General features: G+C 36.9%; 4 protein-coding genes and 1 long non-coding RNA gene across 7 annotated transcripts; 3 read left to right on the forward strand and 2 right to left on the reverse strand.

The window, feature by feature from the left end:
• Positions 1-10,073: 10,073 nt before the first annotated feature.
• LOC109095668 (integral membrane protein GPR155-like) lies at positions 10,074-29,701 on the forward strand. 3 transcript variants are annotated; one of them, XM_042730748.1, is made up of 16 exons: positions 10,074-10,309; positions 12,285-12,779; positions 15,062-15,461; positions 17,195-17,393; positions 18,423-18,578; positions 20,271-20,354; positions 22,969-23,089; positions 23,747-23,831; positions 24,348-24,438; positions 24,963-25,134; positions 25,646-25,732; positions 26,248-26,387; positions 26,743-26,838; positions 26,929-26,993; positions 29,048-29,182; positions 29,434-29,569. In XM_042730748.1, exons 2-16 carry the CDS (start codon positions 12,353-12,355, stop codon positions 29,438-29,440), a joined length of 2,265 nt encoding a protein of 754 aa, XP_042586682.1. In that variant the 5' UTR covers positions 10,074-10,309; positions 12,285-12,352; the 3' UTR covers positions 29,441-29,569. The 3 variants fall into 3 exon arrangements, with proteins under 3 accessions (XP_042586682.1, XP_042586680.1, XP_042586681.1); XM_042730746.1 differs by having other exon boundaries at positions 10,075-10,309; positions 29,460-29,701; XM_042730747.1 differs by having other exon boundaries at positions 10,077-10,309; positions 17,225-17,393; positions 29,460-29,701.
• Positions 29,702-30,755: 1,054 nt separating this feature from the next.
• Positions 30,756-36,868, reverse strand: LOC109095669 (secernin-3-like). Its single transcript, XM_042730750.1, has 8 exons — positions 36,691-36,868; positions 36,158-36,314; positions 35,880-36,061; positions 33,616-33,815; positions 33,313-33,525; positions 32,694-32,856; positions 32,425-32,605; positions 30,756-32,139 (listed from the first exon to the last, which is right to left on the reverse strand). The coding sequence occupies exons 2-8, from the start codon at positions 36,311-36,313 to the stop codon at positions 31,978-31,980; spliced, it is 1,257 nt and encodes a 418-aa protein (XP_042586684.1). The 5' UTR covers position 36,314; positions 36,691-36,868; the 3' UTR covers positions 30,756-31,977.
• Positions 36,869-41,139: 4,271 nt separating this feature from the next.
• On the forward strand, positions 41,140-47,782 carry LOC109095862 (corepressor interacting with RBPJ 1-like). Its single transcript, XM_042730751.1, has 10 exons — positions 41,140-41,323; positions 41,574-41,668; positions 41,784-41,857; positions 42,110-42,123; positions 43,357-43,409; positions 43,483-43,531; positions 43,647-43,764; positions 45,352-45,458; positions 45,732-45,817; positions 46,188-47,782. Exons 1-10 carry the CDS (start codon positions 41,252-41,254, stop codon positions 46,801-46,803), a joined length of 1,284 nt encoding a protein of 427 aa, XP_042586685.1. The 5' UTR covers positions 41,140-41,251; the 3' UTR covers positions 46,804-47,782.
• A 2,417-nt stretch (positions 47,783-50,199) lies between these two features.
• Positions 50,200-52,693, reverse strand: LOC109097058 (transcription factor Sp9). The gene is made up of 2 exons (XM_042730752.1): positions 52,589-52,693; positions 50,200-52,001 (listed from the first exon to the last, which is right to left on the reverse strand). Exons 1-2 carry the CDS (start codon positions 52,607-52,609, stop codon positions 50,703-50,705), a joined length of 1,320 nt encoding a protein of 439 aa, XP_042586686.1. The 5' UTR covers positions 52,610-52,693; the 3' UTR covers positions 50,200-50,702.
• On the forward strand, positions 52,572-58,805 carry LOC122134480. The gene is made up of 3 exons (XR_006155556.1): positions 52,572-52,993; positions 53,391-53,461; positions 58,205-58,805. It is a non-coding gene; the product is annotated as an uncharacterized LOC122134480 (long non-coding RNA).
• Positions 58,806-72,089: the final 13,284 nt, after the last annotated feature.

A 72,089-nucleotide genomic window follows, 5' to 3' on the forward strand; every position in this document is an offset into this window, starting at 1 on the left:
CGTACATACATATACGTACATATATAGATGGTAGACAACCAAAATGAGTAATGCCGCCGCGGAGTTAGCTGCAAATCAGTCGCGTGTTAAAATCGTTCGCGAAACTACCGCCAGGTGGCGCAAAGGGACGGATTGCGAACTGAATGTAATTGTATAATGAAAGGAAGACGTAAAACAACAATAACATTATAATATACATTATAACATCCTTAAAAGCCATTAAAAATAGGATAGTCTTAGGCTACAGTCTACTCATCAAAAAAAACAAAAAAAAAACCTTTACACAAAGGCTCTTATGCATGCTATTGTTTTTAAAAACAGTCATTATATATATATATATATATATATATATATATATATATATATATATATATACACAGATTAAAATGTTTTCATTTCGGTTCATTCTTCATTTAAAAATAATAATAATAATAATAATAATAATAATAATAATAATAATCTTCAGGTTCCATTTGCACAGCGAAATGAGAACAGTCCAGCATTTACAAATAATTCTTTGTTACGCCCTCTCATCAAAATATCAGCTCAGAGGGAAGAGAGCTACGTAGCATAAACAAGAACGAATAAATAGCGAAGTCGCTCAAATCTGTTTATTCACTCACTCCCAACAGACGTCACAATACTAACGAACATGATTCATTGAATTTATTAAATTTTTTTATGGTAAGTGGTTGCAATCAATTTATTTTAGCTACATTTAAATAAACAAATTTTGCTGAAAGTTAATCAACTAAATTAGTTTTTTTAAATATAGCTAAAATAAATTGATTGCAACCACTTACCATAAAAAAATTTAGTAAATTCAATGAATCATTTTTTTTTCAGTGTACCAACCCAGGAACGTAATTATATAGAACAGACAACAATGAAGAAAACTAAATATAAATAAAGAAACGCTTGTTTGCTGGCTGGCCCACAAGATCTGTCCATCTCCTTTCTCCTCCTCGTTGACGTTGTTTATACCGTATCAATCAGCCACTCAAATCACGAACAGGTGCGTCCACCTAAGAGAGAGATAGAGCATGTACACGCTCCAAAAGGATAGCGCAACGCCAAGAAAAACAAGGGAGGGACAAAACAAAGAAAACAGACGGACCAAGCCACCGACCGTAACATTCTTATTAACTCTGTTATTATTCTTGATTTTTCAGACTGCTAACACGTTGCATTTTTGAATTATGCCTTTACTGTGTGACCAATAATTGTGAATTGTGACTTTGATCGCGCTGGTACCTCACGCGCACATATTCATTGGAAACAGCAGTCATTCACCAAGCCATGCGGCGCGAGCAGCGGGCCACTTTGGCATAATTTTGCTAATTATGATTTTTTTTTTTTTTTTTCGTCGATACTACTGAAACACGTGTGAAATCCAAAGCCTATTTTACCTAATGAATAAGAGTTTAGCTTCAAATGGGCAACATGTTTGGATTTGTCCCGAATGAGAGAGATAAGCCCAACCTTATGTATATCGCTTTAAATTATTTTTAATTATTATTATTTTTGTTGTTGTTTATAAGCCTATATTATTATATAGCCTGCTGCAATTATATTTATCCATTAGAATTATATATTTGTAATTCTTGTTCTGTTCTGATCATTTTTTTAAATTTAAAGGATTTGTTGTAAAGTGAAGGGAACTAAAAATGTCCTGTTGGTACATAAGCCTATAGCATTATTAGGCCTGCCGTTATTATTTCTGAATATAATAAAATGCAACTCTCACAAATGTAATTTATTTTTTAGCGGGTTTTCGTGTATGTTTTTATCCAGCTTTATTTTTCCATTGCATCTTAAAATTACTTTGTGCATCACATTCACTTCGTGAACAAACAAATATAACTTCAGATCTCCCTCCTGCGATGCTCAGCTGTGGACGATTTCAAAATGTTTGATATAAAGGTTGCTGTCACATTTTATATAGGAATTGTTCATTTAAAAAAAAAAAATCAAATTATATTGTTAGTTTTATGCTAACATGCACTCAAGTCTTCGGATACTATACAAGATTCAAGTTCATTTAGGCTAGCATGCACTGTGACATTTTACCGTTTCAACTTATAAACTCCTTGAGATTTTAAAGTCAGTTTAATAGTATTGAAATTCAAGTTGAATCTCGGAAAAAAAAATGTAATTAAATTATTTCTATGAATTAATAAGTTAGCATGACTTTTTCATCATAGCATTTTTAACGAGCTGTGTTCATTTTCTGAAACCAAGCACCCACTTTTTTCTTTTTTAAATCTATGAATCGCTCGCATATCTCCTACAGCCTACAAATAAGGGCTAATAGAGGGTCTTTCTTTAATTATTTATTTATAATGTTTATTCTTGAAGAAAATAAGCCTTTATTCTTTAATAAAATAAGGGATCCAAATATTTGTAATGTAAAATACTATAGGCCTATATCTGCCTGCAGTTAAAAAAGTTATATTTGTTTTTATTCATCCATTTATGCTACAATTAGCCTATTCTAAAAATAAAAATAAATAATGTCATAATGCCATCGGTCTGAATAAATTTTACCATTATAGAATTGGGGTAGTAATTTAGGAGGTGAAAATACAGTGAAATTACAAACGGCATGGGATTTTAAAGCATGACAACTGAAGGTCTATGAAACATTTGATGCATTTTTTTAAACAATGGCACTTAAAGTTTTCAACTAAAATATTACTATTTCAACCATATAGCCTGTGAATAAATAAATAAAATGCATACTTTTCAGTGAAAGAACACTGAGAGTGTAGGTTGCTTCTGGTGTTTGGATTTGTTTTTTGTTTTTTTACTCTCTATTTAACAGCATTAACTTACAATGATATACGTCTTCCTTCAGGCAGACTGAATGTTTTCCTGTCTTGCTAAATGTTGGGTCAGTTTGCGCGAGTCCCGCTGGCTGTGAAGCGGGAGCAGCTTACGGAGGATTCCGCTTGGTCTTAAAGCCTTCCGCAAACGCCTACTTTCACAAATAACAATGATTTTGGCAAAAATAATGATTAATTATCAATTGATAATTTGTTATTATTTTGGTCTAGTGAAAATAATAATATGGGCTGCGGGAAAATAATGAATAAAGAGAGTAAGGCTGCTGTGAGTACAGGCATGTTTCAACCCAGTAACATGACAACACACCGTTCCTCACAGCTAAAAAAACAGACCGAGTTCAGTTCAGCTGGAGGGGTTTGGGGGGTAGTTCTGTATAGCTTGTGGGGGTCGAGATAAAGGTGTGAATTTCTTGCTCTTTCATATGGACAGTCTTATGAGGGTTTCAGACTTGCAGAACAGGTTTTAGGACAACTTTTAAAGAAAGGTTTGATCACTTCAAATGTTGACTACTGTATAGCGCAATAAAGTTTATTAGTTATTATAACTTAATTTCAGAGGAAGTTGCCTTAAAAAAAAAAAAAAACTATTGCATTAGGGCTGGGCGATAGGCCTATGGCCTAAAAAAATCCCCGATTTTTTTCACAAAAAAAATCCGATTTACAATTTAAATCGATTTTTTTTTTGCCCCCCTACTTAAAATCAATATTCAAATGACAAAGAAATTGCTCAAAACAAGTTTTAATATAAAAATATATATTTTTTTAATACTAGCCCATCATGCCATCCACTCGGCGTTAAGAGCTGTTCAGATTAAAACTGGCAGCTCCGCAGTGAGTCAGTGTCATGGACGGAGGACAGACCAAGTGTAGGCCTAAATCAGTTTTCTAGTCTATATTTTCATCTCGTTATGCCGCTGGTTTAGGTTATGTATTTATTTTTATTTCTTATATCAATTATTTGTAAATATAGCAGACACTGTCTAACCGTGTCTACACCGGACGGCTTGTTCATATTGGGCGAAACATCTCTCTCACTCGGCAGTACAGTAGGCCTATGTGAGCGGAGTGGAGCAGCAACAATTTCCCTCCGCGCTCCTAGCATTTAATAATCACTAAGCTCCGCGGTTCATTGATACCAGAAACACTGCTCCGCCTTCACTCCGTGGCTAAAGTTGAAATGTTATGTTCATAATAATAAAATAAAAAAAAAAATAAAATATAAATAAATAAATAAAATTACAGGAGAGTTTCAAAGGGGATTAGGCTATTGTGTGCAAACCTTTTGTCCTACCAAACGCCAAACTAATAAAATTGTCAGCATTAAAAGGTATAATTGCTGCTTTCTGCTGTGCAAATTTTGTTTGTGATGAAAATAACAGTTTACATTTTCGTTAGTTATTTTATCTACAGATCGATGCATTTGTTACAGATTTCTGCTCATTCAAAATCAGATACAGATGAAGTAGCCTACTGTAAGATGACATTTGTTTGAATGCATTATTGCGACAGCGATTACGTGTGAATGTGCTGTATCTGTTTAAATCATGCTTTAACCCGAAAATAATCAGTAAAAGGAAGACAAATTCCTTGAGAACTAGCCTGTAACATCCCGCTCGACTATTGCCGTCATTATAGTCTTCTGATCGGAGAGATTATGTGTATCAAGCTATAGCTAAATATGTTTATCATGTGAATTCTTGCTAAATATGCAGTTATATTACGGGCTGTTGGCATGAATTGTATTCGTGATGGAGCGGTGCTGGAGCGAGTGAAAACCACGACGCTCCGACCTTTAAAAAATCCGCTCCTCTTCAGTCAGAATTACTCCGCTCCGCTCATACTCTGCTCGGCAGCGTGTCTCAGACGCGCGGGGAGGGTTGAGCCCAATCATTCTCAAAACATAAAATATTTATTTTATTTAAATTTTCGTTTTTGTGTTTCAGAGGAAAAATCAGTGTTAAGGCATCTCTCCATTACAGACCGTTCTGAAAGAAGAATTTATGCAAACGTCTTCTGCTTCCCACGTAAGATTTTTCTAGTTACTAGTCGTTCATTTGTCATTATTCAACTAATCGCAAGTTTATATTAAATTTACAACTATAATCCAGCCTTAATATATTCCACGCTCAAGAACATGCATTAAGTTCGTCACAAAGCACAGGCAGAAGTAGCCTAATAATTATGAAAAAGGAGACATTTTAATTATTTATTAATAAACAAATGTTTTCTTGTCGGCTGCAAGATGAAATTCACAGTGCTGACTCTCTCCACATGGACGCGCCTTTAAACAGAAATACAACCTTCACAGATTACATGATGCTTTCGTTTTGAATTGATTCGTTTAAAAGACATTTCAAGCTTTCTGTAGATATATTTCTCATGTATGTAAGACGCCACAATTTTCAGTTATTTCATTATTAGGAAAAAAATTACGTGATCTAGAGGGCGCCTCCCTGTCATGCATGCGCATTAATAATTTTTGCACAAAACACTTGAATATAAATAATAATTCACATTTTGCATATGCATTACAAAGTAAATATTTTTTTACATGCAATTATCCAAAATAAAACCAAACAAGATTTGTAATGAAGATAAAATATGTAGACAAATAAGAATAAATGCTGCGTGCACTCAGCATCATGCAGAGCAAAGCTTGCACTGATATTTTAAGGAATATTATACAAACCTGCATTTAAATGCGGCTGCAATTTATTTATTTATTTTATTTATTTATTTTTACTTAAATTATATGAAAGCAAGCAAAGAAGACTCCATTTAAAATCACTGAAGTTGTCAATTAATGAAGCTCTTTGTTTTTTTTTTTTTTTTTACATCGTGTGCACTTTGTTGATAAGTGAGGACGTTTTATTAATCCATCCATTCTTTAGAGTTGCAATGATTTAGTTAAATCGTGCAGGTTTAATTTATTCGTTTCTTGTTTTTAATTAGGCCTAAATAATGGGAGCGAAATTATACAGTGCCTTACGTTTTACTAAAATAAAGAAAATAATTTATAAAACACGCAAGCCTAGCTCACAATAGGCTATCACTTTTATCACTTTTAATTTTCTTTTTAATAATATAACACATAATTCATATTATATAAATAATACTGCACACTATTTAAATGTGTCTAATCTAAAATATGGTGTAGAGAAAATATAAGCACAGGCTCATAGGCTTGACATTTATCCTGCTTGAATTCGTTCTAAGAAAGGCACATATCTTCATAAGGACTAAACTTTCATCTGTGAATATTAAATATTTTTTCTTTCATTTTCCCCGACTGCAATCAAATATAACACTTCGGTGAGGCAAAGCTGACGTCTATTTTGCGAAAATGTGCTTTGATGCGCTTGTTTGTAAAACCTGTGATTAAAGCGCCACTCAGCGGTCAAAAGCTGCTAATGCATTTTGCAGACGCCGCGGCGGCGGTACGAGCGGCGGTAGAAGTAACGCTTTGGATGTCCACCTACTGTATACATACACATGTATATGTGTGTGTGTATGTGTGTGTACTGTGTATATCATGTATATATAAATGCACATGCATGTATATATTTAAGAAAAATATGTTATGTTTATATATATATATATATATATATATATATATATATATATATATATATATATACATATATATATACATATTTTGTAAACAAGACTTTTATTTTGGATGCGATTAATCGTGATTAATCGTTTTACAGCACTATAATAAATTGAAATAATAAACATTTTGAGATAGAGCAGAACTAAGAGTTTCAGAATTTCTATTTAGTTTTTTAAAGTACTTGAAGCTCTACATTTTCACAAAGAAATACAGGCTGTTAAAGTAAATTTTTTCCATTCGCATGTGTGAATATGATATTTACCCAGCAAGGAAACAAAGCTGACAACATCTGAAAAATGAGAATTGAAATCACACATTAAAAATAGGATATCGTGCAAAACAAATGGGGGCATTGTCTCCATTTTTACTGATAACTAGGCTATTAACCTTTGGAGCAACGGGATATGTGAGATGAAGGAGAAAAGCTTTATGCCTTACTGAGGCTTCAACCTCTCTCAGAGAATAGTGCTGGTTATCCAACGTGATAACACATTTAAACTCTTTATAAAAAAGTTTGTTATTACACTATCGAACAGATCTATTTCACATATTTTTGGATTATTCTTAACAAACCAGTGGGTATTGCATTGCATACTTTATCAAAGCCTTTAACAGTAATTCTAACTCTGTATTTATTACTTAAATTATTATGAGAGAAGAAATACACATCTTCACCTAATAAATCATGTATAAAAGTAAAGACTTCCTGTTACAGTTTTGCTCAATTGCTTTGGCTCAATTCTTGAATTTTTTTTTTTTTTTCCTAAACAGTAAGTTCAGATCTCTGAACAATTCGCTTCTTGCTCAAATCAGATTGGAATTTCTTATTGATTTGAGCAAATTGCAAATGCTTTGGCACATGTGTGCAAACAGTTAGTACAAGTGTCTGCAGTTTGCACAACAACTGATTGCATATGGCTTGTTGATCAAAACTGATGAGTCGATTCTCACTTAAACTGTCAAACTCTTCACATCTTCTCAATCATTTTTCATTGTGTAAGCCATCACACTCAAAACGATCCATTCAATTATGAAAAACTGGTATACACGCATGTATATCGCATAAATATCTGACATTGACATTGTTTGTAATGTCTGCTAAATTGGCAAATGACCAAATAATCAACCATTCAACCATTTAACCAATCAAGTTTGGGAGAATATATATGTAGATTGTGTAAGAATACGTGGTGGTGTGAGAGGAAGACATAATAGAGCAAGAGATGGAAAGAGAAGAATCAGATGAAACCTCTCTGATGAAACCAAAGCCACACTTGTGGATCATGTCATAAATCATAGTTTTACAATGGAAGAGGCTGGTCGAAGAGTACAGCCTAATGAAAACGTAGGGAAAACAGGTATGTATTTATTTTTTTGTTTTACAGTATGTAAAGCATTTTATAAACAACAGTATTGTAAAGGTAAATGCAAGTCTATTTGTACAGTCTGTAGAACCGCACGATAACCTTGCGCTGGTGGCAGAGCAGCAGTATTTAACCATCAGCAAGAACAAGAAATCTGCAACAGTTCCATCAGGCTAAGAGACATCCAAAGTGCAATCACAAATGACAATAATGTCTTTGCGAATATAAATTCTGTCAGCATTTCCAGCATAGACAGAGTTTTGAAAAGACATCAAATGACTATGATGCAACTCTACAAGGTGCCATTTGAGAGTGAAGGAACTGCGGTGCCAGTATGTGCAGGTAAACTACTGGTGTGCGCTTAGTGAGTTTTACTGTACTTCTAAGAAAACATTTACTGAACTTTAGAATAAAAATTAACTTTATTTTGTTTCTGTGTTTCTTCGTAGAGAATCATGGAGTTGGAAGGACATGAAACAACCCACATTGTTGTTTTTGTGGACGAGGCTGGGTTCAATCTGTCCAAAGGCCGGAGACGTGGACGCAATCTCATTTGACACCAAGCCACAACCGACACACCAGACCAGCGTGGGGCCAATGTTACAATGTGTGCTGCCATTTCAGAGAATGGTGTGAGCACACATATTCCACACACTGGCTATAATACCCAACTTCTCCTGGCCTTCCTAAACACACTTTACAGAGACCTGCTTCTAGAAGAAGAAAGAGGTTTAGTTAGACCACATTTGCCCAATTATGTTATTGTCTGGGATCATGTCAGCTTTCACCGAACCAGCGTTGTTAGGGACTGGTTTGCTGCACATGAAAGGATAACAGTGGAGTTCCTTCCACCATACTCTCCATTCCTAAATCCAGTAGAAGAGTTTTTTTCAGCATGGAGGTGGAAAGTATATGATCATAGACCACAAGATCAGATGTCTCTGTTGGACGCCATGAATGCTGCATGTGAGGACATCACAGCTGATCAGCATTGCAGGGGATGGGTGCCGCATTCAAGGAGATTCTTCCCCCGGTGCAAGGCAATGGAAAACATCAGATGTGATGTTGATGAAAATCTTTGGCCTGACCAACAAGAGTGACAGGATGTCCACCAAGAATAATTTTTTCTCATGGATGTTATTTTGTAGTTATTTGGTATTTTTGTGTATTTGTGGTAACATAAGAAAGATGAAATGTACAGTAATTGGACAAGCAAGATTTCACTTTGCATGTAATACATTCGTACAAAAATAAATGTTCTGTATAAATACAAATGTTCATGTACTTTTTTTTCCTATGTACTATTGACTCTTCTCAACAAATATCAGATTTTTGTTTTATAAAACCTTAATTTCCATGGTTGACCGTCATGGTAAAAAAACAACTAAACATTTTGACCAGTGTGGCTCACATGATGACAAAAACACTTTATATTTTGGTGGCCTTGGCCAAATTATTGACATGATAAGTACGTTTTGAAGCATGAATGAAATGTTTTGGGTGAGTGACTACATTTTGCAGACATGCAAATAAAGTTCTGAAGTTCCAGCAAACAGCTGTGACATTTGCACTCAGTTTAGAGGATAAGACTGTTTCGAAAAATGTGCCAAAGCAGCTGAGAAAAACTGTAATAACTACAGCCCTATTGTTCAAAAGAATGGAGATGTGAGGGGAAAAGTTATGGGTAAATATCATTTCCCAAGAAAGCAGTACTTGTTTATGAAAATTAAAAACCTTCAAATAATTTTAAAATAGACCAAGATGACATCTTAACACAAATTTAAGGCTACCAATGTTTTTGAAAATATGATTAGGAATATGGTACCATATCGAATAAGGCTTTGCTAAGCCTTTTTATTCTGAATGTACCAAGAAGAGAGTCAAAGTCAATGGCTTTCAAACAGTTCGACCAAAAATGAGCAGTGAATCCTTCACTTAGAGAAGTGCTGCCCTCTGTCGGTCATTGTGAGAACTTGGTCGTATTTCAGAATCAGAATCAGAATAAATTTTGTCAAATGAATTAATACGATGAATGGTTCAGTTTTAAAGAATGATGTTATAATGTTAATATTATTCCCCATATAATCGAGAGATTCCATAACTGTCTTTAATAAAAGAGTTGGAGCAGCCAAGTCTGTTTTGGGCTTATGCAAAGAACCAAGTGAAAGGTCCCTGCGCATGCGCAGAGTCTTGGCTGGTCTGCGATCTGCAGCGGCGATCTGCAGCGGCGTGTGTGTGTGTGTGTGTGCGTGCGTGTGTGTGTGTGTGCGTGCGTGCGTGCGTGCGTGCGTGTGTGTGTGTTATACTGCGATAACAGAGCAGACACATGCTTTCAGCACAGAGCAGAGGCGAGCAGACCCGAGGCGGAAGAGCTGTCATGGAGCTGAGTTCATTGCTCAAAGTCATCTGAATGAGACAGCATGAGTAAAAGTGTGTTTGTGTGTTTCTCACACACTAGATCGGATTTACAGGAATCAGCTGATCCGGTGAGTCTGTCAACAACTCACTATTGTACATCTAAAGTAGACTAGTGCTGATCAGATCACTTGACCATGCGGGATTATAGCTGACTAGACTACAAGAAAGTGCCACAACTGGGTATTTAGTACGATGACAGGACCATGATATTATTATGACATCTTAGAGAACTGTATGCAATAGTCAGAATGCAATATATATATATTTTTATATATATATATATATATATATATATATATATATATATATATATATATAGTGCTGTCAAATGATTAATCGCGATTAATCACATCCGAAATAAGTTTTTATATATATTTATTAATTTTATATTATATATCATATATTTATATAAATAATATATCATATTTTTCTTAAATATATACATGCATGTGTGTATTTATATATACATAATAAATATACACAGTACACAATATATTATGCAAACAAAAACGTTTATTTTGGATGTGATTAATCGCGATTAATCATTTGACAGCATATATATATATATATATATATATATATATATATATATATATATATATATATATTACACAGTCAAACCAAAATGTATTCAGACATTCACATTATCACAGTTTATTTGCTATAGTTTAGAAAATGGTAATAAAATATGACAAGAACTCAGAGTTAAACTCTCAGAACAAATTCATCTTGATAATGTCAGATAACTTTGATAGAAAGGTATGTAAAGGATTACAATAAAACAAAAATTATTCAGCTTTTAAATTGAAATACACAATTAGATATCAATTTCGGTCAACCAGTTATCAAGCAATGCTTAATTTAGTTCAGTCTGTGGTGTAAAAAGGTCGCATTAGCAATTAAAGAAATACACTTAAACAAAACACGATCAGGTCAAAGTGTCTGAATAATTTTGGTCCCAAATTTTTATGAATTTTACTGGTAATCCACTGGATGAAGAATTTTTGGGTGTAATATGTCCCAGTTCACTTTATTTTGCTATCCTCACTTACATAAATTGACTATAGTGTCATGCACTCACTAGTAAAAAAATATAGTATCTGGTGTCTGTCTATAATTTTTGGTTTGACTATATATTTAAATGGAACAGGTAATTGAACCTTTATACAAAATAAAATATAAAACTATAAAACATGTAAAACTATAAACTAAAAAGAAAATCTAAAAGAGTTTGCATATGTGTTATGTTTTGTATTATTTTTTTTTTAAACACCAGGCTTTTATGACTCATATAGTATGATGCAGTGACAATACGCAGCTCATCTTCACAGAGAAAAAACACCTCAGTTTGATTCAGAGGTGTCATGTGCAGTAGCTGATATTCATATAGCCCAAAAGATGAAATTCTGATAGTTCATAATTGAGATTTTTATAATAATATAGCAGACTACTTGTCACTCTATATCTCCTAATAATATATCTTAATAAGATGATATTTAAATGCTTAGTTTTATGATAAAAGCTCTGTAGTTTTTATCTTGGGGAGCAAAACATTAAAATGCAATGATGATTAAGAGATGAAAAAATAAATGTTTCTCAAAAGCATGTTGCTTCAGTTTCAATGTATTTAAAAAATGATATATGGATATGCAAGTAAACTTAAATTGCTTCAGTCCAGTAAATATTTATCTTGAAATAATAATAATATAAAAGTTATTATTAAGTTTGCTTTATAAAAGTCATTCAGCACATCAACCTGAAGGGAGACGTTTTGATAATTATACTAAAAAGCCTTTGGAGCTTAGAAATTCAGAGGCCTTAGAAATTCATATCAGATATGATATAATAGGCTTCATAAGGTTAAAGGTTCACTAGACAGTGCCATATATATTCATATAGTAACTTTGCTACAAAATGTTTGGTTAGAAGCACATTTACATATTCACTAGATATGTATGACTTTTATATTTTGTATTCTAACAATAAAAAGCAACACAGAACTGTGATTTGAATAAACTACTGAGGATTTTTCTTTGCTTTCAGAGTGTTGTGGTACTTTACAGTTGTTTACCCTTCTGCCTGGTTATGAGCGGCCTGCGGTCAGCCTGAAGATGGGTGATCTCTCAGTGAATAGCTCCATCTTCAGCAGCAGGGATGGATCTGACCCCCCCTCCGTCCCTCCCTGCATGTCAGTCGACAAGCTCCTTCCAGCCCTGCTCGAGTGCTTTGGGATCATTCTCTGCGGATACGTCGCGGGCCGCACAAACATCATCCCAGCCACGCAAGCTAAAGGACTGGGCAGCTTTGTGTCCAAGTTTGCGCTTCCAGCTCTGCTTTTCAAAAACATGGTGCTGCTGGACTTTGGCGACGTAATCTGGCCTTTTTTCTTTAGTATTTTGGTGGCTAAAGTGACTGTGTTCTTCTTTGTGTGTGTCCTCACACTTTTGGTGGCAGACAGAGAGAGCCGTTTCTCCAAAGCTGGCCTCTTCTCCATATTTGCCACACAGAGTAATGACTTTGCTCTGGGGTTCCCTATAGGTAAGTAAAAATAAGTAAAAAAAAAAATACTACAGCATGTGTAATAGACCTGTTACCATGAGAAAACTCCATATTATGGGTAACAGAACAAATCCAAAAAAAGAACTAAATCCACAAATCATGAAAAACTTGAATCTGTGATATTTCTGACTGTTCTTTCGCTCTCATTTTCAAGTTATCTTCAAGCATTATGAGTTTGTAGGTTGCTGTACAGCCTGTTAGTTTAGTTTGAGGTTATTTTTCACAGTCTTGAATGCATTTCCAGGGCTTGGCACATAGTACTAGTATGATTCACACAATACCTCACCTCAGTCAGCACGTGCCCAAAATTCAACATTAAGAAGTGGTTAAATAACGTCAGCTGTTGTTTCAATATTGAAAAAAAATCATTGAAACAACATTAAGTGGTAAATGATTGTAAAAAGGTTAAAGGGATATTCTACCCCAAAATGAAAATTTTGTCATTAATCTCTTACCCCCATGTCGTTCCAAACCCGTAAAAGCTTTGTTCGTCTTCATAAAACAATTTAAGATATTTTGGATGAAAACCGGGAGGCCTGTGACTGTCCCATAGACTGCCAAATAAATAACAGTGTCAAGGTCCAGGAAAGTATGAAAACATTGTCAGAATAGTCCATCTGCCATCAGTGATTCAACCATAACTTTATGAAGCGACGAGAATACTTTTTGTACACGAAGAAAACAAAAATAATGACTTTATTCAACAATTCGTCTCTCTGCATCAGCGTAGTGCCATTTTGGAGAATATGAGCTCAACACGGGCAGCGTACGCTCTCTTTCAGCGTACGTTTTCTTTCAAATAAAAGCGTAAATACACGTAGAAAATGTATCCTTGTGTCACGGCTAACACAGAAGAGCATAAGCTTCTAAATCAGTGTTGAAAATGTAAATGTTGAAAAGATGTTGAAATAACATTGCTATATCAACATCGATTTGCAAAACTGAAACAAAATCATAAGCGATTCAACTAGTGCTGGGCAATGTTTAATCATGATTAATCACATCCAAAATAAAAGTTTTTGTTTATTAAATATAAATATAAATGATTGGTAAATATTGATAGCCTGAATGCACTGCAAGTCACTTTGGATAAAAGTGTCTGCTAAATGCATAAATTAAATTTAATTTAATTTAGATATATGTATGTGTACTGTGTATATTTATTATTTTCTGTATATATAAACACACACACATACAGTATATATTTTGAAAATATTTACATGTATTTACTTGTATATATTTATATTAAGATAATTTATATTATAAATAAAAACAGTATATTTAATATATAAACAATATATTTTTTCTTAAAAATATGCATGTGTGTGTATTTATATATACATGATAAATATTCACAGTACACACATATATATTATGTGTACAAAAACTTATATTTTGCATGCGATTAATTGATTAATTGATGCTCCATGATATTGATGCCCCTGTGAATGAATGTAAAAATGTTGATATGTGGATATACTGTATTTATTTATTTTTTCAAGCTATAAATACAGAGAATAAGCCTTAAGGCTGCTTCAGACCAATAATGATGTCTTTAACAATAATGGCATATATATATAATTAAACATTACAATTGTGTGGCTGTCAATGTTTTTATCGTTTATTCACAGAAAAAATATAATTCTGATAGTGATTCCAATTATATTGTTCCTCTGTGTCATTATCATCATATCAGTGGTGTCAACTTCACTGTTATCATAGAATTAGAATGATTTATACAATTTTAAAGATATAGTTATCGTACTTGTTGTGCATGGGCCTTTAAACTGTAAAAGTATATAGTACTGGATGATAGTGTAAGCTAAATGGTGTTCCATTAACCTTTAACCTAGAAATTGTGCAAACAAAAAGCCAAATGGAACTGAAACATGAATTTACGTGTACTTTGCTTCTTGTTTCCACCACATGCTGCTGTAACAAACCCATATTATCTTCTGTCTTCCACAGGAGAGTCCAAGCTGCTCTTTTTGGTATAATAAAAGTGGAGCATTTGCTCGTATTCAGCCATGGCTCTTAAAACCAGTGCTGTTTGGTGCCTTCATAAATTTATGGTTTATAAAAAAGAACACCTTGGACATTGTGATAAACATCTCCTTTTGTGAAGGAAGAAAGAAAGAAAGAAAGAAAGAAAGAAAGAAAGAAAGAAAGAAAGTGTTTGGAACCAAATTAGTGTTAGCAAATAATGGCAAAATGTTGAGTCTTGTTTTGTCTGATCCTAATTGTCTCTCTCTGCTCCACAGTTGAAGCTCTGTACCGAAACACTCATCCCGAGTATCTGCAGTACATCTACCTGGTTGCTCCCGTCTCCCTCATGGTCCTGAACCCGCTGGGCTTTGCTCTCTGTGAGGTGCAGAAGCGGAGGACAGGTGAACCTCAGCAGCAGAGGAAGCTGCGAGTGCTGGGTTCGGTGCTCCTTCAGGTGCTCAAGAACCCTATTGTCTTTATGGTGGTGATCGGGGTCATTTCTCACTTCCTGCTGGCCCAGAAGATCCCGCCCTTCATGGAGGAGTTTGTAGATGGCCTGGCGAACTCATTTGGAGGAGCAGCGCTGTTTTATCTGGGTCTGACCATGGTGGGTCAGCTGAAGAAGCTTACCCGCTCCACTGTGGTGGCGCTTATTCTCCTCATCACGGCAAAACTGTAAGTCTACCATGCAAATGAGCAGTAAAAGTTGAAATATTCTGTCGAACACAGAATTAGAAGTTTAGCAGAATGTCCATGCTGCTCTTTACCATTCAAACTGTTAAAGGGACAGTTCACCCAAAAATGAAAATCACTTACTTGCCCTCATATGTTCCAGAGCCTTATGAATTTCTTTCTTCTGTTAAACACAAAAGAAGATATTTTGAAGAATGCTGGTAAACGAACAGTTGCTGGTATTTTTTATAAGAAGAAAATTCATACAAGTTTTAAATTACTTGAGGGTGAGTAAATGATGACAAAGTATTACATTTTTTTCTGTGAACTATCCCTTTAAGATTCTAAATGGACCAAAAGAGCACCATAAAAATAGTCCATTTGGCTTGTGTACGACTTGGGGCTGGTCAATTATGGCGGAAATTATAATCACGATTATTTTGGGCAATATTGTAATCACAATTATTTAACACAGTTATGAGTGGACCGCGTGACCAAAACTTTATACGAGTGATTTATTTAAAGATAGCAATATATATCAGATATATATTTTCTGTAAATAAGGTTACTGTGACATCTACATTTTATATACCAGTGAAATTTCAATTCTCAACACCACAGCAGAATAACTCATCTAAGTAAAAAAAGAAAATCCTCAAAAAAGTATTACAAATAATAACACAGTCAGTTATACAATAAAAACAAAACGCGAAACGACAAATACAACAGAAAAAAAAGATTAAAATGAAACAAACAGTAATTTAAGTTTTTTTTTCTAAAGTTTTCAGCTAACAGCCTGCTACAGAAATAGAATAACTGAACATAAAATAAAACAGCATAGTCTTCTTTTTATGAATTAAACTTGCTTTGTTTCTTATTAAAGCTACAAAAGTCCTTCAGTCAGGAGCAGTGAGGGGTTACGTCTTTGTATTTTGTTGTTTGATTAATATTAAGCACACAGTCGGCAGCAGGAATATTAGGCTGCTGTCACTTTAAGAGCTGCATGGATCCAATTTACATGTTTGTTCACAGTACAAATTCTATTTTTAAAAACATGAATAAATCTAATAAACGTTAATAAAAACCAAGCACGTCTTATTTTGCGAGTCACGTGATTTTACTGATTTGCACGTGAAATTGGGCTTTTATGGAGGAGCAAATGCGCACTGTTTGAAAGGGGTGGAAAGGGGCACAATAATGTTTTATCTTGATTATTGTATTTTCAAAATCGTTGAAGGCCGAAATCAAAATCAAAACTGTATTTCGATTTAATTATCTTCTGAAACCATATGATAGCTTTGCCTTGAACTGTACATCAGTAGCATATCAGAATTACATTTATCTTCCACCACATTATTAGGAGTAATCTTTGCATGTTTTACTAAGTCGAGAAAACTAATTTAATGTTCTTGCCCTCGGGTCGTTAGAGTCTGTAAATATGCAGGTAGCAGCTTCCAGTGTGACTTGGCAACAGCACAGTGTTTGTCCAATGGGAATGTTTCTCAGAGCGTCAACAGAGTTAATCTATGTACTTTTAAGCTTAGTTAGAGGACATTGTCCGTGACAACTGATCTGTTTGACCTGCTCATGTTTGTCCTGTATCCTCCCAAACTCTTTTTCTGTTCTTCTTACTTGTATTGATGAGTAAGATTAAACATAATGTTGTTGACAGTGCTAAAAGTGGGTCCTGTAATCTGAAGTCCTTGGTTTCCTTATGGTTTGATTGCATAATGCAGAACTCATCTGTTCATCCGTGGCCTCTTTAGGCTGGTGATGCCTCTGATCTGTAGAGGGATGGTTGAGGTTTTGGACCGTGGAAGCAGGAGCTCGATGAACCACACCAGTCTGTCAAACTACGCTTTCCTGTATGGAGTCTTTCCCACTGCCCCGAGTGTGGCCATTTATGCATCACATTACAACATGGAGCTGGAAGTGGTATGTGCATTGTGTAGATGTGTCTAGCACCTTTATTTATTTGTGACCCTGCAGCACAAAACCAGTCTTAAGTCGCTGGGGTATATTTGTAGCAATAGCCAACAATACACTGTATGGGTCAAAATTATAGATTTTTCTTTTATGCCAAAAATCATGAGTATATTAAGTAAAGATCCTGTTCTTTGAAGATATTTTGTACATTTCCTACCGTAAATATATCAAAACTTAATTTTTGATTAGTAATATGCATTGCATTTGGGCAACTTGATTTGGGCAACTTTAAAGGTGATTTTCTCAATATTTTGATTTTTTTGCACCCTCAGATTCCAGATTTTCAAGTAGTTGTATCTCGATAGGTAAAAATGTATAGCCTGAATGCACTGTAAGTCGCTTTGGATAAAAGCATCTGCTAAATGCATAAATTTAATTTAATTTAATTTAATCTCGACCACATATTGTCATATCCTAACAAAACATACATCAATGGAAAGATTATTCATTCATCTTTCAGATGATGTATAAATCTCAATTTCAAAAAATTGACCCTTATGACTTGGTTTTGTGGTCCAGAGTCATATTTAAGAAAACAAATCAATAAATTGATCAAAAGTGACCGTTAAGTCTTTAAAAACGAAATCAGCGTATTATTATGATTTCTGAAGGATCATGTGACACTAAAGACTTGAAAATTCAGCTTTGCATAACAGGAATAAATTACATCTACAGTTTTTTCAAAAATATTACTGTATTCTTGGTAAACGTTTCTAAAACATTAAAAAAGTTTATAGACTTCATACTTTTGATGTCATTCAATCCACATCCAGCTGAATTTGGATCTTCCCTGTTCGGTTGTATGTGTCTCCATATTAGAAATTATATTCTACATTTGCATAATTATTTTTTACTTGACACCACTCCCATGCCACACTTAATTAAATTGTAATGTTATTTAATTAGTTACATTTCGATTGACTCGTGTAGATTATCAAAGTATTTTTGTGATGATCAGCTCTTATTTGTCGCGTTCAGGTGACCTCAGGGATGGTGATGGGCACGTTTCTGTCTGCTCCCATCATGTATGTGTCTGCCTGGCTGTTGACCATCCCGTGGATGGACTCGGATCCACTAGCGTCAGCGCTGCAGCACGTCAGCTTCAACATCAGCATTATCAGCCTCCTTGCATTGGTGAGTATTGAGGGTTTTCATTTCTCTTCCCTTCACTCTTCATGTTTTATCTGGTTTTGCTTCCTCTTAAAGACATGAATAGTTACAATGTGTTGATTTTGCTGTCGTCCCTCGTGCTGGTGGTGAGAGAGCACACGTTTGTGCTACTTCTGCTCTCATGCAGGTGATTGACGGAGATGCCGTGGAAACCAGGAATTAAATGGATTTTAATGGACACGCTGTTTGAAATCTGAAATGATGTAAAATAATGTTTTTTGTTTTGTTTTTTAGGTAATTGAGAAAAGATTTAATGATTCTGTGTCTGGATTTTTGTCTGGGTCTATAAATGTATTCAAAATACATTATTAATTTATTAAAAAGTTAAATGGATTAAAACACTAGTAATATGTTATTAAAAAAATAATATTTTTGTCATAATCTTTTTTCCATTTTAAGTTAGTTCAAGCTGTAAAATGTCATGTGACAATAATTTTAATTAATAATTTAAATAATAATTCACGATATTTGTAAACATATTGGAAAAATGTATACTTTTATACAGTTGTTTAAAAGCTTTTGTAAAATAGGTAATAAATAACAATAATAAATAAGGTGTGTGCACTCATGTATTGAAGGTAAAAAAGAAAAAAAATATATAAAATAATAAAAAACAAAACAACAACATTTTATTACGTGGTTATACCACATGACAAACATAGTCAAAATAAAATAATTTTATTATAATCTTTTTACCATTTTAAGTTATTTCAAGCTGTAAAATATCATGTGACACAATTATTTAAATTGATCATTTAAATAATAATTCACGATTTTTTTAAACATATTGGGAAAATGTATTCTTTTACCACGTGACAAACATAGTCGTTAAATTTGAACTTTTGTTGAAAAAGGCATAAATGTTTTTCAAAACCATATGACACTAAAATGAATATGAAGAGTAAATTTTTTTGGTATTTTTTTAAGTTTTTCGTTTGTTTTAAATGCCCTTATTTGTCATTTCACATAAGATAAAGCCATATCAAGATTATTTAGGGAAAAATCTGATGAGTAGAGTTCATTCAGCTACACAACAAAACGCTGATAAAATCAGCTCGTTATAAAAATGGACAATGGATTTTTCTTTGGTTTTGACATCAAACATGCACACGTTGAGGCCAGTAAAGGTGTTTACGTGCAAAGTGAAACTGGGTTAAGGGCAACAATTAATGTGCACAGATCAGAAAAGAACTGCTGGTGTTTGCACAATCCCACATGTTATCAGTGTATCAAGCATAATCATTGTGAGATGCATGTAAACACTCTTTTTTACTTTAAGTTGTTATGATCATTGAAATTCAAACACTTCACAGAATGTCTAGTGTAGATGTTGGTTGCAGTGTTTCCAATCTCAGATTGTATCATGCTGTTGTCAGATGCATCTGTTGACACTTCCTTCCTCTTTGTGTTCAGCTTGAGAAAAAAACAAGAAACTGAAATTTGGTTTAAGCTTATACAGTATATAACAATATTCAAGCATATGCATCCACACACACACACACACTGAATCAGTTAAACTGGTTTTGAGAGGTTACTGTAGGTAAATGTTCACACTGTGCAAGAGGGGATGGAAACATGTTGTGCTAAAAGTATTCAAACTCTGGCCTGCACTTCTCTGAAATGCTCTGTTCATGTTTGTTCTTCCTGTCCCTGCAGGTGTGGAGTGTTGCAGTCATGCTACTGAGCAGAAAGTTTCACAGAATTCCTCACATCTTCACCATTAATCTTTTTGTGGCGCAGGTGAGCTTGAAATTAGTAGTTGCTTGGTTTTAGAGACACTGTTATATGAGCTAAAGGGATGCTCAAGGGTTCGATTAGGCACTAGTAGAAATGGTGGTGGGAGAAACTGGAGCAAGAGAGCGGGTCCCAGTTAGAGGATTTATTTGGATTATTTCTGCATGTATGAAGTAGTACAGGCACTGTGTGTGCACGTGTGTGTGGTCTTCAATGAACAGAGGAAGCAAAATACAATGTAAAAGTTGTAAATGTATACAATATTAAGACTAAAATAAAGTGTATGACCATTATACATAGCAGTAGCAATAATAATTCAAGTAATCTAAACAGCTGCATTCAAGTGTATCATTTATAAATTATAGACAAGGGTACAATCTAAATAATACTGTGGAATATATGCAACTAGGTGTTATCAAAGGACCTTCAACTAGGTCTGCATGCAGTTTACCTGAACGTATACATATTATTAAAAGGGGTTATATGATGCGATTGAAATTTTTTCTTTCTCTTTGGAGTGTTACAAGCTCTTGGTTCATAAAGAAGATCTGTAAAGTTGCAAAGACTAAAGTCTCAAATCCAAATAGATATTCTTTATCAAAGTTAAGACTCTGCCACCCTCCTTAAACGGCTCATTCAAACACGCCCCCACATCTCTACGTCACTATGTGGAAATATTTGCATAATGCTGCCCAAATGTTCAAGCAAAGAAGAAACCGTGGTTTCAGTAACCGGAGTTAGTGTTGAGGCAGTCATGTCAGGGAGATGCTGTGTGTATCTAGGAGAAAGCAAAAACACTTTATTTGGTCCTCCGAAAGTAGATGCTGTTAGGAATCTTTAAGATTACTTACAACAGAACAGCAACGCATTTTATGGACGACCGTTTCATGAACCTAAGAGAGGAGGTAATTCTGACTTTGCTAAAACAATCTGGCACTTCGGAATCTGCTACTGTAAGTATGTTTTGTTATTAGTTTAAGTATTTGCTATTGACTGTTCAATAGTATCTGTGTGTGTGTGTGTGTGTGTGTGAGAGAGAGAGAGAGAGAGAGGGAGAGAGAGACGGTCACAAAGTGGAGTCAGCTGTCTTATCCGTCTGTGGCTTGTGTACTGCAAACACACATGAGCTTCATCACTGTGTCTGTCACGCGACTCTGTTCCCCTTTCGGGCTTGAATTGATGGTAAAACTAAGGACATTATTAACTCTCTTTACATTTATTTTGAAAAATTAAGCTCGTGATTATGGAAAGGGGTGTTACATTTCCGACGAGTGCTTGCAGATCCGGCCAATCACAATGCACTGGGTCAGCTGGCCAATCAGAGCAGGCTGTTCTTGTCAGAAGGAGGGACTTTGTAGAGGCGGGGCATAGAGGACCTACAATAATGTACAGTATTTGAAAAATAGTGTGGTTTTTGAACATTAAAGCATGTCCACATATTCTGTTACACCAAATACACAAAATAATGATCTTTAAAAAAGTAAATTAATTATTAAATTATTATTTGAACTAGTAACAGTTCTCATATGACATGTGAAATATTTAAGTTTGAACAGCTTGGAAGGTAAACAGATAATACAGAGTTCTGGCATGAATCTCTCGATGGCGCCGTCCGATAGGTCTAACTCAATCTGACCTAATGACATCATCACATGGCACAGCTGACTGGTTCTCTCCTGTATCCATAGCCAATGAGCACTCTGCTTAACATTCAGATATATGACTAGTGCTTGCAGTAGCAGTTGCAGCTTGCTTCAGAAACCCTCCACCTTCCCCAGCTCCACCTGTATAGATCTGCTATGTGGTGATTCATGTATGCTATATGGGGGTTATTTCATGCATGTTATATTTGCAACAGCAATATTTTTTACATGCTTACAGCAGCATATTGTGGATGTATTGGCAGTAGCAAGTCTCTGTACTTGCTCTGCCGCAGAAGCAGCGTAGCAGATCTATTCTGCCAAGACCAAATATATTAACATCAGGTACATTTACATGGACACTTTTTGCTTCCATCGGAATGAATTCTGATTGACGAATCCGAATGTAGTGTTTACATGAACGCTAAATAAAGTGATCGGGTTGATATGCGCTTTATATGTCACAAGCTTCTGATCGGATTTACTCTTTTGACATGCGCACACTGCATGAATATACAGAGTTTCCCGCTGTTGTCGCATACTGTTTTAAAAAGCACACATGATATTTATCTACTTTGGGTCCTAATTAGGTGACGACCAGCATATGAACTGTTGTGCAGTGCTGATTACTTAAAAAAATAAAAATAAAAATTAGTAAAAGCATGTCATGTACATTACCATGCCAATCCCTCTGAGAGTCATGATAGAACTTACTTCTTAATCATTCACTCACAGGAACAACAAACATGCAGTCCGTACTCTTGCACAAAAGAAAGAGAAGTCAGTCTTTCTGCTATAGACTGCCCCTGAGACTTGTTCAGGCATGTCTTGACTTGTCTCTTCCTACAACTTTACTCTTCCATTAATATCACAAATATGTTTCTGAACATTTCAATTAATATGAAAGTGAAGTCAAAATGCAACCTGATGATTTGTTCACTGCACATTCTGCACAAACTAATACTGCCGTGTGTTTGTAGTTATTAGCCTGTGTTGGGATGATAGCGTGGATCTTCATGGCAGAGCAGGACAACTTCCTGGGTCAGGTGTTGACCTTTACTCTACTGTATGGCTCTCTCTACAGCACCTTTATTTGGCCTGGTGAGTCATTCGAGTTTGTCTGTTCCATAACATCTGATTCAACACCATTAAACACTACCTGGTCCACACAACAGCATTAAAAAAAAAAAAAAAAAAAAATATATATATATATATATATATATATATATATATATATATATATATATATATATATATATATATATAAATATAAATATTTTATAAATGATCTATCAAAAAAAAAAATAACTGTGGACATAAAAAATAGAAAGTGGGCTTGTTTAGTTTAATCAGCTGTGGTTTTTGCGATGCAACTAGGGTAGATCTGCTGACAAGAAATAAACTGTAATGTTAGTAACTAAACATTTCTTATGTAAGTACGTGGATTAATCCAAAGTTATGTCATGAAACTCTAGATGCCGCAGGTGGATTCAAACTCAGTATGATTTAATTACATCATTATTCACATGGCGCAGGGGACTGGTTTCTTTCGCATCAGCAGCCAGTGAGCTCGCTACTTAACATTCAAATACTTAGCTAGTGCTAGTTGAGCAGTTGCATCGCATTTCGGAAACCCTCCACCTTCCCCAGCTCCACCTTATGGATCATGGGGTAATGTTATGTATGTTATATATGGGGGTTATTGTCTGTTTTTGTTTCTGGTTGTGTTTGAATAATGTTATTCATTGTGTTGTGAAGGTCTGATCGCTCTGTCTCTGCTCCTCATGAGGAGACGTGAGGAGGTGAACTTCAGGCCAGGGCTCACTGTGATCACGGGCTGGGGGTGAGTGGCACATACAGGACAGTTACATAATGACCAACTGTGGTACTGTACGTGATGAATAGGGCAGAATCGATCGATGCTCAATAATATGCTGCATGCATACTGCAGTATAAACTGACTATGAGGTCTGAGATTGTTTGTCAATATATTAGTTAGTTATTACAAATAAAATTTAGTTTTACCATTATGTCAAAACTACATTACCCACAATCCAGTCAGAGAAGTTGTTGTTGTGTTGTAAATAAAAAAAAAAATTAGCAATGATTTAATTACACTGACTTTTACCATTGTCCTTCTGATTTAATTTCACGGTATCTTTGTAATATTGTGATTCGCCTTGGATCTAAATGATTTGGTTATTATAACCTTTAATTGAAGAAATTCTGAAGATACTTCTGAAACCAGGGCTGCTAAAAACAAACAAGCAGTCACTGTTGTGCTCTATTAGACAACTGAAATAAGTTTTCTAAGCCAAAAACACTGATATCTTCTGTTGTTTCTCTCTGTCTCTTGCAGGGTCCCGGTTCTGGCTGTCAGTGTCCTCCTCCTGACAGGCGAAAGATTGCCAAACACTATCGACTCTGCATTCTTTTATGGAAAGACGCAGGTATAAAACTGATGAAAGAAAGCCTTTCACGCTGTGCACAATACCACATGCCCTCTTTTAGACTGTGTGCGTTGTTGCTTTGCATCTGATCTGTTTGTTCAGATAATGTCGTCAGAGCTGGTTGATTAGTAATGGTGGAAAGGTAGCATGATAACAGGATACTACTGTCCATGACTCTGAATACACAATCTGTCCTCATGAACAAAAGAAAGTCCATTCCACCTTTATAGGCAGACTAAAACACAGTCTAATGTTTATTGGATTTCAAACCAGATGTCCATGCAACAAAAACTGGGCTATCAGTGTGAACCAGGCCCAAATATGACAACAACACTAGAACTATGTGTAGTTGTATGTAATTCAGCCCATCATATTTCATTATTTTTAACTGTAAGATGTTTTGTTTTTTTTTACAGTTGTTTTAATTTAGTTTTCCCCTGATGTAGATCAAGTTGGTGTGTTACTTACAAAGGATATTCACATAATGAGTGTATTTGTACTGAAATGTCGTTTGTGCGTTGTAGGTGACGTGCACGTCTGTGGTGTTATTCGTGAGCATTGTGCTGTGTGGCGTCTCGCTCACACTACTCAGCAGACGAACCCGAGACTATCACAGCCTTGAACGTGGATCGCTGTCTGACAGCGAGGAGGACACACACACAGAGCAGCCTGGAGCTAAAGGCAGCATCAACACAGGTGTGACACTCACTACTCCTCCTTTATAAAACTATGGGTCCAGAATCAAGGGGATCTTAAGAAAATTTCCGAAGATAGATTCTAAGACGTTCACAAGAATGTTCCTAAGTGCATTGTTGCGCTCTAACTTTCTTGTGCTCTCTCATCTGTTCTTGTTTGTGTATTTCGAATTCAGCAGAAACTCACGCTTATCGTGTCACTTCACAGTGTTCATGCACATCTTTAGTAATAGTTATATGTATTATATGCATCGTAATATTAATCGTTTTTTGCTATTTGAAACAACCCAATAAATGCATTAATCATCATCTTACCTTTGGGTATTTAAGACAAGTTAGAGGTTAAAATTGTAGTCAAGAAGAATTTTGTGAAGCTGACCCTTGAATACATAATAGCTTACGGTTTATCCCATGCTGTACAGTATATGTTTTATACTGCCCACTTATTATATAAAAACAGCATTATGGTTCTATGGTCACTGTGTGTGACCCTGTTTGTGTGTGTTTGTCAGACTGTCAGATGTGCGAGTGTGTGTGTGGCCCTCTGCAGTCCGTGCCTGACACGACAAGCACCCGAGAGGAAGCATCCATCCAAACAGGTTCTCTCTTTCTTTCAGGTCCTGTGTTCACTCACATTAGATAGATAAGAGATCAGCTCATCTTTATACACAGAAAGCTAACAGTGTGGTTACAGCACCTCTTTCTGCTCTTTGTGCATTTTCAGTGTAAATGTGAAGTCTATTTCAGTCTTGAACAGCAGCATGTCTGAAATATCATCTGCAAAGCATGGCATCAGTTATGCAAATGAAGAACGAAAAGCGTTTTTGATATTTATTGATATTGATATCTGTTCCTCATATGTGGGCCACTTTCTGGATACTTTTAAGACCTTTTGAGCATGGCAGACAAGGTCAACTGTAATGTTATTATATGTATGGAAAAGGTGCTTGAACATTGGTGTAAACTTGGAGTTTTAAATGAAATTGGGTTGAAATGTCCTTCATTTTCTTTAATGGCTTCTGCTTCAATAAAACCTCACTGAAAATCAATGGAATACATTTTGAAAGGCACAGATGTATATTCAAATATGCATAATATCGAATGCTGTTTTTAGGTCAGTGTAGCCAGCAGTGTGCATCCACAAGCTGTCTGCTGGTCGAGGAGGAACAGAAAGAGACAGACAGACAGAACACAGACATACAGTCGACGAGACATATGCTTGTGTGTCTGTTTCTGACAGTCAGTCTGCTCGCTGTGAGTACAGTCAATTACTTTGACATTATACCCATTACAAAAAGTACCATGGTATTACCACAAAAATGTATGAGGGTCAATAATGTGATAAATCTTTGTTTTTGTCCAGATCTATTAATGTATTCAAATATGCATTAAAATTACAATACTTAGAGTACCTCTTTTATGATTAACATATTTTTGTGCCACATAAGGTTTTTGCTTGCTTTGCATATGCCACCGCATTAGCTCATGTCAATATGCATGCCACTCTTATCTATGGGTGGGGTTTCACTGTTCTTCAGAGTCTGGTCATTCTTCTGTGAATGAATTGTGTGTGTGTGTGTGTGTGTGTGTGTGTGTGTGTGTGTTGTAGAATCTCTCCAGCTGTCTGTGGTGGCTCTTTAATAAAGATCCAGGGCGGCTGTATCTGGAGCTGCAGTTCTTCTGTGTTGTGGCCAACTTTGGGCAGGTAAACCTGTGCCTGTCACGTGTGTTGTGCTGAAGTCTAACTACAACTTTTACTGAAACACACGTCTCTTATTGTCTTTTACCTCTGCAGGGTCTCATTTCATTTGCCTTTTTCGGCCTCGACAAGCATTTGATTATTTCTCCGTTCAAAAAGAGGTAACTGAACAAAACTCTTTGCTTAAGCTTTATTAAAGGGGTTCATATGAAGATGAATCATATTTGCTGTGATCTTTTGAGAAATTATGAAAGCATACTTCCAATTACAATCTCCAGTTCAGGAAGTGCATTTATAGAGATTAAGCTGAAAAATGGCTTGTGACATGCATCTTCCACAGCTTAGAGCAAATGAATTCATTTGAATGCATTAACAACGTGTGACAATCCACGTTTACACATTAGTGATGAAAAATACATGCAATTCATCTTCAAACTTGCCAAAAAACAAATGGGACAGTTCTAGGTTCAGTGGATATTCCACGATTAGTTTATGGGCCAAAATGTCCACCTCTAATATTTGAAATTCTTGCATTGCACTCTATTATACAGCACTCTGTTTGTTGTCAGGATGACAAAAAGTTACTTTTTTTGTAACCCAGTTTGTGCCTCAATGGTCCAACAGCACTCGTTAAAATGATTGAGATGGCCACTCAAGTCAGAGTAGGTTTTAAGACTGCTAATAGCACATTATAAACGCATTGCATATCCTCTTTTTACCTTCACGCTACCAAGTCAAGGTAAGTAATTCAGGAAAAGCTGTATATAGAATAAATCCTTAAATGTCAGAGAAGAACTAATGATAACAGTGACATGTGTTGTTTCTGGCTGTGTGTAGCACCTGCTGCTCTGCAGATATTTCAGTGGCTGGAGCGAAGAACAAGAGCCCTGACCTCTTAATAGTTTGAGCGGCACATCTTCAGTTAGGACTGCTTTGTGATCCTGTTACAGTGTAATGCAGGATGGACCATTTAAAAACCTACAGCTTTCACAGTGCAGCAAAATGCTGTCTCTGATTGTACATTCAAATATGGCATTTTCATGAGTCTTAACGGCACAGCTGCATGTTTCATTTTAAGGGTCAGAGAGAGGGTGGAAAATTGGCATAAAAAACGTTATTGACATTTTTATAAGTGGTAAGGGAAATTAATAAATAATTAAATGGGCCATAGTCCACATTTTTGTAGCCTTTGTAGTAAAATTACTGGTTTAATGTCATTGTAATGTTAAAGTTTCTTCCAAAGCAGTTTTGAAAAATGTTTTTGTGGCTTTTCTTCAATAAATGGTCTGGATAGAGGAAGGAGCTTTTATTTATAAAGAGGTAGAAAAAATAGTTTTTAGTAGTTCACCCAAAAATGAAAAATTGCTGAAAATGTGCTCATCCTCAGGCCATCCAAGATGTAGATGAGTTTATTTCTTCATCAGATTTGGAGAAATGTAGCATTACATCATTTGCTCGGCATTGGATGCACTGCAAGTGAATGGGTGCCGTCAGAATGAGAGTCCAAACAGCTGATAAAAACATCACAATAATCCAATCACTCCAGTCCGTCAGTTAATATATAATGAAGTGAAAAGCTGTGTGTTTGTAAGAAACAAATCCATCATGAAGACGTTTTTAACCCCAAACCATTGCTTCTGGCTAAATATAGAAGTCTGCTATCCGTAATATTGCTTTCTTCAGTCAAAAGGGTGTCTTTTCTGAATCAGGAGAGAAATATGCACAGACCAAAACACTTCTAAACAAATATGTGGGTAAATTTTGAGTGTGAGGGAAAACAGGAGACAGATTTTTTTACTGGAGGAAGCATTATTATGGATTATGGAGTGGTATTTTGGCCAAAAGTGATGGTCTGAAGTTTAAAAACTTTGATGGTGAATTTATCATAAACACACAGTTTTTCACTCCTCAATACATTAACTGATAGACTGGAGTGGTGTGGATTATTGTAATGTTTATATCAGCTGATTGGACTCTCATTCTGACGGCACCCATTCACTGCAGAGGATCCACTGGTGAATACGTGATGCAATGCTACATTTCTCCAAATCTAAAGAAGAAGCAAACTCATCTACATCTTGGATGGCCTGAGGGTGAGCATATAAACTATAAACTCTTCCTTTAATGTGCATCTTTTAAAGTATTACACATGCAGTATACATAATAATAATAATAATCACAAACTGATTCAGGGGCCTTCTGTGTGTTGGTAAAGGTTAGTGAGCCTGTGGCAGGGTTGGGGTCAGGAGGTCACCGGCTCTGCAGCGTCTGAGGAGATCAGACTGACCTGTACTCAGTTCCTCACATATCATAAGGAGCAGTGTGTCAGAGACATCGTTCACAAGAAAAGGTGAGAGAACCTTCACTGCTCTCCATTTTTTTTGGCACTGAATTATCTGAATTAACCAATCATTTGCATGCATTTTTTTTTTTTTAAATGATAGTCTAATTTTGCATCTTACATCATGTTTGCATGACATTTGGATTTCTTTTTTCCAAACCTCTTCCTTTGCTTTCAAATCATCTGTCATTTCCTGTCTGTCTGCCGTCTGCTGCCCTCTCCTGTCTGTCAGTGTCTGGGTTGGGTTGTGTTGGGTGCAGTCGGTGACACATGCTCTGCTGTGCAGGTGTGGAGAGAGGAGCACCACAGAGACGTTTCTGGGCAGTGATCTGGTGCGCTGGCTGCAGAGCGTGGGATTGTCCAGCGGCCCGGGGGACGCTCTGGCGTACGGCTCACGTCTGCTGGAGGGAGGAGTCATTCAGCACATCACTCTCCAGCACAGCTTCCAGGATCAAGCTCTGCACTACCGCTTCACGTAGAGGCTGGCACACGCACATTTCAGTGAATTATTTATTCTACTGATACTACTAGTAATAACCAGATGAGAAAGTAGTTGTTTAAAATGAGGTCCTGAACACTTTAGCTACCTCACACATACCAGGGGTGACTGGAAATCCTGCTCATCTCTTTGAGTTTATTTTATTATTATTATTGTTTTGACATTATTATTATTATTGATCTGCCTGACATATTTTTTTCTATATTTTATTTATCAGTGGTGGATTTGAGTTGAATGTAAAGTCTAAGGTTTACAGCTGATTCTGCACCACACAGGCTGTTGTTGCAGTTTTGTAACGAGATTATTTTTCTTTTTTTTATGTTGTTTTACGTTATTATTATTATGTGGACAGTTAGCGAGTTATTTTTATGTTTAAGTCCTGCCAACTTACAGTTTCCACAATAAAACATTTCTCCGGATGAATCCTTCTGGATCGATTAACTTTACAAAACACTTCAGTGAAAGTGTTCATTGACTGCATGGGATAACTGTGCTTCACAGAAATAATATATTTAGTATTTTCTATTTAGATATAATTTTTATAAAAAATACATTTGTATAATTCAGAGGTGAATATACCCAGCCCAGAAAAACTAAACATTTGAGCTTATCCTTTAAATGAATGTACTATATCTAATTTCAATAATGGTAGCCCTTTATTTTACAGTCCTGTTCTGTATGTACTTATTATAGTATAATAACTGGCAAAATAAAGAGTTACTTAGCCTGAACTGATAGGTAGCTTATACTACCCAATACTTTATTTGGTAAGTACACTGTAAGTGCATATACTGTAAAATAAAGTGCAACCCATTTAATAAATAAAATTATAAATGCGATTATTGTCTTGTCTTTTTCTACAACAAACAGTACAAGCAACAACAAACAAAGGAGCAATACCAAAGACAAAATGGGTCAAAACGCAGTCACATCTCTATTATTTTTGTAGCTTAATTCCAAATGATTGATTAGCTTCACATAACTGATTGGTTTCCTCTCAAATCCACATGCGGGCGCCAGATATTTTTGGGGTTTCTCTCTGGATTACACAGAAACGGATGAAGGTGACAGGGAACACTGAAGTAACACTTTCAGCACAGTTGTTTATTTATCAGATGTAACAACAATATTGAGTTGTTTTACTGAAACCAGAACTCCATGAAACAACAATAAAGCCTTGCTCATTGTGTTTGTGGCGTGGGATTTATTTTCTAAATAGATCTACTTTAATAGAGCGGAGGGTCAGAAGGTCCTGGAAACCTAATGTTCACACAATCAAACATTTCTCAAAGTGAATCCTTCTGGATTAATCAGTTTGCTTTAAGTGTTTGTTGAGTGCATAGGATATCTGTGCATCATAAAGACATTGTCTAATTAAAACGACTGGAACTGGCGCTGGATTTCATGACACGTGGACATAAAGCATGAGAGACAGCATTTAAACCTCCCAGTTAAGATCTTTGACATCAACGCTAAAACGGTAAAAACATACCATTAGTTAAGTAACATTTCAGAAACGAGAATAATGAGACTAAACCATTAACAAGTTCAAATATATTACTGCCCTCTGTACAATCATTTCTAATGATATCCAAACATACAGGAAGAGCCGAAATGATTGAGCTCTTGGCAACAGTATAAGGGTGTTTATTCAACTTTGGGATCTTTTATGTCTGAGGGGTTGAGTGGTTTTAAATATGAAGCTGTATAAAAGAACTCTCTGGGATTTTGTTAACCATGCCTTCATTTAGATTTGTTAATTTTAAGATGTTTATATATAGATTTTAGTTTTACACTTGTCTTTATATATATATATATTTTTTAACTACATTTGCTAACCTGAACTATCAAAGAATTATCAATTTTAGTTTGTTAAATTTAACCTTTACAACTTGATCTGACATAAACTAACAATGAACTGTTGCATTTTTATTACCTAAAATTAACAAAAAAGTATAATTAAATGCTGTAACAAATCTATAGCTCATAATGTTAATTAATGCATTGATCGTAAAGCGTTACCAGACTGAATAAACTTAAACTTTGAACTTTGAAAAGGTAAACGATGATTATATCAGACAAAATGAATTTATGTTATATAAATATAGTTTAGTACCAGTATAAAATACAATTAGCATCAGTGAAGAGCTAGAAATTATATTTTGAGACATATGAATATTTTTATTATGCCTCCACTGCAATCAATCTGCAATTTAGTGAAGCTAGTGATCAAAAGTGCCCAGAGCTGAAGAAACACCCAACAATCCAATTAATTCTAATCATGTTTTTAATTGTAAACTAAGTCTCAGGCGTTGCTATAGATACTAAACTCCTCATCTACAGTGTCTGTGAAGAGATGGACCAGCAGCGTTGCATCTTCAATCCCTTTAGTGAGATACTTCTCCATCTCTGTCAACTTCTGCTTCTCCAGAACTCTCATCTTCTCTACGATCCTCTCTCCTTTGACCTGAACACACACACAATATGCCTCATTATTAAAATAATACTATAAATGAGATTATACATGTCTATCGTTATTTGAGATTAATTCAAAATATCATTTGTAATATTTGTAATCTAGTTTTTTTATGAGCGCCATCTCTCCAAAAGAGTTTTGGCGACTGTACCTTTAAGATTTCCATGCTTTGTTATGATTGGCTTAACTCTTTGCATGTGAACACAGCAGCAGAGCTTACTGCCGTGCCAGTATTGAAACACTTAGTGCTGTGTGATATTTCAGGCACATGCTCACCCCGCCGCTGTCGATGATGGCGGCGGCCCCCTCGTGTTTCAGAAACAGAGGGTGTTTGCGGTTGGGTTTGCTCTGGAAACGGGGTTTCTTCTTCACGGGATCCTCCTCTCCAAAACACGGAGAACACGTGTGCTTCAGCTGCTTTATGTCCACTACAAAAATAAACGGCTTGAAGACAGACCTGCGGACAAAAGAACAAGCCATACGTGACCCTGGAGCACAAAACCAGTCAATTGTTTGTGAATATCAGCGTCTCTGGTGTGCTGTACCGCTCAGGGTCCGGAGTAGCAGTGAAGAAGTGGACGCCGGGTAAGTTCTGGTCCTTCGGGACGACAGACACCATACTTCCTGTGGTCATGAACAACCCCTCCATGTTGATCCCGCTTTCCTTATCCCTCAAAATCTCCATCATCGTCTCTGCCTTGATGTGGCCTGTAGGACAGTATAAAACAATCCATAAATAATCCATGCAACATAACTAATCTACTTTACAGTGAGGCAGTGTACCAGTCTAAAGTTTGACAAATCTGTTCGTTCTTGATGATTATTTTCTACATTGAAATAAAAGTAAAGTTTTTTTAAAACTATGCAACATCCCAAAATGGATTTGCGGAACGTTGCAAATTCAAAATGATCAATCCTCCTAATTTTTACTAATCAGTTCTACTTTTTACATCAAATCAATCCTATTCATTATAAACTGTTTTATCCTTAACGAAGCTAATCAAAAGTGACAACTGTAGCACTTCCCGTGTTCACTGAGACCCAAACATTCATGAAAAACAAACAAACATTCAATTATAATTTTAGTTTTGTATAGAAAGCCACTATTATTATCATCTTTGCATGAATTTGCTGCTCATTTTCTTCCAGCAAACTGCCAGCCACCTTGGCTCTTCTGCAGAAGCTTGCGTCCCTCGCAGCGGCGTCCGTTTGCGGCCTCGATCCGGGCTGTATTGGAGTAAGAGTAAACCGTAGCAAAGTTGAACTCAGTCTTTCCGTTCCACCAGCGCTGCTTCTCTGCGTACGTCCTCAGCTCCGGGTGCTCCCTATCGATCTTCGTCTCGATGGAGTACTCATTGGAGATGTTCCGATAACCGGCTTCAAGAGAGAGAGAAAGAGAAGCAGGCCTTTGAAACGCTTTCATTTATTTCCGTTTGAAGCTGTAATGTTGCATGCCTCAGGATTTACCCTTCACTCTCTCTGCTGCCCAGTACTTCCCAGCAGTCTCCAGCACCCAGGCCTCGGTACGGTCTGATATGAGGAAGCTGTTATGGTAGGTGAGTCCACACTCATCCTCCATACAGTTCCCTCCCTGGCCGTGTTTCTCCAGCAGATCTGTTATCACGTCTACAGCGTGCTCCGCAGAGTCGGCCCGCTCCAGAGCCAGCCTACACACAGACAAACAACATCCCACACTTCCTTTAAAACTGCATTTAAAAGCATAGTTTTCTTTCTTCCGAGAGACATAAAGAAAATAGTTTGAAAAATGTTGGTAGACAAAAAGGTTCTGTTCTCACTGACTTCCGTTGTCATTTTTGTCCATACAATAAAAGTAAAAAAACATTCTTCAAAATATCTTTATATATATATATATATACAGTACAGGTCAAAAGTTTGGAAACATTACTATTTTTAATGTTTTTGAAAGAAGTTTCTTCTGCTCATCAAGCCTGCATTTATTTGATCAAAATACAGAGAAAAATGTAATATTGTGATATATTATTACAATTTAAAGTAATTGTTTTTAAATTTATTATACTTTAAATTATCATTTATTTCTGTGATGCAAAGCTGAAATTTTTAGGATCATTATCACATGATCCTTTAGAAATCATTCTAATATGATGATTCATTATCAAAGTTGGAAACGGTTCTGCTGCTTAATATTTTTTCAGAACATGTGATACTTTTTTAGCATACTTTGATGAAAAAAAAAGAAGCTATGTTTTTAAAATATAAATATTTTATAATAACAATATACACTACTGGTCACTAATTTGGGGTCAGTAATTTTTTTTCTTATTTTTTATTTAAATAAAATCAATACTTTTATTCAGCAAGGATGTGTTAAATTGATAAAAAGTGATAGTAGAGAAAATATATTATTAGAATATATATTATTAGAATTTTTTTTTTATTTTGAATAAATTCAGTTCTTTTTAACCTTTTATTCATCAAATATATTAGACAGCAGAACTGTTTCCAACACTCATAATAAATCAGAGTATTAGAATGATTTCTAAATGATCATGTGATAGACTGGATGTTACATGTGACACTGAAGGCTGGAGTAATGATGCTGAAAATTCAGCTTTGCATCACAGGAATAAATTATTTTTTTTAAAGTATATCCAAATAGAAATCTATTATTTTAAGTTGTAATAATATATCACAATATTACTGTTTTTTTTCTGTATTTTTGATCAAATAAATGCAGGCTTGATGAGCAGAAGAGACTTCTTTCAAAAACATTAAAAATAGTAATGTTTCCAAACTTTTGAACTGGACTGTATATATATATTTTTTTTTTCTTCTTTTTTTTTATTTTTTTTTTTTTTGATGGTAACAACCTGCATGAATAAAATTAACACTTTATGTCCATGCAAAACAAACCATAGGATCTTGGATATTTTACTTAATTAAAAAAAATATATCGGGCCCATATTCTACTGCAAAACAGATTTAAGTGCAATTTTAAAATACTCAAATCACATTTTATTCAACGTGTATTGCAGTCAGTTTTTATGTACAGTGATAATATATAAATACACACAAATTAGAGGCTGATTGTTATTAGATTTTACTGATACAATAATACTGTGTTTAGAGAAAGGAAATGAACGTATCATTATGCTGGTACTAATTTATATCACATTAATTGCCAGATGCAATTTACAGTGTAACAAAATACCTACAATACCCACAAAAAAAAAATAATTAATAAAAAAGAATTCTATGCATAATGCAATACTTTTAATTATAAAAGGGATCTTATTTTACAGTTTTTGTCAGATCACAATTGAAATTCTTAAAAACTGCTTTTTTAATCGCCGTCTAGTCACTTGTACACATCATAATAGCATTATCTAATTTTTTGCCTAGTCATTTTGATAACTATTCAACAGAGAACCAGTAAAATACATGCAGGAAACAACTGTACAGAATCATTTGCATTATTGCTCTTTGGTTAATTTTGATTGTTTCCATTGTCCTTATTTGTAAGTCGCTGTGGATAAAAGCATCTGCTAAATGACTGAATGAAAATGCATTAATGCACAGAAGTGACTAGATGATGCTGACGTTGAAAAAGCAGTTTTGAGTATTTCAGGATGTGTAAAAAAAGGAAACATTTTTAAATTACCAGGTAACATATTTTGAATTATAGTAGTTGAACAAATATCAGTGAATGCTGAATACATAATATTTAATTGAAAAACTGTTTCTCGGAGTACCTGACGAGATCCATGCCCAGGAGAGCCTCTTCACCGTCCACACTCTCTTTCCCCCAAACCGCCTCGTTCCCGATGCACACCTGATGCTCGTTCGCCCCCATCTCTGCCCCCCACAGCCAGGCGGGACGACTCAGGACCACTGCATGCGTCTGAGCCACCTGCTCGATCTCTATATATGTACACTGACAGAGAATCATTTAATAAGTGCTTTATGTGTCCACTACACTCCTCTGAACCTGTGGAAGAAAAGACAGCTGTATCAGAGGTCCTCGAGATACCTGGACTTTTTCTTCTGGTTCATGGTCTTTGGCAGGGAAGTAGACCACCTCTTGAACTTCATCGCAGGGCCTGTCCGAGTTCTTCCCGAAGACTATCCGCTGACCCTCTGTAGATGGAGGCAAGGCTACAAATGTGTCGCAGGAGGTTGGATACATCCTGAAATAAAAAGATGCAAGCACTAAACAGTAGCATTCAGTGGAAATTATTTCTGATGTTTTGCTCAATAACATCCAGTGTTCATGTGCTGAAAAACTATTATATGATTAATTATACCAAGATCTCTATTCATGCACAGATGACAAGGCAATCATTGATTCATAACACAACACCGACCTTGAAGAAATAGGAAATAAGAACGTTTTTTTATCTTCTACACAAAATATATCACATCAGCGGCGTGCATGAACTCTTAATACAGACCTTTGCATGAAACATGCTTTAGCATTAATATTGTAGCTTTTAAGCTGATCCAAATATTAGCAGTAATTGTTACATTCTTCTACAATATCATGCCTTAAATAATTTTGTTTACCTTGTTCAGCTCAGCGTATATACAAACAGCAGGTACGAAGAGATTCACTGCTCCGTGTGATGAGATTAAATGTGTTTACTTTCCTTTTCCTTTCTCCATAAACAAAACTGGCCGCAGACTTTGACACAATTCCGCCTGCACGGCTATCTGATTCATAACTAACCCATCAAGCCGCTCAAGCTGTCTGACACGTGACTCTAGTCGATCCACGTGCGTGTTTGATCAGCGGATGAAGTGGGCGGGGCAAATAATCAATCAGGTCGATCTGTCTGTCTGGTGAGTGTATTTGGTCGATGTGCGTGTTTGTTCGCAAACACCAAACACTGCAAAAGCATCGAAAATATCAAATAAGACATCGTAATATAAAAAGTAAAATACAAATAACAAACATTACAAAAAGTGCAAATACAATTAAGTAATATAATAAAATCCTGAAAATCAATAAAAAGAAAATGAACCGTTTGATCACTGATCTATAATAGAGAACATATATAGATCAGTGGGTTTGACAGCTGTTTAAGAAAAAGACGTATTACTACATGCGCTGTATGTTTTTAAATTAAAATAAAACACGTTTTTAATTCATAATTATAATTATTATTATAATTATTAAGATTTACAAATACAGTCAGGATGTATGTGTAAATAAATACATAAATAAATACACAAATAAATACACAAATAAATAAATAAATAAATAAATAAATAAATAAATAAATGTTTACAAATATTAGCTCATTTTACAGCTTTCAAATTTTTTTATATAATATTTTTAGGTATTGTCGAACTTATTTCTTTCACATTTATATCTATGCTTGGCCCTAGCAGATTAATTCAGATACCATGGCAAATGTTTATTTATTTATTTATTTATTTATTTATTTATTTATTTATTTATTTATTGAAGTATAACAAAAAAATTACACGTTTACAAAACAAATTGGCATACAACTTACATTCAAGGACATCAGTTTAAAGATGGGCTTAGATTTATACAGAATACAAATATATATATATATATAATATATATTATTTAATATATATTAAAGTTAGGGTATAAGGTGATGAATTATAATAAATTATATTTATCAAATAAATCTAACAAGATTCCAGGTTTTTAAGTTTTGTTTTTGACAAAGTTTTTGAGTATTGTCTCAAATAATTATTAAATACTATAACCATGGGTGGTGATTTAAAAAAAAAAAAAAAAAATCTACATTTGTGAATAACTTCTTCACTAACAAAAGTAAAACATTAATCAACAAACCTTTTTTATCACCTTCTTCATAGTTTCCATCCTTAATAACTATAAAGACAGGTTAAATTCAACCACATTTCTCTCTTTTAACCATAATTGCAGGAATATTTACAAGCAAAAAAAAAAAAAAAAAAAAATGCTCTATTATCTGGAGATGAATCTAAACCAGGCCAGATGTTTGTTTTGTTGTTGTTGTTGTTTGTTTGTTTGTTTGTTTGTTTGTTTGTTTGTTTTTGAATTTTTGTTGTTTGTTGTTGGCATCATAACTGTGGTACTACTGCCCACTATGTGGCTCTCAGTGGATGTGAAGTATTGAGACTAAGGACAAATATCCATAAATAAGAGTGGAAAAAAAGATTCACCTATGCTGAAGCTGGTCAAGGTGTCAGGGGAAAAGAAAAATACAGAGCATAAGTGGATACGAAAACACTGGATCGAGAGCAAGGTAATTTTGAAGGAATCTATGTGAAATATTATATATATATATATATATATATATATATATATATATATATATATATGTGTGTGTGTGTGATAAATAGTACAGCAGAGGTTAAATCCAAAAATCAGAAAATCCAGTTAGTGGTTAAAGCTGCAGTCAATCACCTAGGATGAAGTAGGACAGACGGGGGAAGAGGCGAGGGAGACCCTTACTACTCAGTCAAGTCAAGAATCATCATAATAATGATTATACTTTTACAATGGAATCCTAAGAGCATTTTGGCCAATGGACAGGAGTTTAAACATTTTATTAATGAGCTAGATAAGAGACCAGATGTGGTCTGTATCAAGGAAACCTGGTTGAAACCAAATTTGGATTATGTGATACATGGATATACAGTAGTTAGGAGAGATAGGAATTATGGAGAGCATGTGCAGTTTTCATTAAGATTGGAATTCCATACAGATTACTGGGGAATGGTGATGATCAGGAGTACATAGTGGTGGAGGTATGGGAAAGGAGAGGGGCGATTAGTATTATTAATAACTAGAACCCATGTAAGAAGTTGGAACTAGATAAGCTACTAAGAATAGCAGGGCAAGACAGACAAAAAGTAATCTCTGGCGTGCAAATTTCAATGCCCATAGCTCAATATGGGGAAGTATACATACAGATGCAAATGGTAAGGTGACTGAAGAACAGATGGATGAATCGGTCTGCTTGAATGATGGTAGAGGAACTAGAATAAATGTATTAACAGGGACTGAGTCTGCATTAGACATAACGTGTCTAATTCACTGGCTGGAAATAGTAATTGGGAGATCTAGACAGCATCCACAGCGCACAGTGTTCACTTCCCTATCATACGCTCAGTGGGTGGGAGATTGGAAGCGGGACCAGAGGAGGAAATAGCAGTTTCAAACAAGGAGAAAGCAGAGATTATGGGTAAATCATTCATAATGGTACATAGTTCAGAAAATTTGACAGAAGAAGGGAGAAGGAGAAGATCAGTGACACTGAGTCGGCATCTTCATGAGTTAAATAGGAAGGAAGAAACTGAAAATGTGTTGGATGATCCATTTACTGTACCTTAGCAGAGATGAGAGCAATTAAAAGAGCAAAGCCTACGTCTCCAGGAAAAGATCAAGTCTATTATTTAATCTTAAAACAACTGGAGGAAAAGTCACTGTTGAAGCTGCTGGAGATGCATAATAAAATATGGGAGGAGGGAAAGTTGCCAGCTACCTGGAAAGAAGCAGTAGTGATTCCAATAAGGAAACCTGGTAAGTTGTAGTTACAGACCAATAGCTCTTACTTCAAATTTATGTAAAATTAATGGAAAGGATGATAGCAGATAGATTGACCCATGACCTTGACAAAAGAGGATTACTGGCTAACTGTCAGAGTGGCTTTAGGAAGGGAAGAAATACAATGCTGTGGTAAGATTAGAGACTGAAATAAGGAATGTGCAAGTGAATAAAGAGAATGTAATAGCAGTATTTTTTTGACATAGAAAAGGGCTATGATATGAAGTGGAAGGAGGGGTTACTGATCAAACTGAATAAGGTAGGGGTTGGAGGGAAGATGTTTTACTAGGTAAAGGGTTTTCTTTTTGGAAGGAAAATACAAGTAAGAATTGGGACAGACAAGTCAAATCGATACACAGCTGAAAATGGCACACCTCAAGGGAGTGTGATAGGTCCGTTACTCTTTATTATTATGATCAATGATGTTTTTGGGAAAGTTCCAGAAGATATAGGAAGGTCACTGTTTGCAGATGATGGGGCATTGTGGAAGAGAGGAAGGAATATGGAATTTACAAGGAAAAGAATTCCGGACGGAATAAGGCTACAAATGTATGGAAGAGACCTAGAGAGGTTTAAAGTTTCACATTTCTGGGAATTCATTTGGATTCATGATTAAACGCAGAGTTATAAATGCATTACCACCACCTATCTCTCAAAGGGACCATTGACACTCCTAATTGAGATTGTAGATAGATTGTCAGTGGTCCATTTTAGAGATAGGTGATAATACACTTATAAGTCTGCGATCCACTGTAAAGCAAGAGGAAGAAGAAGACGCTTCATGCGCCAGCTGAAGTAGAAGATGCGAACGCGCTCAGGACAGTTCAGACACTGCGGTGAAAATCAGAGGTATAAAACAATATAAATACTGTTCAGTTTCTTGCACAGACCAATCGTTTGTGTCTTTACACATCAGTGTATCGTCACGAGCCACAGGGTTTAATTTGGTTTTGTTTGTGCGTGTTTTTTGACTCTCAAAGTCGTGATTCCCATCCACTTACATTATATCACTGACAGACTGCAACGGTTTGAGTTAAAAATCTTTGCATGTTCTACTGAAGAAACAAAGTCACCTACATCTTGGATGCCCTGGGCGTAAGGTGAAAGTTATATGCGTTCCAAGTCATGTAAAGATAAGGGGAAATGAAATGGCAGATAAATTAGCAAAAAGTTCATTAACAAAAGGAAACTTAGAAATGCAAGTAAGTGTTAGCAAAGCAGTTTAAAAGTGTAATATGGGAGATAATAGATCAAATGTGGCAAGAGAGGTGGGACGGAGAAGGGAAAGGAAGGCACTTATATCAAATCCAAAGGGACGTTAAACATAAAGAGAAGGTGATTTAGGCTGTAAACCTATTTTCTGATCTACACTCCGGAGCTGAAGGTGGCGGTAATTTTAATGCACTAATACGCTGGCTGCCCACCGCCGTAAAAATAGAAGAAGAAGAAGCTGATTGCGTCATAGAGAGGCGCCGCTGGTGGTGTTTTAATGTTGTTCGGCGGAAAGGCTAACAGTTTTTAATAACAATTTGATCGTTACCCTGGTGCTCAAACATGGGGAAGTCTTTTGCTAATTTCATGTGCAAGAAAGATTTTCATCCTGCGTCAAAATCCAACATAAAGAAGGTAAACGGGAGGTTTTAGCTAGCAAGCTACTGTTGCTACGGTGTAAACATTAGTTCAGCTCTTTACTCATCTTTCTGATTTGATACGCGGATATATTTAGTCACAAACACATCAAATGGTTGTAATGATATAATGTTGTTGTTGTTTTCTCAGTTTGATGAGCTAATCATATAGACAGCAGAGTGTGATGTCGAATGAAGACTTATGTGTGTGTGTTATTTATGTGTGTTATTTATGTGTGGGTTCTCAGGTATGGATCGCAGAGCAGAAACTGACCTTCGACAAGAAGAAGCAGGAGGAACTGATGCAGGCTTACGTCAAGGAGCAGGACACCTACAACAACAGGTCAGAGGACAGGACGAAGACATCCGGTCATTCGATCAAATAAGGGTCAGGGTCTCTCCTGATGTTACTGAAATCATTACCTGCAGCTTTGTCTGTTGTTTGTATGATGTTCCAGACTGCTGATGGGAGATGATCGCGTGAAGAATGGCCTTAATTTCATGTATGAAGCACCTCCGGGAGCGTCTAAAGGTTATAAACTGGCTTTTCACCACATTCTTCATAAAATAAAAAATCTGTAGAAGATTAAGAGTCATTAAATTAATGTAACTGATGATTCGTGTCCAGATTATGACATCATGAAACAAACATTCCAATTCATTCAAAGTGTTAGAAAATCAAGAAACTGGAAAAGAGTTGAAAGAAAGTGTGTTTATTCACCTGTTTTTTTTTTCTCTCTTCTTCTTCTTCTTCATTTTTTATTTTTTTTATATCATCATCAAGTTGATACTGAGGAGGTTATGTTGGTTTTGTTTATTTTTAAAGTTTGTTGTTGATTATTAGTGACTGTCAGGGACGGATTATGACACAGCGGTGTCCTGCACGGACCGATTAGAGGCCCCCATCGGTTGAAATTTTTTTCCTTATTTATTTGAAATGTTCCCAAATTTTTTAACTATATCATAAAATATCACGATTCTTAAATATAAGTAAATACATTTTGCACCTTTATAGATCATGTTAGTTTATCTATAATGGGTTATGGGAAAAGTAGCCTAATATTAGTGTATTCTATTAACTAGCCTATTCATAACACCCCTCTTTTAACTTGTACTAGATACGGGTGTCATGTCATAGAATATTTTTAATACGACTGACTTTGTATTTAACGTGAATTTAAGAAAAACATTGTAAGTTACTGATTATAACACTTTATTGTACATAGAGAGCAGAGAACATTTGCAATATCAAAGAATATTAACTTTAGTCTAGTTCAAGCACTCTCAAAAGCTCCCATTATAATCACTGAAGCTGTTTATACTGTGACATGAATATCTTACTTACACACACATCTGCACTTTGTTTATGATGAGAGAATTCTCCAGAGAGCAGCGTTCAGTCAGCGAGCGTGCAAACTGAACAAAACACAGGGTTTTCAGCGATGACTCATCTGAACGCCTCTGATTGGCCATTGCATTCATAAGCTCAGCAGAATCCTGTGTGATTGGTTAAAATGCGCAGCACTGTAAAAACGCGTCTGGCTCAGCACCAGCCAAAGCACGAACGCATATTTGAATTTGGCAGCTGATGCTGTGCCGCACTAATACTATGATAATAGCACTTGATATGTTCTAATCATATCAAATATATTATTCAGCCATTTTTGGTCTTTTGGGAGCTGCATTCAAAAGCCACTTTGCTTAAAATCCTGAGTTGGCGCAGTTGAAATCACGTTCCTGGAAGAGCAGTATTTCGTCTGGGCCCCCCTCTGGTCTAGTGCCCTGGGCACGTGCCCGGTAGCCCTGTGCGTTAATCCGACCCTGGTGTATTTGATACACAATTTTTAAGGAATCTTAATCATCAACATGACCAAACATTTACTGAAAAACATAAGATTTTGTCTAAATGTGTACATTTTTCTATCATTTCATGTGCTAGGCTTTACAGAGTTAAGAAGGCATTTTGTGGATTTTTTTCTTCTAGTTACAGATCATTATATCACCTAAAATTGCGATTTCTTTTCTCCTTAGGAAGGAGAATCTGAGTACAAGTTTGAATGGCAGAAAGGAGCTCCTCGTGAAAAGTAAGTTCACTACTCGGCACTTCTCAGGCTTGCACATTCATGCATTTCTTACGGTTATTTTCTATCTTCTCAGGTATGCAAAGGATGACATGAATATTCGGGATCAGCCTTTCGGCATTCAGGTGATGTTTCATTCTCCATCATAGATGCAGATGAACAGTTTTTACTCATCCACAAATGTCTAAAAGCAGTGAATGTGGGCGTTGTGCTTGCTTTCTTCTTCTTTCATTGTTTCAGGTGCGGAATGTGCGGTGCATTAAGTGTCATAAATGGGGTCACGTGAACACGGATCGTGAGTGTCCCCTCTTTGGCCTGTCAGGGATCAACGCCAGCTCTATGGCCAGTGAAGAAGCAGGTAAACTGCTCTTTCCTTTTACGTATCTGATATATAGGCCTGGTTTCACAGACAGGGCTTAGACTAAACCAAGATTAGGCCACAGTTGAATTAGGACATTGTCATTTTTATAAAGTGCCTTACTGGTGTCCCTCTTGAGACAAAACAAAGGCATTGATATATTTTAAGATCAATCAGTGCAAGACAGCTCAGGCTTGCATTTTAGACTGGGACTAGGCTGCCGCTGAAGCCTTGTCTGAAACCGATAGGTTTACTGTTCTTATATTAGAGCTGAAATACACTTTCAGACCTGTAGATGGCGGCAGTGTCTAATAATACACCTTGAAACATTCCCATTCATATCAAGTTCTGAATACAGGTGTTTTTGAGCCAGTGCCATGTGACTGATGGCATCATATGAAAGTGATGTCATGACAACACTGTTTGGACAGTCCCTGATATTTTGGCAGTCAGGCAAAAATATAAGTGAAACTTGAAGTACTAAAATAACTAAAACTAAATGAGCTAAAACGAATAAATAACTATTAATAAAATAAAAATTTAATTGGATTTTTAAATTAAATTATTAAAATTGAAAAATCATGCAAAAAAAGATAAAACTTTAATTATAATTAAAGTGGGAATTTTATTTTAAATAATAACAGGAACTAAAATAGTATGTCAGTGATTCTAAAATGACTAAAATAAAATCAGAATTATAAAGCAGAGAGTTCCGGTCCTTGATTCTGATTGGTTGAGCCACGTTTGAAGCTGTTGTAAATTACTCTACAAAGTAACATTCACCTTTGTTTACTTCTGTTTGTTGCTCGGCAACCACTTTGTTGCAACCACAACTGATTCTGAGGAACTACATTGTTTGGTGGAAGAATACTGTTTTTATTAATATCATTACACTTTATTTGCTCTGTTTTACTTTGTGAAACCTTACTGCGTATATGGAATAACCGTTTTATAAAAGCAATACGCTCCGTGAAGCCGTGGTTTATAGTGAATGTATAACAGCTAAGCGGGTCCGCTTCACGTCGTGCCTAACAACGCCCCTCAGCTGTCATAAATTCACTGTAAACCACGGCTTCTAGGGGCTTATAATTTATTGCATTGATGCTTCACCCAAAATTGAAAAAGAAATAAGAATCTTTCATCATTTAGATCCTCTTTATTTCTTCTGCAAAGCATAAGAGAACTTTTTTTTATTTATTTTTTTTATTTTTTTTAAGAATAACGTTGACTTGGACTGAATTTGACAAACAAACCACTGACATTTCTCAAAATAGTTTTAGAACAACATAAAGTGGGGGAAAGTGTGGGGGCAGTGTCTCCTGAGAGAGTCAGAACAGTAATATGCATGTTGCAGAAGAGCAGAGACACACACTACTCTGGTGTTGGTGGGAAAACGTTGTTATTTGTTGTTTTGATTGGTTGAAACCTCTGCTTGTGCAGAATGATACAGTGTATGCCTCACCCAGCTGGGAGACGAGGGAGTTGATTCGGTGTGTGTTTGTGTTAACAAAGCCACTCGTGTTCGTCTCTCAGAGGGGGGGCATGATCACACATTATTTGTTCTGAAAGAGTGATTTGTCCTAACAGGTCCGTCAATGCACCCCTCCGAGTTAATGGCAGAGATGCGAAACAGTGGGTTTGCGCTGAAGAAATGTGTCCTTGGGAGGGACAGCACCATGAGTGATCCAGCACAGGTAATGTCCTGGTCCCTGCCCAGATATGACCCATGATATCCATGTCTGGAGCTCAGCGTGTGATTGCAGAAAAGCGTCCAATTATTGAACAGATGGCTCACGAGAGATTCTCTAAAAACTAGAACTGATGAGACCAGCAACTACAATTGCAAGAGAGCAGAGACGTGCTGGATTTCACACTGTACTTCTACACAAAAGTGCCTTTCTTGTATATGTATGGTCAGCGAGTGGACCTAGTGATTGTGTGTGTGTGTGTGTGTGTGTGTGCTTCAGGAGCTTGTGGCCAGTGAGGAAGAGGACGACCCTGAGGTGCAGTTCCTGAAGTCTCTGACTACCAAACAAAAGCAGAAACTGCTTAGGTATGAGTAATTATTAATTACATGTACACAACCGACTGTCTCCATAAAAATATAATTGATCGTCTAATAACTGTTAATATAAGTTGTTAGAAATTAAATAGTCACAGTTTAGTTTGGGGGCGATTTTTCACTGTTAACTACGACTTTGTCTCTATAAACTCCTAATTTGCTGCTTATTAATAGTTAGTATTAATTTACTGTCACTTTTGGACAATTTGATGAATCCTTGCTGAATAAAATTGTTAAAAAAAAAAATTGACCCTAAATTTTTAACCACTGGAAAAAATGGAAAATGTGCACAATATACAATCCTATAACACTGACCAGTCAGTCTGCAGTCTGTTAAATCTCATCCCCTGATTCTTTTTAGAAAACTTGACCGTCTTGAAAAGAAAAAGGAGAAGAAGAAAAAGAGTAAAAAGGAGAAAAAGAAGAGCAAAAAGAAGCAGAAAAAGAAACAAGCCAAGAGTGAGAGTTCATCCAGCAGCTCATCAGACAGCAGCAGCAGCGACTCTGAGGATGAGAAACAGTCCGGAAAGAAAGCCAAGAAGAAGAGCAAGAGAAGGAGGGACTCGTCCAGTGACAGCAGCTCTGAGAGAGAGCGGGAGAAGGACTCCAAACACACACATTCACAACACACTGAGCACAGAGTTCAGAGGTCACCGGACAACAAGCACAGCAGAGAGAGAGGTAGAGATAGACACGGAAGCAAGGAGAGGAGAAGAGAGCAAAGCAGGAGCCCTCAGCGACGGAGAGATGAGAGAGAGAGAGGTAAGGAGAGATACAGGAGCACGAGCAGGGAGAGAGCGAGAGAGAGAGACAGGAGCGGAGAACGAGACAAGGGCAAGAGGGAAAGAGAAAGAAACTCTGATAGAAATGTCAGGAGGAGGAGTGTCAGTCGGGAACGAGGGAGGGGCGGTGAAAAACGCAGCAGAAGTGATAGCAGAGATGCAGAGAAGAGGACAGAGCACAGCAGAGGGAAGTAGCTGGAAGCTGATGGTCTCTGTCTTACCTCTGATTAAAGGAATAATTCAATTTCTCACCCTCATGTTGTTCCAAACCCTAACCACTGTGAGGTGTTTTTTTTTTTTTTTAATAATAAACTTAATAGAGACTGTGGCCGTCAAGCTCCAAAATGACAAAGCGGCTCCTTAAAATGAGTCTTTGTGCTTCTTGTCTTGTATTACACGTCTTCTAGAGTCAAATCAAACAAATTAAAATTCAAGTCATTATTCAGTAAATTCTCCCCTTTCTTTAGAACATCTATTGGTCACCTGAGATCCACTGACATTTGATCATAATTGGTACTGAGAGCAGGAAAGGGAAATATTTTCAGTGAATGTTAACTTCAAAGGTGTTCTGTTTGTCAAATAATGTTATATTCATAAGACTCACAATATAGAAGTGTTTTTTTTTTTCCTTCATTTTGGAGCTTCATAGATGTCACAACTGCTGTTGTGTGGAAATATTAGCTAATGTATATATATTTTTAACATTTCCTTTCCTAAATTCATAAGGGTTTGGACCGACGTGATGATGGTAAATGATGAGAGAATCTGAGAATTTTCGGTAAATGACTTGTTTTGGGTGGCTTTCCCATTTGTTCCGCATTTACAGCCAGCTCTGAGGATTTCTCCAGGAGAGGGCGCTCTGAGAATGAGGAAACTGAACCTGATATAGCCCACAATTACAGTGATCTTTGACTCAAGCCTTCATTTTTTTTCAATATTTGCTGTAGTCCTGGTTCCCTTTTCTTTTAACGTTTAGCCCATCCAAAATGTAACGTTTGTTTGACTCTTTGAGTCTTTTTACAAGAGGGTATAAATTCTACACATAATAGCTTCGGTGATTTATTTTGCAGCCTGTTCAAGTTCATTTAACTATGCTTTTTTTTAAGCTGCTTCTTCCTCACCTTAAATGTGTATACTCATTGTAATATGTAAAATAAATTTATAATGAATGGGACACAAAGCTTCAGTTACTCTTCAACCTCAACCACATTCAACATTTTTCATCTCAGAGACGACTGAAAATGGTTGTTTAAAGGATTTTTACACTTTTTTTGGTTTTTTTTTTTTGTTGTTTTTTTGTTTTTTTTTGGGTTTTGTATTTTTTTATTGCAGGGTGACTTTATTAGGCTATTTATTGTGTTTAGCTGCAATGCATTTTGTTTTTAAGTTTCCAGTAGGCTATAAGCAACGGAACTGAACTGTAACTGAATGCACTGAAAAAAAAATATTCATTGAAATATTCTGCTAAATGACTAATTATTATTTTTTTTGCAATCAATTTATTTAAGCTACAATTAAATACATTTTGCTGAAAGTTAATCAACTAAATTTGTTTATTTAAATGTAGCTAAAATAAATTGATTGCAACCACTTACCTTGAGTTGAATGTCATTTTTTTTTTTGACATTTTTTTTTCAGTGTATATTAATATAAATCAGTACAAAATCCACTGATTCCTCTCCTCGTGTTCGAAGTGTCGGCGTTCAAAATTCAAAAATAGTGAAAAGCGGCAACAAAAATATTCACAGCACGAATGCGTAGTTCATACGCATAAATGATCAACATTAATGCCTGAAATACGAGCACATAACCTTATTAACAAACTCGCGCGAAATAAACAACTCTCAGTATTTAGCAATATTCAAATAAACCCCATCCAAGGGTGGCGCTGAAGGAGCCTACTGTGTAAAAGTCGATCTAATTGCAAGTCAGTTTGTTTTTAATATTACAGGAACAAATATTTGACTACTTTTTTTGTATGTCACAGAATAACATAACCCACTGAAAAGCTGAATGTGACAGTAAAACATATCATCTTCCTTTCGATTAAAGTGAATTGGTTGATTTATTATTGACAATAATGAGCATTTAATGTGTAAACACGGACGGTTTCTGACTAAAGGGGAGATGAAAGAGCAGCGGCCGGAGCGGCGCTCCTCTTTGATCTCTCTTTTATTGCCGCGCGCAAACAAAGCTGACTTCTGCCTCGCGCTCAGTCAGAGGGCATTCCAGAGAAACGCGCACAAAAGGCCGTGAGTGACAGCGTCCCTGTCCGCCGCCCCAGGCGCAGCACTCCCCTCCAGAAGCCTGAAAGGCACTTAGATCTTGTCCATGTAAAGCTCCCGTTTGTAAATCTTAATAGAACCATATAATTGTAAAGCGTGCGCGTGAATGCCTTCATGCCCAAATAGCGCTCATTTCCGTAACACAGTTTTTGAATTGTGTGCCATAAAATCGTCGCATCCTACATTAACTTTTAAAAGACCGAGAACTCTATTCTGTGCACCTGCTATTAGGAGAAAACGCTTGCCTAAATTGGTGTAAAACGGAAATTGCATTTGTTGTAGCCTATTTTAAACTTTCTACAAGATTTATTAACCTTAAATTTTTTTTATTCGTTATTTGCAAAATGTCATCAGTTTTTCACGAGGTCATTAAATGATAATGGACCGTTTTCTATATTTGTGTTTTGTTTTTTTCCTGCCACCAGCACACAAAAGGAAATGAAAATAATTTTAGTCTATTGCCTTCTGGTCAATTTACCTTGTAGCACAGAAAGCGCGTGGAGCGAGTTCCCAGGCAGGGCTCGAGCTGTAATTATTCCGCCGGGTTTTCTGTGGGATCGGACGCTGCACTGGATAAACACAAAGAAGTCAGAGAGCATCCTTGAACCTTTTCAGTACAGGGCCACTGATATTCAAATAACAGCCAGGGACCATTTGACTGCGAGAGCGTTTTAAATTCAACATTTGCATAAGGCCTCTCCCCATTTCCCCTTTCAAAAGTGGCATCCAGAAAAGGCAAGAAAGGAAGAGAGGGGGAAAAACTGTTCCCATAACACCAAATCAAGTGTAGCGTTTTAGAAAAGCTAAACGATGCTTTATGCCTTCAGCACTCTCTTGGATGGACATTTTCCATTTGACATGCAAATTTAAGCAGTTAATTTGAGCAATTCAAATAAATATTCAGAGGCCCTTTGTCACTGAATCCCCTCGGAAAATGTGCGATAAAGAGCTGCTGAACAAATGATGTCTCGGAGAGTAATTAGATATTTGATAAGACACGAATCCCTCATCGCCAATACAAAACACATGGGGCTGCGATGTGCTCCAAGTCATAATTAATACTATTTAACACGATTTTCATTTGGACAAAAATGCCTTTCCGGGGCATTAACTATTGATTTTTCCCCACTGGGGAAAACGAGTCTACATCAGCACAACATTATCGATGTTTAGTCTGCAGTGGTTTAATTTTTCTGAAATGTAAATAAATGTGCGTAATAATTACGCGCGGGTTTTAAACGATTACAGTTGAGACTAGAAAAGCCTAGGTTGAATCGGATGAAAACATTTGCACCAGACAACCCAATCTTTCGATTTTAAATCCCTTTAATTACAAAATGAAAGCATTATAAGCGTGACTTTGTACATTATATATTTTTAGCAAGGTAAAGGAAAGGTTAAATGAATTTTAAATAGCTGTGTAACATACATACTGACATCCACAAAGTGCGTCAAAAGGAAAAGCAAACTCCCTGAATTTCAGGATCCACCACAAAACAATCATAAGTAAAATTTACAGGGAAAATAACACGTTCATTTTGTGGATATATGTACACAATTAGCTCAGCCGGCAGCCGTGGTTATTTAGTTCCCGCAGCGATTCCGCAGCAAATGTCCTCTGAGCTTGGACGAGACTTCTTCGTCCTGGAAGCCGAGGAAAAGCGTTCGTCTGTGGCTGTGCGCAGCAGAAATAGCCAGTGTTGCACTGAAAGTGCTCGTTCCAATGCAATGTCAGAGTTTGTCTCATACTCCAGACCCGTTTCCTTTTCTCAGTTCACCTAAAAGAGGAAAATGCCTTTGAGGTCAAGCTCAGGACTCGTGGTGCGGAGACTGATCTTTGACCGTGACCCGTGGGTTCACACCCTCTAAAATCAGTTCGGGCGACTCGGACCTGGGCGTCTCCAGGTTGCTGGTGTCGGTGTCACTGTCGCTGCCCTTTTTGCCTCCGCCTCCAGCGGTGTGCGTTTTGATGTGTTTGCTCAGGTGGTCGCTCCTCATGAAGCGCTTGTTGCACACCGGGCAAGCAAACCGTTTTTCGCCGGTGTGAGTGCGCAGGTGCCTCTGGAGCTCGTCTGACCTGGTGAACCGTTTGCCGCAAAAAAGCCAGTTGCACACAAAGGGCCTCTCGCCAGTGTGCCACCTCAGGTGCGCTTTGAGGTGAGACGTTTTCCCGTAGACTTTACCGCATCCCGGGATGTGACAGCTATGGAGTCCTTTCCTTCGCAGGCTGGCCCCCGCGGGCCCCAACCGCTCCGCCTCTTGGCAGTTCGGGCAGTCGCATGTGGCGCGTCCGGAGTATCTCCTGGAGGACCTAGATGAGGTCCCTATGCCCGAGCTGGCGCCGGAGATCATAGCGTTTGTGGCCGACGCGTCAGTGTAAGTGGGGATCACAGTTTTGAACCCCTCCTGCGTCAACAGGTGCTGGCTGGTGGATAGGAGGTGGGACGCCGTGGGGCTGATTCCGGTGGAGCTGAACGCGGAGTGCGTAAGGCTGGAGAAGTCTGGGTTGTAGCCGCTGAGCTGCGAGTGGATGGCTTGGGGGGTTCCGGAGTGTAGTGAACTTTGTAAACTACCGGCTGGGTTTTGCACCTCGAGCCACGAGCCCGGGTTCGTGTGCACATCCCACCACGTTGACGCGCCGTTGGCCACCTCGCCAGAGATGGTGGAGTGAAAGCCGGACTTGTACCACGATTCGTAAGGGTGCGCCATGCCGACCCGCGGGTATAGTGTCTCCGCGGACGAGTGCACTTTGGAAATGAAGGCGGACTGTCCTGACTCCTGCGAGGAAACGCTCGCCGTGTTGGAGAACAAGCTGCTGTACTCGGCGGAGAACGCGGAGGAGGTCGGCGAGGTCGAGGCCAGGCAGAACGCGCTGTTTGCCGAGCCGGTGCTGGTCGTTAGTCCCGAGGTGCTTCGGCTGGTGGCGACGGTGAATCCGGGCAGGCTGGAGCCCAGGTTGCAGCTCGACGACGATCTCTTCCAGGGATGAAATCCGCCTTTGGAAAACGCGCTGGAGTCGGGCAGAGTCGTGAGGGGACTGGTGTTGCCAATTTTGTTGCAGGTTGCAGCCAGCATCGCTAAAGGGGTAGTTCCAAACCGCGGCTCTTCCTGTTTGGATGAGAAGTTTATGCTCTTTACTAGACTGTAAAACATAGTTGGGCTGTTTTGAATATCAAACAATCCAGCAAGTGTAAACCGACCGCCCGAATAAAACCAAAACAAGCTCGAAAATGAGTTGCTTCACTTACGATTTCAGAATAGTTGTACGAGTTGTCATGTCTTAAAAAGTATTTAAATAATTTCACGTTTACATTACGGTATTATATTTTTAATAGGTTAACTTAAGTAATATCAATACACTAATACATTCAGTACTTTATTATTACTTGTATTATTTTCCAGAAAGAATCGTTTGGCTGAACGTGGTTTTCAAGTTGTGTTTCATTATAGCTTCTTCAGATCAGCGCATTGGTTTCAGCTTCATTTAAAGCACAAAAGCTGATCTCCTAAAAATGACAATCTCTCTGTGAAAGTTGAAAAGGTTCTCTTGTGGCATCATTCGTTTTAAGAACGTAAATAAAAGCCATTGAAAAGTTTGAATGCAAGCATGCAAGCAACACTGAAATGCCAGTACCGTTAATGCAACTAAAAGAACGAAACATACGTCGGATTAAAATAAAGAAGCGCTTACTTACCCCAAGTATAGACGTAGCCATATCCAGGGCCCTTCCTAGACAGCTAGTTGAAGAGAACAATGACTCAGTGTTCCAGTGTGACTGAGGGACAGTGCGCTGAAGCTTTACTCTCTCTACTCGAGTTGTATAGAGAGCGCGTGCTTTGAAGTACAGCTGGCTGTAATACTCAGCCAATCTGAGCGCGCGACGAGCCGCGTCCGACCAATGAGCGACGCGACCATGACAGAAATACTAAAGCTGCACGTCAATCAATGACTGGGGTACTGATCCCACTGTCAAGCAATAAGCCATCAGCTATTTTTCATCGTTTTATATATATATATGCATATGGCCATCAAGGCGCGCAATCTGCACAGACTATATAGCTCTCAGCTCATATTGATGTTTAATAGGCATCCTCCGATGGTAAGCGGCTCATCTTGATTTTATGCATGATATCCATATATGTTTTGTGTGTAGATGTGCAAACGGATATGCTTAAAATTAAAGGTTCCCACGCGTAACCGTCTGCAGCTGTGATCGCGTTATTATTTTAATGATGTGGTTATTTTGTAGGTAGTTATATTGGAATTTGATGTAGGGATTAAAACCGCAACGATATTTCTGTTTAGGCTCGTTAGCGTTGATATTACGCAGCCATGTTGTGAGAGGATACAAAATCATAAGCATCATGCAAATGTCAGCGTCCTTTTCTTTTCTTTTGGTTTATTCATTAATGCGGTTAAATTTAAGAATGTGGTAGTCATGCTTTGAAGTTGTTGAAAATTCCAAATATTCTAAATATGTCGAACTTTCAAATTAGAACCTGTCGATGAAATGCAAGGATGCATCTTGGAGGAAGAGGACGGAGGGGCACCACTGATCCCACAACAGGTGTGTTAGACTTTTGTTGAGAGTGTTTCGTGTGTGAGAGAGAAAAAGAGGGAGGGATGTTGGGGGGCGCAGGTTAGGGTTTGGGGTGTTAATGCGCGCGCTCACCCTCGCGCTTCCTTTAAATGCCTTCAGAACAACACGCGAGCACATGACTCAAAAACCGCAGAAAATCGTAAAAAAAAAAAAAAAAATATAAATATATATATATATATATATATATATATATATATATATATATATATATATATTCTTATAATTTATATAGCCCATGAATTCTCAATGCAAAGTTTTAGCGCTAAATTGTACAGAATTAAATAAAAACTATATATATATAGAATATGTACCAACCTTTTGGATAAATAACAGATAAAATATTTAATTATGACAATTTTTTTCTCGGTAATTCTTTTTATATATAAAGATCAACGCATTAGCAGTGTCTTGCGCTGCTTGTTAAAACATTTAAGGCTATAATGACATAATGTAACAATGGCCTGCTTTGGAGTGAATCGCCTCCTTTTAAAAGTTAAAGCAATTTTCTTGAGAATGGCCCCGCCGAAACGCTGTGCATTACTGTATTCAAAATGACCAAATAATGCTCCATTATAGTGGTTGAACGCTGCCAGTCAGGCTGGATGCAATTTACTCCAAAGCGCTGTGCTTTAAATTCCCTCCTATGGAGAGAGCTAGGGAATATAAAACAATCTATTCAAATCCAAGTGCTGGAGTCTCGAAAATCGCTTGATTTCCGCAATCACTGCAAATTGACGGAGGAACAATTAACACTATTAAACGTCTGTTCAGCATAAACAAATTGGCCTGAGGCTCGGAGAGGTTTAGGTTACATATTTAGATATGTATGTATGCGCATGTACTGCATGTCTTTCACACTGCTGCTGCTGCAAATGAAATAAAACTGGGGCATCTGATGTGCATTTCTAACCAGTTCAGGCGAAACGTGTCCAATATGAGACGCTGAAGAAAACAGGCCAATAAACAGAATACTCGCAATTAATATATGAATTAATATATTCACTTTGAGTGGTTTCTTTTAATTTGTAGACTGATTGCTGTCAGCATTTACGTGTCAAATAGGGTAAATGTAACTAAAGCTCAATTTTATAATAAACACAGAAAGAAAATAAACAGTAAACGGCACATTTTAAATTACATATGAAATGTTTTGTAATTTGTTAAACCCACATTTATTTTTTGTTTATTTTTTAGAAGAAAAAAATAATCAGGTCTTTCGTTTTAAAAGTAAGCGACTTAGATGTTAATGCATACTAATCGTCATTTTAATTTAGTGTAGGCTAATTCTGATCACCAGAACGAATCGGACCTTAAGCTCTGCATATTTAAATTAAAAACTCGGCTGGTATTAAAAAGCACAGTCCGGCTGGTGGCTTGCGAGCACTTTTCTGTGGTAATTAGGAGCCTATTACAAGTCATTAGATTGATCAATGTACCTTAAACAATGTGAGTGATTTATTTGGTAAGAACAAAACGCTGTGCATCTATTGTCTTGAGCCTGAGTGACGATATACATCCATCACAGCGTTAAACAGCACAAGATGAATGATTAATCCGGACCTATTCATTAAAAGGGTCTGGCCCGCTCCAGAAGCCCTGTGTTCGCACAGAAGCAGGGAGAAAGAGGTTTTCAGGGAGAATTTTTCTCGGTTGCCGCTGGGATTAATTTGTCCCCACCCTTAAGAGGAAAAGCGCATTTGTGGATAATTAACTAATCTGGCTCATTTTAAATCCCTCTCTACTACAGGTCCTTCACTTGATCACCCCAAACAGCCTGGTTTCCTCCCCTAACAATTCAGAGAGAGTCAAAACAAATATTAACTCACATCTCAGTTGCTTTTTAACAAATAGTGTCACTTCTCGAGGCACCTCGTAGGTTGGTTTTGTGATTAAATGTCTCTGGAAAAAAACGTTCTGGGGCCAACAGAAAAAAAACATAAAAATTCTGTTTGTGCACTTCATGATTTTGACAATAAAACAAACGCTTGTTAAGTCCGTTGACAGGTTCAAACGTGTTCAATGAGCTCACCGTGATCCGAGGCTCTAACCAAACACTGAGGACTAAGTCGTCATCTGTGCAACTGTGTGTTTTTTTAATAAACCCAAATGAAAGGACGCGAGGTTTGTGAACGTCTTTACGCGGGTGGCGCAAAACAAAGCGCAGTGTAGAGAAACGCCTTTGTGCTTCCAAGCAGAACATGTTCGCTCAATTATTTCAGTTGTTAGACTTAGAAAAACGAAGACACAGATGAAATCATGGGTGGGATTTTCGATTTGCAGATTCATTCATATAATAAATTCGCTAGTTTATTCACACAACGACACATCTCTGTTGGATATGTGGCTATTGTTTTAGTGAAAGCGCAAAGGTCACCGGTGTTCGCCGTGACATTCGCCTCCAGGTAAACCTGCAATTCCTCTGTACGTCGGATTTTATTGCAGGACAGCTATTAATATAGATGTTGACACTACGCAGTTAAACCAGTCGAGTATTAAACTAACACTTGTCATTGTTTATAAACTGTATTTTCAAATGAAGATGCCTTTTAGGGGCCCACAGGGGTTTTAGTCACATCTCTCTCTCTCTCTCTCTCTCTCTCTCTCTCATCATCCAGCATTATTTAATCTTTAAAACAGGAGGAAAAGATCACTAGGGTTACAGCCTTCTGTGGCCATTTCACTATCCAAACATGGTGATCTTATCCGTGCACATTATATGATTTCATAATTTGCTCACAGACAAAGAGCCTGTGGAGCATCGCTCTGACGAGCATCGCTTGGGTCATGGCGAAGGATGTCGTGTTTGCTCTTAAGTGGCCAGTGAATGTTATCTGCTATCCTCCGCCTGTCACAATACAGCAACAGTGACACTGCGCACAGAATGCGCGACTACTTCTTTGGAAATTTGCATATGTATGCCATATGACCCCCCCCCACACTCTCTCTAGGTGTTTGTTAATGTTAATGCCGTCTTGGGATATTTTACTGCGGTATAGCCTACAATCTTGCTATTTTTTCCACTTTATGTTTTTTTTTTATGTATTTAATTCGATTTTCTGTTTTATATTATAATTATATTTAATGTTATTATTATATTAGTTATATATATTAGTATTATAGTTTTATTCTTTTTAAAATAATAAAAAAAATAATGAATTTAAATACTGGTTTATTTTTTTTTTTCTTTTCATTAGTAGTTTTAACCAAAACAAAACAAGAAAGAAAAAAGTCCCCAAGCAATGCATTTAGCACGTTAGGTCGCGTTTCTGAGTCGGAACGTGTCTGTCATTGCAGTCGCAATCAAGAGGGGCTACTGGTTCTGTCAGGATCCAGCTCAGATAAACACACGCGCCAACAGGTGCCCAGTGAAAAGGCCTCGGTTCACGGCGCTGCCGCGGCTCAGACTCTACACGACGAGGCTGTCGCCTGTAATTTCTGGCGCAGAGGGATGGGTTGTGTGGAGAAGAAGTGCTGTGGTCCACCACTGCTCATCTCTGTAGTGACCGTGTGACTGACGGCTCTGTCCAATTGGGTTTGGAGTCGAGATCTCGTGAGACGCGAGAACTTGTTACAAATAGGAAGATGTAATTAAACTGCTTGCATAGGTATTACAAAAAGAGAGCACTGTCATGATTCTGTTACATTAAGATTTAAATTTCATAGTGTATGAGGATGCTAAGATGCTGTTGCTACATCACAGCGCCATGTATTGCCATAAAGATGTACCTTGGCAAAGGCAATTCTGTCTTTTATTTTTCATTAAGGGCCTTTTAAAGTAATGTTTCAGTAGTGTATGAAAATCTATTCAGTACTCTGGCATTTCCGTCTGATACAATCAATGAAGCATGGTGCAAACACAGTACTTTATTTATTTATTTATTTTTTCACAAGAAGTCTCTTATGCTCACCAAGGCTGCATTTATTTGATTTAAATACAGTAAAAAATATATATATTTTAAAATATTAGTACAGTTTAAAATAACTGTTTTCTATTTGAATATATTTGAAAATATAATTTATTCCTGTGATGCAAAGCTGGATTTTCAGCATTCAGCATCATTACTCCAGTCTTCAGGGGTATGTTCCTATAGTATAGCCTATATAAATATCATGGCTCTCACTTTCTTGGCCTTCATCTTTAGCAAGTCCAAGCAGATTTGACGGCCCTTGCAGTGTTTTATTCAGCTGTTTACAGAGAGGTTCCTTCACTACTTTAGAGGTCACTCTTAAAGTGCCCTTGAATCATTCTGCTGTCAGATTGGATGCGTTATTCTGGGCAGTGAAAGACCTAGAGCCCTATGTCTTCAATCTAAAGCAATTGCAGCCCTATTGGTTTCTGCGTTTCGACCAAGCAGTCATTCACATTCCCAGCAGCAGGTGAGGTGCAGACAGCTGGTCTCGCGCTCACCCTTCCCCGAGTGAAGGACTCTTCAGCTGCCGCAGAAATCTCTCATCCTGCTCAACATGAGGCCGTGGTCTCACACCACCACTCCACCCATGCAAACAATTTACCCCTGAATCCCAAATCCAACAGATCTATTATGGGATTAAAGGCCTTGTTATCAGGCTTTGTGCTGGAATAATAGCAGAGCGTTAGTTCAGATTCATATGTTATTTTGCTTTGTCTTTTGGAAATGAGACAATGTTCTTTAGTGTCTATACAGTTCTGATCCAGTCATGTCAGTGTGTGCGCTGTGTCTCTATTTTCAGGAAGTCAGCTCGACACAACAGCGTGCCGCATCTCAAGGCTTCCTCTTCCGCATCACTGAGCCAGATAAAAACACTGAATCCAGGCACCACCAACGCTGCCATTTGCCCTCCTTTCAAAAAATACACACACACACACACACACCTGCCAGGTATGGGGTTTGTCCGTCTCACACTGTGCATCTGTCTGTCTGTATTTGTTCAAAGATTTCGTTCTGCACCAGACACAGTCAATTAAGGTGCAAGAATGAAAGGAAAAGATTAAGAAATAAATATATCAGGCCATTTACTTTTTGGAGTTCTATTAATGCTATAAAAATGATTAATCAAACAATTATATTCTGTCATTGCTAACTTGATTTTTTTTTTTTTTTTGGGACCAGCACCCACTGGGCCACTTTCCTATAGATGTTTATTTGATTATATTTACAGTGGCTCCAAAATGCATTTAGACAATCCATATCATTAACTACAAACATGTTTCACTAACATGTATGTATTTATTTATTTATTTGCTTGATATGTTTGCTTTTAAGTAAGGAATTTATTTAAAATAAATGCTGCTTGGTTTTATATTTTGTATTTAATTTACTGGCTCTCAAACATTTTAACTGAGCAGTACTACTTTTATTTATTTTATTTTATCTGATCTTATTTAATTGAATTTAGGGTTGTCAAATTGCTTAATAATAATTAATTGCTTCCACAAAAGAAGTTTGTATTTACATAATATATGTATGTGTACTGTGTATATTTATATGTATTTATAAACACACACACGTATATATTTTGTTTTATATATAACTATTTTTACTATACTATATTATATAAACACAAACTTTTATTGTGGATATTGCAATATTGACATTAAATTTAATTTAATATTCAGTAGGCTCCATTCTGAATGTCTGTATATATTTTCTGGGCTCAGAAGTGGGTGAAATTGTTGTTCAGAATTCTTGTCTTGGTTTTCTCTGATGGTTTCTGTCAGGGTGTGTGGGATGTATATAATGTATGTTTTTCTGTCAAGAAGGTGTGTGCACTATGTAAAGGCTTCCTGTCACGCAATAGTTTTATGTTCGGCGTTGAGTCATGACTGAGAGCGTCTGTCTGGCCGAGTCGGGATGGGACTGCACCTGTGAACCTCAGCAACCGTGAGCAATGCAATGACTCCCTATAGTTTTATGGCTACCTCGTCATGGAGGTTACTCATCGCAGCAGTGTGCAGGAGTCTTCAGAAATATATCCACAAAAGTGCACCCACATGTTGGCATGTTGCTTAACACGAAATCACAAAGGGCCGACATGATTCAGAGTGTGTAGTTTTGGTCAGAAAGAAGTTTGCACGATAACAGAGACATATTAAACTGTCTGCAGCTACTCATAAAGTAGTTATATAATGCTCAAGCTGCTACTCTTTTGTACTTTAGTTGCCATCACAAGCTGCTGACTAAACGTGATTGAAGGTAAAAGTAAAGGAGCTATCAAATAACATAGGCATATTTGATTATTTTCACATTCAGGTCGGATCAGAAAACAGCTTTGCTACCCTCACTACTGTTCAAAAGTTTGGGGCTGGTAAGACTTTTAAAATGTTTTTTAATTAAGTCCTTTAATGCAAGATGTTTATGCAAAAATAAAACAGCAATATAGTGAAATATTATTACAATTTAAAATAACTATTTTCTGTTTGAATATATTTTAAAATCAAATTTATTCCTGTGTTGCAAAGCTGAATTTTTAGCAGCATTACTCCAGTCTTCAGTGTCACATGATCTTTCAGAAATCATTCTGATATGATTATTTGCTGCTCAAGAAACATTATTATTAATATCAGTTCTGAAAACGCTTGTGTTGCTTAAGATTTTTATTGAATCCCTAATAGAAAACAAAAGCATTTATCTGAAATAGTATTTTTTTTAACAATATAAAAGTCTTTACTGTCACTTTTGATCAATTCAGTGTGTCCTTGATTAATTAAAGTATTAATTTATTTCAATCAATCAAATAAAATCGTACTTGACGCCAAACATTTGAAAGGTAGTGTATGTTTAGTTACTGCTCTCTAGCATCCATCCAACTCCAAACCAAAACCAGATCCAGGCTAACTGCTGTTTTAGTTACTTTGTTAATACAATTATAAAATAAAGTTAAAATGATAAAATATTAAAAATAAGAGGACTGGATGATGTCAAATGACCAGCAAAATGTTTAAGAATTCATTGAAGTATGTCCTATTGGAAAAGGTTTATCATGATTTGCTATAGCGATTGCTAGTCAGAGGAAGGTGGTAATAAGAGGTACATCTGCTAGTACAAGAGATGATGACCTGTTAATGTTTTTGGTCTTTTGACTGTACATTTCTGTACAAATCTTCTAAAAGTTCCTTTTGTCAGATTTTAGGAGTGCACTAACATGCAAATGGTCTCTAAGTAAACAGACATGGGCCAAAAACCACGAAACTCCAATTTGAGTTTAATAGGCTTTTGAATGCAAGTCAGAGTTGGCCACTAACAACAGCATAATAAATACAGCATTCCCAGAAGAAACAGTGGATTAAAACCATCTCTCTGAAAAAAAGATCAATATCCTTGAAAGGCAACCCTCAATGTTTAAATGCTGCAAACGAAAACCGCTTTGTTTAACTGCCAATAATGAAATCCAAGACGAGAATTGAGCACGGCCTGACTTTGATATGCTCCTAACTGCATTTCTTTATCTTCATTAAGAGGCTGCCATTCACAACAGCTTAAAGACAAACTGTTTGTCTCAGCCTTATTATGGCGACTAACTACAAACTGTCATTTGGCATCGGCGGAGCGGTCCACACTCAATGCTTATCACATGTCATCTCTGCGTGGCAGCACAGAAATTACGCTCCTCTCATGTTTCTTTTGTGCTCTCGACATCGTCTTTGTCTTACACAATTAAGGTGTTACACGGTAGAATAATTTAAATTGCCGGCACTAAAATGGAGACGGAGGCTCTTTTTAAAAATAGCAGAATTTGTTTACTGATTGTATGCAGCCATTGACTTTCCCATTACTGGAGAAGAGCTCTGATTAGTGGATGTGCCGTTTGCCGTGGGAGCAAGAGGCGGAGGGGACAGGGTTACAATACCGAGCGCTTATACTCATTGTTTAGTGGCTCTCTTTGCTTGGCATTACTGCTGGACACGGGAATAAAGGTGTCACGGCAGCTCCGAGGCCATTTTCTGACAGATGCTCAACGGCCCTTGTGAGGCGAGACAGGTTGCGTCAGTCTTACCTTTGGAAACTCTCTGAAAGGCTCTTGGAGATTTTCATATTTTACACGGTGTTATGAATCTCATGTTTGCCTCAGACTGCAGGTGAAAACTATTATTCTAGAGCTGTGTGCAATGCGGATGTCTGTCAGGAAGTGATTGTTGTCTTTGGGTACATCCACATGCTGCATATGTGCAGTCCTGAGGATTAAAGCCAGTCTATATGTAGTAATGAGTTCATATGTGAAGCATTTATTTAGGTTAACCTACTTTTCTTTTGACGCTGTGGACCCTGACAAGAAACCACCCAAATAACAACACACTTCCATTGTCTGAATGGAAAATGGTCTTCATTTGAATAGTGTAATAGCAGTATCATCATGTAGAAGTGCACTTGGAGGTTTGCAGCATGGAAGAAAACTTCTTTCTCCACTGAGAAAGCCACTGCACTCTAAAAAATGCTGGGTTGTTTCAACCCAACTTTGGGTCAAATGTGGACTAACCCAGCTGTTGGGTTACTTTTTTAAATTAAATTTTAAACCCAAAAGTTCCAGCACTGCAGATCAGTTTTACATCGAATGCTCATATTATATATAGATTGTAATTGGAATACAATTTAGTTCAGTTCTTTTAATATGTTTCTCCACAAATCCCTTTTGGAGCTTCCATTAAGGCAATATGCTGAGTCAGACAGCTGTGTAGCTGTTGGATGGTGGATGAAGACTTTAATTTAGGTGAACAGAATGCAGTAGAATGTGTGCATATAATGTATGGCATCTAGTATTTTTGTATAATACAGGAAACATATGGCTGATGTACTGTGACCGGCGGGAGGGGAACTGTACATTAATATTGGTTTTGTTTGCTGGCCACCATGTGTAATTCCGTGAGGCAGGTTTTTATGTGATTTATAACTCCATCACTTGGACGATCCACAAAATTTTGCACAGTGCCGTGTGCTAAGGCATGCCTTTTAGGATTGCTAATTCTCAGTATTATTAGGAATTTATTCGAAGTGTGCGACCTGGTGTGAAGTGAGCAACTTCTTTTCTAAGTGATAGGAGTTACAGTTTTTTCTTGGTGGTTGATAAAACATAGACTTATACTGAAGAAGGGACTTATATCTATACACTAGAGACTTGCACCACTTACACATGGCCTTTAAAATATGTAAAGCATCCAGTCTATATGGTATGTCTTGTGTTGCATATTAAAAAGATTAAATACTCCCAGAGTTCATTGCGATATTGCTGTATTTTATGGCTCCTTGTATGTTTAACTATATCCAGCTCCCTTTTTTTTAATCTTTGTCATAAACAAAGCCTGTGAATAGATCTGGAAAACCAGCCCATAAAACAGACACTTTTCTTTTATGAATTTACGGCTCACTGTTTTCACTCGCCATTGTTTTCCTTGAACAGATTCCACTGCGTATAAATGGTTCCTCCACCACTTAACCATTAACAATTTCTGTCTTTGTTTTGTAATTATAGAAATGTTTTTATCCAGTGTCAGCAGGGACATGTTTCAACATTCAGGGCTCTTCTTTTTATCTCCTGATTATATGGTAGTGGGAACATGCTTTTTCTTGCATCGAAATGAACGTTTGCCAAATGCGTAGAGTGTTCAACATAAAACTGTGCTGTGGCACAAATATCTGCCAGAATATGTGTGAACGTGCTGCTTTTCATAGTTTTATATAAAAGGTTATGCAGACATTCATGCCTTACGGCAAACCGGAAAAGCCATTTCGATTGATTATAGGATTAGTGTAGAAAACTGCTGGTTATGAGGATGATTGTCAGAGGTCACGCTTGGGTTTAGTTCTGTGTTATTAGGTCATGTATTGATGGTTACCCTCATTCTGTGAAAAGTCTCGCAAGATTCACATGCAACATTCAACTGGGGTTGGAAAGATTATAGTCAACATTATCAACAACACTGACACTAAAAAAAAAAAAAAAATGTTGAAAAATATTTTTATGGTTGGATAGTCGTTTGATCTCATATGACCTTATGTAACGTACTGCAATGAAGCAGTTTCACCATTATTTATATAGCGTATTTTACAATACAGATTGTGTCAAAGCAGCTTTACAGTATTAAACAGGGAAATAGTGTGTCAAAATAGTGGCCAGACAAAACCAGCAATTTAATTCTAGGTTGCAACAAAGTCAGATTGTGCAGAGGAGTCTTTATGACAGTACTTCAGCCCTCCCAGATGCAATTCAGTAGAACAAGACACTCATGAGATGCAAATGAAGCTGAACCAATGCGGTCAGAGAAAGTGTTACAAAATGCTGTCATGCAAAGGCCCCGATGTGCTAATGGAAAATTTATTTTGCATTCTCTGATTAGGGGTAAAAAGAAGTTCGATAAACGCTTTACTGTTAGCGAACATCTCAGCATTTTTTTACATAAGCTCAATAACACTCAGAAAAACAAAACACCATGATTGCAGTGAGAAAACAGCAGTTAAGAAAGCATCTGATCATAGTGATGTGGATATGTTTGCATGAGATCTGCAATCGCCACTCGAGGAAAGTCCAGTCACGTCTATTTATAGAGCGCTTTATACAATAGACTGCTTTAAATCAAGGAGCGTTTCAGTTTTAAACAGTGTCAGTGTTGCTCTCAGAATTACAACTTGATTTCCTGCTACGAAGCAGCTTTTATGTATATGAATATGCATAATTCCAAATTTTAATGAATTGCTGCCTGACCTGAGACTCGAACCCACAACCTTTGAGTTATAAGTCTTGTTGCAGCCTTACATTTAACACTAGGTTCAAACTGGAAATCAAACTGTTGACCCAACACTTTTGCATGTTATTTCAGTGCGAAAATCTTACTCACTAACCACCCAAATCCAGTTCAACCAGACACTACTTTAACCCTGAACTCGTCTACACATGCATCATGCATATTAAATAAATTAACTCATCCTTTTCCAACACTTTTCACCTCCTTTCTGTGTAAAGATAATGTCTTATTCAGAAAAGATCTATTTGCCAGGTGCAACTGATGATTTGATATTATTATATTATTGTGATGTTTTTAAGACTGGTTTGTGTACATTTTTGTTTGATCCATGCTATCAGTGATTTAAGGAATGATGATCAAATGATGCATCTTACTGGTGTATGGATCTCTGTGGGTTTGACGATGCTGCACAGTCCTAGTAAAGTATGCCAGATTACAGTGATCTCAGAAACAGCCTGCAAGAATTGCACCATGCAAGTTACCTTATGTATATATATTTTTTTTTTTTACATTTTGGCCATTTCCCTAATTTGCAGAATTCTTTTAGTGAACCAGGAACTAAGACAATGCAAATGGCATGACCAAATAATAAAAAAAAAAAAACCTTCATTAGTGCATTCCCCCTTTGTGATTATTTGGAGTCGCACAGCAACTCTACCCCTTACCTTGGCAGTAGTAAATGTGAATCTGATGAGAGATTTAGCAGAGTGGAGTTTATTAGGCCATTGAAAACCAACCATGCCACTGTGTATCATGTAAGATTTAAGCATCTGGACAAATCTGAACCCTTTTTAGATCATTTTTTTTGGACATAAGAGGGTGTCAGTCATTCGTTGTGTCTCGCTATGATAGTTATGGTAGTTTCATGGGTTTAACCGCTGCTGGCTGTATGGCTGTAACCAAACAGAGAGAGTGTTTTATCAGCGAGTGATTGGAGCCAGGCAGCGGCTGGACTGGAATTGCAGGCTCTTGCAGAGACTTTTGAAGTATAAGGAAATGTTGCTCAACCTTATACCCTGCCGAGATTTTCTGGTACTCTAATGATTTCACAAAGGCTGTGTAAACAGTGGATTTATTTTCACTCTGAGCCTCCAAAAACTATTAGAGAGGAGTTTGGGGATCTGAGCCCTGAAAACTGAATCCTCGGCGTGCCTCATGTTTGGAAAGAGCTTCACGGTAGCTAACCGATGGTCTACTTAAGCCGGGAAAATTGTGGTTTGTCTGTGAGTGTAGAAATCTTCCCATCTCATTTGCCTTAGTCTGGTACACATTATAAGTCTCTTTCCATGCCGCTCTGTTATTCTTGCTCAAGTCCCATCTGTGGCCCAAAGCTCCCCAGAGCTGTGCATTTTCACATGGGCTGATCGCCGCTGTTGTGCTTGGCTTCTCTAAACGCACACCTTCTATAATCACTACTGACACCGGCACCTGCACACGACTACATATCAAATGCCAGCTCTGTGAAATTAAACATACTACTGAAGACGACTGTTATGTTACAGAGACTTACACTCCTGTAGAATTGCAGAAATCCCGTTTTGTTTACACAGAGTTGGTATCAAGCCAAACAACGAAGAAGAAAGCCAATGTGGTAGATTAAAAAAAGTCTTAATATAGTCACACCCTGAACTGAGTTTTGTGGTACTTTACCTCAAAATCTTACATTTCAGCATCTGGCTCCTCTGGAGCTGCTGGAAGCTGACCATATTTCATATTTCATCAACATATCTCTGGGAGATGCTCTGTGATGTGGTATGGGTGATAACACTATACATATGTCCTTTAGCAAGATAACATTCTGTCCACATGCCACAATAACCCGCGGCCGTCTTTGTTGTGGGAAGACAATCGTGTAATTTTATTTCCCAGGGGCAGTTTGGAAAGAAGGTTAAAAAGTGCATGGAGGTGATGTTGTCACGCTGTAATCCAGGCTTTCACTTTTATATTACTGAGTGCTCATCTTTCTGATTGCCTAAATGAACAGTCAGGTTTTTTTTTTATCTACAACACTGTTCAGCAATTCAAGACATTAACAACTGTGTGAAAAAAATACTCATACTGTACGTAAAGGTGAATATAAGGCTAAACAAACTGATAATCCTGAGATTTAAACTTAATTCATCTTGCACCGTTTGTGAACACAGTAGTGTTTTAGTGGTGAATTCACATGAATTTGTATGAAAATGTATGATTTTTAGAGAAAAAAAAGAAGAAGAAAAAAACAACAACAACTAAGGGCCAGATTTACTAACAGCATGTAGTAGCACAAACCCTTTTTTGGCATTAAAAAAATATATTGTCAGGATTTACTGAAGACACACAGTGAAACATAAGCGATGAAAAGGTGTGGACAGTCATTTTTGCAACTGAATTTACTGATTGTGCATTTGTAGGAGTTTCACTTTCAAACGCAACATTTATCCGTCTGTTTGTGAAAATGAGGTGATTTACTAAGTTTTGCGGTGGTCAGTTTACTAATATTTGTGCTATTATTTATCAATCCGATAAAGCATGGCGTTGTTGTTCAAAATCACACTCTCGCTTGAGTTGGTACTTTTTTTTTTTTTTGAATAATATTACTTGGCAACCTCAAAAAGAGTATGTTTCTGTATTGCATGAATGTGTGTAGTATGAATGTAATATGGACGTATACTCACCATGTTATCATTGTCATGTGACCAGCGTCAGTTGTTTCGCTTCACTGCGATCCATAAATCCTCTCCATGGCCTCATGGGATAGTAAAGTTTCCATCAGATGCACACTTCATAATCACACTGGAAGACTACTCTTTTATGAGCTCTATAATTAGGGCATACTGCTTTTTTCACATACTGATTTATATAGTAGTGTCGTTAGCTATTTCAGATGCAGAGCCCATGTCTTAACCCAATTTGTCCATGTGTTGTTTGCGCCTGATTATCATTGGCTACTCTGCTTGTTTGCAACTGTTCTTAGTATATTGCATTAATCATTATGAAAATGATCGAACCTGCATCTGTGTTCTTTAATTTGCGCATTGTCAGTAGATCAGCTGCAGAACTTTCCACTCCCATCAGTACTTTTATGGGATTGCAACCACGGTTTAGTAAATCTGGCCCTAAACATGAAGGTCCACCCTTAAACCTATAACCCTCGGCGGGGTGTAACATATGAAAATGCACCATTATTTGAGTTCTTACAAATTCATTACGAATTCACCACTAATTTTGACAGAACGTAAAAACACAGTTACAGTGAAATTTATTAGCATTTCTAAATGTGGATCCTACACCAGTTTTTTTTTTCAGTGTAGAACCCCATGACAATCCTTGGCATCATGGCATTGAGTTTTGCACCGACGAACGACACAAAAAGCAAGTCATTCATTTTAAACGTTTTAAAGGTTTTTGAGAGGAACAGCTTGGCCTGTTCTCAGCTCTAATTATTCCCACAGCATACCGACAAGCATCGAGAGGCATTTGTAACCCAGTTTTTTTCCGCGTAAGTGCACACAAGTGCTTGAGGCAACTAGACAGACACATACACCAGGTCTCGCACTGATGTAACAGCACAAGGAGAAATCCTCCCGATGTACAGTACACACTACAACATTTACACACTCTGTCACTCCACGATGATTATGTGATTGCAGCTCAACTGAGAAAATCTACTGTATTTTGAGCGCCATTTACAGACAGGCACGGCGAGAGAGAGAGAGGAGGGGGTTTCAATCCGGCGGCGCGTGTTGAGAGACTGTCAGCGTTTAAAACGAGCATTTTGATTAGGCTCGGATTGAGGAGTCTCTCTCTGCCTTGCCTCGTCCTGGTGATTAGGACTAAAACGGTCGCTCGTCCTTGACTGGAGATCGCAGCAGTTGCACATAACAAGCTCCGTGATTGAAGTCGAAATATTTTTGAATTCTAATGGAGGCTGGCTGGATGAATTGCCTGAAATAGACTGTAGAATTTCCGAAACAGGCCTCAGCCTCCCTACCTTCCCCCAAAACCGCCCCGTGTCCGCTGTGAAAAGTAAACGCTTGGGAATGGCTGTGCTTGATGATCATAGAATTACTGGATGGTGATTCTAAACCCCTCAAAGAGGAGTTGCTATGGAGATCTCGTTCCAAACTGTGAAATGATTCCCCCTTAGAAAGCCTGGGGAGCAGAGGGCTTTGAACACATCATTGTTCAGGTGGTGGCTGGTTAGGAATTGCCGGTGGCTGAGCAATCACAGCGGCGGCTATAGTTAAGGATCTAAAACGGTTTGCTCTCGTAATGGTGTGGGACAACACGGATGTGCATATGATGGTTCCTTTCAATCAAGTCGCGCTCTCAGACACACCGGCCGGGGCAGGAGAAATGACAGACAGAGCGCTCCCGTGACAAGACGAGACGAATGAAACCATTATTGTCTCTCAGGGCTACTGAAATCTGGAACTTGTCCTGATATATCTATTCTTTGACTGCATGAATCTCAGAGCCGGTTTGAAAGGTTATCTTCCCTGTCAAGTGAAACCTCTCAATGTCTCATCTCGCGGCGCTCTTGGCCTCTGTAATATTATGTTAATGAAGTGTTTGGGAAAAGATTTGCACCGTTTTGGCAAGGGAGAGAGTGGCAAACATTTTGGCCTGCCAACAAATGAGATATTTTCAAGTTGCATGCGGTGTTTCTGAAACGTTAGCAGTTTGTCCCCTCGAGGACTCGTCTTGCTTGCGCTCCATAAACGTGGTGCAAGTCCATTATATTTGTGTACGTAACGCTCTGGATTATTTTGCTGTTGTGTAGACAGGGGCGGATGGCTTCTTCTTCTGACAGACTCGTAAAGTAGCTTTTACGGTGTTGAATACCAGGGCAATTGCAGCGGCGGCACATTCGTGTAGAACATCTTAACAGCGAGCCAAGGAATGCAAGTGATCTAGATGTGCTCTTCGCTTTTCACGTGTGAGAACACGCACAGGAAGCGGACTGCCGCTGAGCACTGTAATTTGAGTGAATGATGTCGATCACATGATCTCGCAGCCGTCAACAACAAAGGAGACAGTTGTGGCATCAGAATTTGTCCTGAGTGCCTCATATGTTTTTCTGCTTAATAATGGACTGAATAGCCTATCTGTGATATTACGAATCCTCAGTAACCAAAATATCATGCTGTGCAGCTTTTACCACAAAAACCATGTATAAACAGTAGATACATCACATTGATGTAATATTAACAGTAAATCACAGGTTTTAGACCATACACTACATATTTGGTGCATCTTGTACAAACTTATTTATGCAGCATAGACAAAAAGGTGAATATCTGTTTGGGGCAAAGCTACTAAAATTATACATAAGTATTACAATTGACCATAAATAGATAGTAAATAGATAGCAGATACTTGTGTATACGTGGACATATGTAAATGACTATAGAAAAGACCTATGCATCAATACTTCCTAAAAAAGTCTATGTCTACACCCAGTTGTTGAATATATGTAACTGCAATAATTTGCACAATATGCATTGAATTTACCTTAAATTACATGTTTTAAAATTCTTTAATTTTTACATTTTCGAGTTTGGTTTTTTTAAATGTTAAATTAGGTTTTTACCACAGCTGTTCTGTGAAAAAAGCTTAAATCTCTTCATAGGCACTTTGTGTGTCTGTGTGCATGAACACTTGTATTTGCTGCTGTTGTGGCCCTACAGATCTCGTTTCTCAGCGAGACTTTGGCTGTTCTGTTAAAGATGAAGGCTTTTGTTGGGTCAGACAGCCCAGGCACACCTGCTAATAGGGCCCCTCCAACATACAGTAACTAAAGAACAGCAGTAAAATGGTAATTGCCAGACAGACTTGACTTCTGAGGCCGCTCTCCCTCTTTCCCTCCTCCAGAACTCTTTTTTTTTTTTTTACAGTTTTTCTTGCGGCTGGCTGTGGCGCCGTGCCCTCATAAGTGCAGTCTTCTCAGAGAACTTTACCCAACCTGTTGTTAAAGGACTAATTGTGGAGATTTCCCCTCGGCTTGTCCTCTGTTATTCATGTTTCTTCACACATCAGACAGACACTTTCACTCACTGGGGAAATGTAAATATTGGAAAAATGCAAACTAAACTAACACATGCTTTATACATATAATTTTTCCCCACTGCTTTTAAATAAATTAAATACATTCAGAATTGTTTTTATTGGTAATTTGCAAAATAATATTTTAATTTTAAAATGAATAAATTGCAATTGAAAAAAAAAATCCATTAAAATGTATGATCTTGTAAAATGCAGGTCTGCATATTTATCGTACAATTCAGCAGATACTGTATTCTTTGGGAATACCGTGAATAACACATTTTGAAGGAATCCTTGTGTGAAATCATAAATAAAATATCGAAAGAGAGATTCCCTTGAGAAATTAAATATAAAAAAATACAATGGTGCTTAAATTATCAAATATATTTTAATATATTTCTGGCCATCCAGGAACGACTCATGTAATTTTTTCTTAAAGTTCAAGCATTAACGCAGAGAACAATAGCACATTTTCTTCCCAATCACTGCAGAACTGGGAGCCGGCAAATTGAAGCAGCAAAACAATAATTCCCTTGATTAGCCCCTTTCTGTGTGGGGGTAAGTGAACTGTTTATACTGTGGAGTACCTCGGAGAGAGCAGAGCAACCAAAAAACAGCCTCATTAGCCGCGCCGTAATTGGATAACTTCATTTCAGCAGGACAACCAAACACGTCATGACAGCTTTCTACAAAGTGCATGACTTATCCTTGCATATGACACAGGGTAAAGTAGCCTTCATAAAATAATTTATTAATAATATTAAGATTAAATACAATGCCATGTCATGAAACTTTGACTCATATATTTCAATTTGTTTATAGGTAAAATGTACTCCTGATCTGTAAAACATTAATTTATTGACTTAAAACAATAAACAAATAATATGTTATCAAAATTATTTCCAAGTTATTAAGATGATTATGCTTTTTTGTTTTGTTTTGTTTATAACCCATAGAATCTTGGAATATTAAATGCGAAACCTTTTTTTGTTTTGCATATGGATTCATGCAAAAAGCTTTTGTTTTGTTTGATAACATATAGAATCTTACAACTGTTTGAAAAAGAACAAAAGCCTAAATCTGTAACAGTTCCATGATTCCATTATTAAAATAAAAGCTTCGTTTTCTAATATGCCATGATTGTATAGGTTATCAACGTAACAAAACAAATCCTCACTTTGTAGCAGTTCCAAGATTCAATACACCAAAAAAACAAAAACAAAACAACAACAACAACAAAGAGACCCGAAAGGTTCCCTTTCAAACAGTTTTATGATTCCATCTAACAAAATAAAATGAAGGCTTAAATTTGTAGCAGTTCTGTGATTCCATATGCAAAACAAATCACTTTCTAATATTCCATTAGTCTATAGATTATCAAACAAAACAAATCAGAAAACAAAAATAAAACAGTAACTGCATGATTCTATGAATTATCAAAAAAAAAAAAAAAAAAAAATCTAAAGCTTCACTTTGTAACAGTTCCATGATTTTATATGCAGAGCTAAACAAATGATTCAGTTTCAGTTTTATGACTCTATAAACAAATTAACCAAATGATAGCTTACATTTGTAACAGTTCCTTAATTCCATATGCAAAACAAAACTAAAGATTTACTTTCTAACATTCTGTCATGCTTCTAGATATTAACAAAACAAACAAAACAAAGGCTTCACTTTGTAGCAGTTCAATGAAAACTGTGTGCAAACAAAAAGATTTAGTTTGATAACAGAGAATCATAAAAACCGTTTAAAAAAAAGAATCTTATTTTGAATCATGAAATCATGGAACTGGCAGGAAGTGAAGCTTATTTAAATTTTAATTTGGAGCTGATAGAATTAAAAGCTTTTGTT

This window comes from Cyprinus carpio, chromosome B9, assembly GCF_018340385.1.
Source record: "Cyprinus carpio isolate SPL01 chromosome B9, ASM1834038v1, whole genome shotgun sequence".
Classification (NCBI taxonomy): domain Eukaryota; kingdom Metazoa; phylum Chordata; class Actinopteri; order Cypriniformes; family Cyprinidae; genus Cyprinus; species Cyprinus carpio.

Bases quoted from the DNA above. Each gene is read 5' to 3' on its own strand.
- LOC109095668 (XM_042730746.1), top strand. From the start codon at position 12,353: ATGGGTGATCTCTCAGTGAATAGCTCCATCTTCAGCAGCAGGGATGGA. The intron at 12,780-15,061 runs GTAAGTAAAAAT...TCTGCTCCACAG, and splicing joins TGCTCTGGGGTTCCCTATAG to TTGAAGCTCTGTACCGAAAC. The intron at 29,183-29,459 runs GTGAGAGAACCT...TCTGCTGTGCAG, and splicing joins GACATCGTTCACAAGAAAAG to GTGTGGAGAGAGGAGCACCA.
- LOC109095669 (XM_042730750.1), bottom strand. From the start codon at position 36,313: ATGTATCCAACCTCCTGCGACACATTTGTAGCCTTGCCTCCATCTACA. The intron at 36,062-36,157 runs GTATCTCGAGGA...ATTCTCTGTCAG, and splicing joins AACCAGAAGAAAAAGTCCAG to TGTACATATATAGAGATCGA. The intron at 32,606-32,693 runs GTACAGCACACC...TTTTGTCCGCAG, and splicing joins GCTACTCCGGACCCTGAGCG to GTCTGTCTTCAAGCCGTTTA.
- LOC109095862 (XM_042730751.1), top strand. From the start codon at position 41,252: ATGGGGAAGTCTTTTGCTAATTTCATGTGCAAGAAAGATTTTCATCCT. The intron at 41,669-41,783 runs GTCAGAGGACAG...ATGATGTTCCAG, and splicing joins CAGGACACCTACAACAACAG to ACTGCTGATGGGAGATGATC. The intron at 43,765-45,351 runs GTAAACTGCTCT...TTGTCCTAACAG, and splicing joins TATGGCCAGTGAAGAAGCAG to GTCCGTCAATGCACCCCTCC.
- LOC109097058 (XM_042730752.1), bottom strand. From the start codon at position 52,609: ATGGCTACGTCTATACTTGGG. The intron at 52,002-52,588 runs GTAAGTAAGCGC...TCATCCAAACAG, and splicing joins TGGCTACGTCTATACTTGGG to GAAGAGCCGCGGTTTGGAAC.